This window comes from Zingiber officinale, chromosome 4B (genome assembly GCF_018446385.1).
Source record: "Zingiber officinale cultivar Zhangliang chromosome 4B, Zo_v1.1, whole genome shotgun sequence".
NCBI lineage: Eukaryota > Viridiplantae > Streptophyta > Magnoliopsida > Zingiberales > Zingiberaceae > Zingiber > Zingiber officinale.
The window spans coordinates 106,023,119-106,094,465 of NC_055993.1; the positions used below are offsets into that span (position 1 = coordinate 106,023,119).

Below are 71,347 nucleotides of genomic sequence, written 5' to 3' on the forward strand. Positions count from 1 at the left end.
CGCGACATGCCTTTCTTGCCAAAAGTATCATAACTTCTTCCATCGACAGGCGAAAGAAATGAAAGCAGCTACCGTGTCCTGTCCGTTCGACCAATGGGGAATGGATATTGTGGGTCCGTTTCCTATGGCGACCGGGCAGCGGAAATTTCTGCTAGTGGCGATCGATTATTTTTCCATGTGGGTGGAGGCTGAGCTGCTAGCCAAGATCACCGAGCAGATGGTGAAGAAGTTTATCTGGCAACATATTATCTGTCGGTTCGGCATCCCCCGTCGACTTGTTTCCGATAACGGGCGGCAGTTTGCGGGAAAGTTGCTCGAAGATTAGTGCAAAAGCTATGGCATCGAGCAACACTTCACGTCCGTGGCATACCCCCAAAGCAATGGTCAAGCCGAAATAGCCAATCGGGAAATTCTTCAGATTCGCGCACGGCCGACCATTTTGGAGGAAGCTGGTAGATGAAGTGTCAAGCGCCCATGGGCCATCCGAACGACAATCAAGGAAGGAACGGGCGCCACGCCGTTCCATCCGTGTACGGCGAAGCGTGATTCTCGTCGAAGTCGACGCCGAGTCCGTCAGATCCGTAATTATGATGATGGCAACGCCGAGCGGAGGAACATGGAGCTGGATTTGGTCGACGAGGAGCGAGCCAAGGCGTCTCTCCGCCTTATGGCGCACTTCAAGAAGGATGAAGCGTAATTACAACCGCGTAATCCCCGTAGCATCCTGTGTTGGTGACCTTGTTCGAAGAAAGTAAAGCCGTTCTGACGCCGCAAGTCGAAGCTCCTTGGGCGGCCCTTCAAGATCATCGAAAAGCTCGGCGCATATTATTTGAGGATGAAGACGGCGGCATGGATCGACCATGGAGCGGAATCATCTCCACCGCACTGAGCTGGGTAAGAGGTGCGTTGATGTAATTTTTGTATACGCTTTGGTCGCCCAAGTACTTGTAATGCGTGAAGCCAAAATGATTTAAAGGATGGCAATAGCTTCACGAACAGCAGCAAAATTAGTTTTAAAGGCCGCCGAGCCGACGTTAAAAATCGAGAGACGAGCCGGCCTATAAACCCTCCGAGCGGAAGACCATCGAGCTCGACGTTAAAATTGAGAGACGAGCCGCCTATAAACCCTCCGAGCGGAAGACCGCCGAGCCCGACGTTAAAATCGAGACGAGCCTTGCTATAAACCCTCCGAAGGAAGCCCGCCGAGCTCGACGCTAAAATAGAGAAACGAGCTGCCTATAAACCCTCCGAGCGTAAGACCATCGGTTTCGACGTTAAAAATGAGACGAGCGGCCATCGAGCTCCGACATTAAAAATCGAGACAGTCGGCGCCTATAAACCCTCCGAGCGAAGACCGCCGAGCTCCGACGTTAAAATCGAGAGAGGCCGCTCATAAACCCTCCGAGCGGAAGACCGCCGAGCCCGACGTTAAAAATCGAGAGACGAGCCGAGTCTATAAACCTTCGATGGAAGAACGTCGAGCTTCGACGTTAAAAATCGAGAGACGAGCCGGCGTCTATAAACCCTCCGAGCGGAAGACCGTCGAGCTCCGACGTTAAAAATCGAGAGACGAGCCGGCGTCTGAATAAGGCAATAAAAAAGACTAGCGAGCAAATATCCAGTGGTATTTTCCCCCGATAATCGTTCGACCTCCTCTAAGTACCGCTCGGCCCAGTACCCAAAGCCACTTCAACGTCCAGCGAACGACATCTCCTGTCGAAGCAAGACATGTTCATCCGAGTGGATTACGTACTCAAATTACTTAGTCCAAATCCCTTTCGAATACGAGAGGTGTGATAAGAGGCGAGCGGACAGCACACATATTGACTAACAAAAAGGCAAGACAAGCAAAAGGAGATTATATTAAAGAAAATAAGGTCGAGCAGCCCAATTACAAAAAGGGGTAGTTTATAGCCGAGCGGCTAGATTACATTTAAGATTCTACTCTAAATAATCATAAAGATCTTTAGGGATATTGTCAAGGAGCGCCACTTGATCTGCAACAGGGATGACAAGGGACTCGGGAAGTTGCCCCTTGGACTGCAAGTAGGTAATGGTGGCAGCCATGGCAAGGTCAAAAGCAGTGTACATCCGCTCGCAAACTTTTTCTGAAAATTCGGGCGAGCGGATGTAATTCTGTCTCAGAGCAGCAACCCGACTCGGCTCGGCCTCTTGGTATTCTTTGAAGGCCAATTAAGACGCGGCGAGGGACTCCTGCAAAGTTTTCAGCTCGTCCTTATGCTTGATTGCGTCGGCCGCGCGACCCTCCTTTTGTTGGTCGAACTGCTCCATCAACTCTTTGACTTTCTGCTCCAATCCCCGAGCCTCAACATTCTTTTTCTCCAGATCAGAGATGGCCGTGTTTTTTCGAGTGGTGGCCAGGGTTATTTTTGTGTCGAGCGACTTGACTTGTCGCTCGGACTCGGCCAAGGCGTGGGCCTGATCGGCCGTCTTCTTCTGCTCGGCCGCCAACAAATCTTGAGCTTTCTTCAGCTCCTTTTGCAGCTCGGCATATGAAGGGCCTTGAGAGCCGGACGGACCGCCTGCCGCCTTCAGTTGCCTTAGTTCTTCATCCACCATGGCCAGGCGGTTGGATACGGCAATCTCCTCCACCCATCTCTGACAAAAATAATTACAAGTTGTTAGTGGCCGAGCGGAGATAATGCATACCAAACTTCGAAGAAAACAAACTTACCCCCGTGGCCTCTTGCATGTGACTATTGGCTAAATTTCGGAGGGGGATCAGCGCGACACGCGCCCGAGCGTCGGCCCACATCTCAGCTAGGGGCCCCTTCAAGGTGATGGTGTGCTCGGGCGCGGTTGGGCGGTCGGCCTCTGGCAGCAGCTCTTCAGTCGGGAGAGGAAGAGTGACCCGTACTGTGCGGCCATGACCGGGGGTCGTCCGACCGGCGGTCGGAAGAGGATCAAAGGCCGGCACCGAAAACTGAGAGTGGATGGTTGAACGCCGGATTGGTTGAGAGGGCGAAAGGGTGCTGACCGGAATAGCCTCAATAGGGGCTGCCGGCTCGTCCCATTCAGAGGGCGTCCGGTCGGACGAAATGGCCTCGACCTCGGCAGCCTTGCCGCGAGCAGTTGCAGTGACTCGCTCGGATGGTTGGACTGCGGAGGTAGCCGATCGCAGGGGAGTCTCCACTCGGCGCTTCTTTTGTCGAGGCTGCTCCTCCTCCCGAGCGGAACCTTCCTCTTGGGCAGTTTTTCCTCCGCTGGGGGTGGCTCCGCTTGCCACGTTCTGATGGGAGGCCTGAGCGTCCGACGACTCTTCCTGAGTCCCGCTTTCCCCTTCATGCGATCCGACCGGCTGGATGTCGAGCGTTTCCATCTCCTTTGCTGCCGCGGCTTCGAGCGCTGTCGCCTTCTTCTTCAAAATGCCTGCCATTACCGACTCCATGACAATGTTCGCTGCAAAGGAAAGAAGAGAAATCAGTTAGCAATCAAAGCATATGCCCAAGTAAAATTCTTACCGAAGCTGCTCGGAAGAGGAGTCCGTATAGGACTCAGGCCGAAGATGTACATCACTCCTTCGTGAAGAAGCTTATTGATGTCAAGCCGCAGACCGGCTAGCATATTTGCAGCATGGAGGTAGTCCGGCCGGGTCTTGAATTTCTTCAGCTCAGGAGTGGGGGTAGGTCGACCCGCCACTTGGTCCGGAAATTGGCCTGATCGAGCATACGAATATAGAAAAAATACTCCTTCCAATGTTTATTGGAAGAAGGTAGTTTGTTAAAGAAGACTAAGCCGGGCCGAGCTTGGAACATGAAGGTGCCCGGCTCGGACTACTTGGGGTAATAGAAATAATAAAAGACCTCCGGTCGGAGGGGGATGTTATGGATCTTGAACAAAACAACAACACCACAGAGAAGACGAAAGGTGTTGGGTACTAGACTGCCGAGCGGAACACCGAAAAAATTACAAACATCTATAATGAAGGGATGTACAGGGAAATGCAGACCGGCAGTAAACTGGTCGCGGAAGACACAGAAAGCTCCGCGCGGAGACCTGTGTGGCCGAGCGGAAGGACCGGCTAAAAGAAGTTCAAAATCACCTGGGATTTCAAAATTATCGGTCAGAATATTAAAGTCACACTGATCGAATCGTGACTCCATGGTAGTGTACCATCGGCCGAGTGACTGGTCTTCAGGATGAGAAGAACTAGCCATGGTCCGATCGGAAGAAATCGAAAAGGCAAAAAGGCAGAAAAAAGACGACAGCAAGCGAAAAGAGTACCCTGGGAGCGAAAGCTGGGGAAAGAAATGTAAAGAAAGCACCGGAAACAAGAAAGAAAAGAGGAGAACCTTATGAGAAAAAGGAGGATCGAAGGGAGAACATGATCGCCGGAGCTCTAGAACACGAGGGATAACCGGGGGCACGCGAAAGGAGAAGTGAAACGACGCAGGAGAAAACGAAGATTTTATAGGGTGGAGGCCGGGTGGCCTCCACCGTTGGATCCAGGTCACGGGAATCAAAGCGCGCATCGCGCCGTCCATTTCGAACCGCCTCGATCCCATCAAAGCACCATGCCGCCGCCATCGTACGATGACGAGAGGGCGCCACGTGGCAGTCAGTCATTCGATGCATTTAATGAGCGCATGCTCAACCTTAATGTCAGAGATTGGCGCAGATTACGAGGAGATTCGAGGAATATTGCTGTTGATAAACTTTAAGGCCATCCCTGCAGGAGGCCGAGTGGAGGATACTGGCACGAAGGAGCCGCCTAGCTAAACTCGCAGTCCAGTCAGTCGGACTAATCGCCTCCTTCGACTAGACTTGAGGGGGAGGCAAGTGATCCGGCGGTAAGAACGGGGGACCCCCTTTCCGAGGAGTCAACGCCACGTGGAAGCCAGAGGGTCAGGTGGCCGATCGGATATGTAGGGACCGACCAGACGACCGAGAAAAGGTGGGATCGGTAGGCTGACCGGAGAAGGGGGCTGACCGCCCGGCCGGCCGACCGGTGTCCAACTGATGGCAAGAGGCGCCCCGGCAGGAGTCGGGGTTCCGATGCTCGCTGAACAGGATCGTAGGGCCTAGCGGATGGCACGCTCGGTCGAAGACATAAGGTAGCATACTGCGAACAGTCCCCACGGAGCACATTACCGAAGATCTCCTAAGCATACCAATGCATATGGATAGTCGGACGTGGTAGAGTGCCAACCGGCCGGATGTAAGGTGAGTGCCGGCCGGCCGGACGCCCCGGCATGGAGTAAGGAGAGAAGGACAAGGAACATCTTCTGACAGCTGTCATGATCTATGACCAAGCCATACTCCAAATCTTACGACAAGGTGTTCCGCTGTCCCATCGAAGACGTGCCTGAACTGTAGCAGTATGGTGTCAAGTAAGCCTTCTGACAAGCCCTTACCGAGGTATGGGCTGGGGACACGTATTCACCTCGACATGTGTGCATGAGCTCCTTCCCAGCCCTATATAAGGGGCCTTGCACTTCACCGGAGGTACGCGTTCTTTGAGACTCAGAGCCACTTCTTCGTTGTCCGCTTACCTGACTTGAGCGTCGGAGGGTCGCTGCCGGGAACCCCTTCCCGGCCCGACTTCTGTGCAGGTTCACCGGAGGTTCGTACGACCAGTCGGAGATTTACGTCAGTGACTCGGAGAGCGCCACGTGCCCAGCGTCCGTTGATTCAGCTTTCGGACAGGATCACACGGGTTCGATCATCGGATGCTTCCCGCACCAACAATCTCCTTCTTTTTTATTATGACAACTGAAATTCAAAGTTAAGTACAAACATGCATAAGTAAACAGATGCATAAGTAATAATTTTTAAAGTTTTAGTATAAGCAAGCATAAGTAAACAATTTTAGACTCAACCAAAGCTTAAGCTAAAATTTTAAAGTGTGAGGCTCCCCCTTAATTAGAGCTTTCTTTTGAATTTTATGTTACTCTTCCCCTTTGCCATATATCAAAGACTTGTGGAGGGAAAGAGTAAGATGTTTTTGTTTTCCGATACTTGGTTATAGGAAAATAAACAAAAAGCCATTAAGTGTGTGGAAAACTTAAGTTATGTAATAAAGTAACGTAAGATAGAAAAGTTAATCTTTTAAAGTTTCAAAAAATTGTTGTTCGTAAATTAGCATCGGCTTAAAAACAAGCAAAACTTAAGTTTAGCTAACTTTAAAAGAATGCTTAAAATTCAAGTTAAAAGAACTTAGATCATTTAAAAGATGAGTAAAAAGATTAACTTAGCTAAAATGAAAATAGTAGTTTGATAAAGGACTTTAGCTAATATTTTGATAACAGTAGTAAAAAAAATTTAGCTAAAGTTTTTGAAAAGAATAAGTTTTAATGGGACATAGCTAAGTTTGTAGCTAAATTTTTGAAAGTAGACATATTGAAAATAGACTTAGCCAAATTTTTAAGAATAGTAGTTTTAAGAACACTTAGCTAATTTAACAGTTACAACAAAATTGGCTAAACAAGTTTTGTGAAATTTGAGATTCCAAAAAAAAAATTTAAAAAGACTTTTATGATAACTAGCCTATTGAAAAACATGAATTCCTTTATCGAAGTATCAGAGCCCTAAAGTCCAAGCATGAGTACACTTAATTGTTGGATAACCAAATTTTAATATCTTTAACCAATTGTCTAACCTTTAGCTACTAGCTGTTTGTCATAAGACAGTAGCTTTCACTTGGTTAGTCAAGTTAAGTCAATTGATCCAGTTAAATTTGATTAAGATAGGATCGCTTAACTTGATTACTGTATTTTTGGTATTTAACGTCTAGACTTACTGCGATGCACAAAAATAAGCATACTGAAGTCTAGGTTGTACCCTATGCATCTCACACCGTTCTAAGTTTTCAAATACAAACAAGTTATGCTTAGTGTGCTTGTGAGATGCTCTGGCTGAAACTAGGAGAATATGATTTCTAGGGTTAGTACCTAGGCTAAATCCAAATTTTTAAAAGTCTAGTAAATTTGGGATTTTGAAAACATTATTTTTCCTAAGATTTTGAAAAATACAAAAACTAAGCTGAGTAAGTTCTATTCTACTAAGCACATTCCTATTTGTCTTCTAAGTGCACTGAACTCAAGTTCAGGTAAGGGTTTTGTGAATATGTCGGCTAGGTTTGATTTGGACTCAACATAGTTAAGTACAATATCTCCCCTAGCTACGTGATCCCTTATAAACTGGTGTTTTACCTCTATGTGTTTAGTTCTTGAGTGGTGGATTGGGTTTTTGGTTAGGTTGATTGAACTTATATTATCAATTAAAATTTTTAAATTTTTATATTCTATTTGATAGTCCTTTAGTGTATGCATCATCCACAAAAGTTGAGAAGCACACTCTCCTAGGGCTATGTATTCAACTTCGGTAGTGGATAAAGCAACACATTGTTGCTTTCCGCTTGACCAACTTACTAGGCACTAACCTAGAATTTGGCAGCTACCACTTGTGCTTTTTCTGTCTAGTTTGCATCTGGCATAGTCTGAATCAGAATACCCATATAGGTCAAAGGTGCAAGTTCTAGAGTACCAAAGTCCTACATTTAGGGTGCCCTTAATGTACCTAAGTATTCTTTTAACATATGTTAGATGTGACTCTTTTGCACAAGATTGGTATCTTGCGCGCATACCTACTGCAAATAATATATTGGGTCGACTTGCAGTTAAGTAGAGTAAGCTACCTATTACACTTCTATAGTACTTTGGGTCTACTGGTTTTCCTTTTGGGTCAGAATCAATGTTGATATTAGTTGTCATTGAAGTATTTATAATTTTTGAATTTTCCATGCCAAATTTTTTAATTAGTTCCTTAGCATATTTAGTTTGATAAATATAGATTCCATCTGTGGTTTGTTTAACTTGTAAGCCTAAGAAAAAATTAAGTTCCCCTACCAAACTCATTTCAAATTCATTTTCCATTAATTTAATAAATTCTTTTAAAAGTTTAGTGTTGGTTGAGCCAAAAATTATATCATCAACATAGATTTGGGCTATAAAAATGTCTTTTTCTAAGGTTTTGACAAATAGGGTCTGATCTATTTGACCTTGGTTAAAGCCTTTAGATATTAGGTAATTAGATAACTGCTCATACCATGCCCTAGGTGCTTGTTTTAGTCCATATAAGGCCTTTTTCAGTTTAAATACATGGTTTGGGTTGTCTTGGTCCTCAAATCCTGACGGTTGGCTCACATATACCTCTTCTTTAATAAACCCATTTAAGAAGGCTGACTTGACATCCATTTGTTATAACCTAAATCCTTTATTTGCTGCATAGGCCAGCAACATCCTAATGGATTCGAGTCTAGCTACTGGTGAATAGGTTTTGTCATAATCTAATCCTTCAACCTCGCTGAATCCTTTGGCTACTAGTTTGGCCTTATTTCTTACTATATCACCCTGATCATCCAATTTGTTTCTAAATACCCATTTGGTGTCAATTATGGACTTATCTATGGGTTTAGGTACAAGTTCCCAGACTTGGTTTCTATCGAATTGGGCTAACTCTTCCTGCATAGCAATGATCTAGTCTAGGTCAAGAAGGGTTTCTTCTATAGTCTTCGACTCAATCTTAGAAATAAGGGCAATATGACTCAAGTTTCTATAAGAAGATCTAGTTCTAACTCCTAGGTTTGGGTCACCCAAAATTTGGTCAGGTGGGTGAGAAGTACTTATTCTTGTTGGTCTTATACTTAGGTCAGTAATTAGTTCCTCTGGTTTACTAGTGTTAGGTTGATTTTCATCATCTTCTATAATTCTTGGGATAATGTCAACATTTTCATTTATATTAGGTAAGTTATTTTCTTCATCAAAGATTACATTAGTTGCTTCTTCAACTTTTAGGGTATTTTGGTTATAGACTCTATAGGCCCTACTGGTTGAGGAGTACCCTAAAAATATTCCTTGGACTGATTTGGGTGTAAATTTTCCTAAGTAATCTTTAGTGTTTAAAATGTGAACTTTACATCCAAATACTTTTAAATAGTTCAAGTTGAAAATTTTATTATAGTATATTTCATAGGGAGTTTTATTGTGTAATTTGTTAATCAGAATTCTATTTTGAATGTAGTTTGCTGTATTTATTGCTTTGGCCCATAATTGATGATTTAAGTTATACTCATTTAACATGGTTCTAGTAGCCTCTTGTAGAGTTCTATTTTTCCGTTCCACTAGACCATTCTGTTGGGGGGTTCTAGGGCATAAAAATTCATATTTGTATCCATTGATTTTACAAAATTGGGTAAACCTATGATTTTAAAATTCACCCCCATGATCACTTCTTATTCTTTTAATTTTGGTATCTTTTTCATTTTCTGTTAACTTGCAAAAATTATTAAAAGCTTCAAAGGTTTCATCTTTTGTCTTTAGAAACTTTACCCAAGTGAACCTAGAGTGATCATTAATTATGACTAAACAGTACTGGTTCTTGCTTAGTGACTTGGCTCCATGTGAATCAAATAGATCTAGATGTAATAGCTCAAGTAAGGAGTCAGTTCTATCTAGATTGGTTGACTTGTGGGTTGATTTGGTTTGTTTACCTTGTTGGCAAGCTTGGCAAATTATATTTTCTAACTTCCTTAATTTGGGTAGCCCTCTAACTAAGCCATTTAGACTCATTTTTTAAATGAGTTTGACATGAGTGTGACCCAGTCTTCTGTGCCACAGGTTAGTTTCCTCTTGTTGTGTCAAGAGACACTTTATTGAGGATATGAGCAGGTCAATTGTGTAGATGTTATTTTTCCTAAGCCCCTTAAGTATGATTTCAGGGTTATGAATATTTTTAACTAAACACCCAGAATTATCAAAAGTAACTAAGTAGTCACTATCACACAATTGACTTATACTCAGTAAATTAAAGTTAAAATTTTCAACTAATAAAACGTTTCGAATAATGAAATCGGAACTAAGATCGATATTACCCTTTCCGATTACCTTAAGTTTACCGTCGTTGTCGAATGCAACTGATCCTAGGTTCTTGCATTTGAGCTTAGTGAACTTCAACCTATCTCCAGTCATATGTCTGAAGTATCCACTATCCAATATTCATTGATCCAATTCCTACACATAAAGTATTTGAATTGGATTCTTTTTGATGGATCAAAAGATAGTTTGATTGAAATAAGCTCCCTAATTTTCCATCTCACCCAATCTAGGTTAACACTCAGTTATTCCTATGGGTGATTGTGAGATGGTTGAGTTTGTTCTAAGTTAAGTACCTTTAGAAAAAATAATTAAGGTAATTAATTTTAAGAAATGTTAAGTTAATTAATTTTATTTTAATTTAATTTAATTTTTACTTTAATTTAATTGAATTTAATTTAATTTTAATTTAATTTTAATTTTACTTTCATTTAATTTAATTTAATTAAATTAAATTTAATTTTAGTTTTACTTTAATTGAATTGAATTTAATTGAATTTAATTTTAATTTTAATTTTAATTTAATTGAATTGAATTTAATTTAATTTTAATTTAATTTAGTTTTAGTTTTACTTTAATTTAATTTTAATTTTAATTTAATTTTAGTTTTACTTTAATTTTAATTTAATTTTACTTTAATTTAATTTTTCTTAATCATCTTACTCGATCTAAATTTTTTCAAATAAGGGAATCCTATGATTTTGTGAGATGAATTAGGTTCAATTATAGGGTTTAGTTTAACTTTGTGTTAGATTCAGGTTTAGCTTTGGGCTCAGCAAATAGGCATTCTTTGGATAAACTTCTGGGCTATGGTGAGTCACTTGGACATCATTAAAGTAATCATGCCTTCGAGGTTTTTCAAATAGTCCTATCCACTGAACTTAGTACAAAATCTTGGTCTAACTAGTTAGGATCCGCAAGGGGTAACTTCGGTCAGTTCCACTTAGCCAAATGCACCAGGTCAAAGTCATATCTTCCTAGACATGCATAGACTAAGCTTCCCTAACGTACTATCATCCAAAACTTCACCAATACCACAGGTCACGTTAAACTGTTGTCCCTTTTTATTCTAACCCTAATTACCCTGTCAGGTAGGTTGGTTTGGGTTACCCTGCCGGGTAGGTTAGTTTTGGAGGTGCTAGCTATTCTGGAGCCTCCACCTACATTATTGATAATTTTATTTTTTATTTAATTTATAGATTAGATTTAAGTTTTTAATTATATTTTAATTATGTTCTTTTAATGATTTATCTGTTTATTAAGCCAATTTTTCTTTTGGCTCCCCCTGGATCATAGCCTCGATATGGTCTATCAAGATAATGTACTTGATCCTTGGGAATCCAATATTGACCAAGTCCAACTTGATTGACCAAGTTGGACTTGGGTACCCATGCTTGGACCACTTTTCTATTTGTTCTGTGTACAAGTGATAAATACGATCTATACTTCTTTTTAGGCTTGAATCCAATTCCGGATCTGTTGTATACGACCTTTTGTTTTCTAAGAATCAGGTCAAGATTCTTGGAACTCAAAGTGAATCGTTCCAACACGGTCTTCAAATCCTTGACTTGAATTTTCATGTTGGAATTCTCTTCCTCAGGATTTTGGACTTGAGTCGAGGTTTCAGTCTGACCGGATTCAGACAAGGATTTGGGGTTGGTCACTTCTTTAAGAGTTGTTACCTCTTCCAGAAGTGACTTGATTCGAATATTGGATTTAGTTAATTTGCGTAATAAATAATTAACCAAATTGTTTAGACGCGGAATACTTACAGTGTGGTCAGGCCCTTTGGAAACGGATATGGATTCGTGGCTTCTTTCCGATTCAGCTTTTGATTCGCTCTCGCTCTCGGACACATTGATTTGGTCCCGGACCGTTAGTGCAAGGAGACTCGTCTGATCAAGTTCGTCGTCGTCGTCGTCTTCTAAGGAAGATTCTTCGAATGCTGCCTTCAAGACCTTTTTCTTTCTTTGTTTCTTTACCTCCTTTTGGTTGGGACAATTGGCCTTGATGTGTCTCTTCTGGTTGCAGCCATAACACGTCACTTCAAATTTTACCTTCGAGCTTGATTGGGCTTCTTTGGACTGAACTGCCTTCTTAAGGTCCTTCTTGTTGAACCCCTTCTTCTTGTTGTAGAGCTTCTTTACAAGGTTGACCAGTTCAGCCGTTAGCTCGTCGTCTTCATCGTCTGGGTTAGGTTCTTCATTCGATTCTGGTTCGGTTCTACGCCTTGGTCTTGGTTCGCGTGTTCTACTTGTACATGCAACCAAAGCAATGCCCTTTTCGATTAGCTGTGCATTAGTCTGCTCATGTAATTCAAACTCAAAGAATAACTCATCTAATTTTATAGAAGATAAATCCTTGGAGACTTTGTAGGCATCTACCATTGATGCCCACAATGTACTCCTCGGAAACGCGTTGAGAGCGTACCTTATTATATCTCCGTTCTCAACATTTTGCCCGATCGCGTGGAGGGAGTTGAGAATATCTTGAATACATGCGTGGAGTTGACTTGTTGTCTCTCCTTCCTACATTTTAAGATTATATAATTTATTAAACAATAAATCTCTCTTGCATACCTTGGTGTTAGAGGTGCCCTCGTGCAGTTCGATCAGCTTCTCCCATAGCTCTTTTGTGGTTGAAAACGGACCAACTCTGTTGAGTTCCTCCTTGGTCAGTCCACACTAGAGGGTGCAGGTCGCTCTGGCATTGGCTTCCACCTTCTTGATTAGGGTTGGTTCCTAGTTCTCGCAAGTTGTAGGCTTGCCGTCTTCGTCGGTTGGCAGTTAGAATCCAGTCTTGATGATCATCCACATCTCGAACTGGATCTTTAAGAAATTTTTCATTCGTCCCTTCCAGTACCTAAAATCTTCTCCAGTGAAGAGCGGGGGACGAACGGTGTTGTATCCTTCTTGTTGGGTCATTTGGTTAATATGCAAGTACAAAATAGAACGAGATGTCCCAAGATAGGTCTTGGATTAGTAGTGTGGGAATAAAGTTAAAATCACGAGCTCGAGTGGTATTGCACCAATTTCAAGCAAAAACTGATTCGTAAAAAGAATTAGAATGTAGCTATTAAGCTAATTCTAATTGACTCCGTAAAACTGAAAATAACCATAAAAAAAAATATGCTTGATTGGTGGTTGCACCAAATCGAAGCGACCCCGCTCTGATACCAATTGTTGGATCGAGAAGCGCTAGAGGAGGAGGACCGGGGGGGTGGAGGAGGTGGGGTGAATAGTGCTCGTGACTATTTCGTTCGATTTAAAACGTATCGAGTAAATAAACGCAGCGGAAAGGAAAAGAACAAACATTAACACAAGTTGGTTACTTGGTTTGGAGCTTGTGGCGACTCTTACTCCAAGGCCCGCGATCGTTGATCGCTTCTGGTGGGCAACAACTATAAGCTCGGAAAATGTTATTACAAACTAAGTATAATGTAAAAGCAGTAAAAAAACTTAATACCGACAATAGAATACTGAAAACTAAAGCTCCGGGTTGTCTGGATGTTGTTGCAGCACTTCGGGATCGTCTCGTTAGCAGCTTGTGGCAGAGAAATAGCTTAGAATGTTATATCTCTAGCTGCTGATCGAGACCCTCTTATATAGGGTGTTCAAGGCGCCTCCATCAATCTCCAAGGCGCCTCCAACCCGAAATTATATCCCGAAATCAACTCTGTGATAAGCCTCTGCTCGCTGCCCGTTATCCATCTGAAAGCGCCTCCAATGCCATTCCAAGGTGCCTCCAAGCAGTGGTTCAAGGTGCCTCCAATCCCCATGAAGGCACCTCCAGCTTCACTTCGCAGCCAGCTTCAGCCTTGCATCCGAGGTGCCTCCAAGCTCCATGGAGGCGCCTTGGACACTGTTCATCCAAGGTGTGACTTGCTCATTTGTTCCTGCAAAATGTGTTAGTCCTAAACACATACCCTGTAAAACAAAGTTAGCACATAATAGTCATAGTAAATAAAATATTGACTATCCGAGTCTGACTTCGGATTTCCTACCGGAAACCCTAGGTCGACCCGATGCCTACTGTTCTCTCTGCAGGGAGCGCGTCCTCACCTACTCCTCTCAAGATAGTTACCTGTTGCCAGTGCGATCCTCCAGATCGACTGGACTTTTGCTCAGCGCTCGATGCTTCCGAACTTTCTGCTGGGCGCCCGCTCCCCAACCCGTCCAGTCTTCCACCTAGTTCGCAACACCAGGACTTTCCACTTAGCGTTACCACCCCCTAGGACTTTTGCCTGAAGCCCTCGACCCACCAAGACTTTCCGCATAGGGTTACCACCCCCTAGGGTTTTCAACCCACCTAAACGCAGCTAGGACTTTTGTCTAAGTACACTTAGGACTTTCCTGCAAGCTCATTCAAACTGTTAGATCACAAAACAACTTAACTTTGAACCCTTTGTCATTATCAAAACACGGGTTCAATTGTTGAATGCTTCCCGCACCAACAGATAGTAGTCAAAGTTTAAGACAGGTCAATCTAAATAATTCGTTTGGTATATTCTCCCCACGTCGATCGGCTAAATACTAATAAGATTTTCTAGGAGTCAGCTGCTCACTCAACTATTTACAAAATTCTACTTCCCATCAGACTCTGATTGAACACCCCAGGGGCTCAGCTCTTAGATACCATCGAGGCCCTGCTCCCCGATCAACTACTTACAACGCTATGCTCCCCATCACACCCCAATCAGCTAAAGCTGATTGGACATCCAAAGAGCACGACTCCTCACTCAGTTACTTATGACCTAGTCACTCCAATTGGAAACTGGGTTTCTTGTATATGGTTCATCTCCCTACTAATGGGACTGACGATCAACGGTCCATCAGACCTCCTAACTCATGGACCCATTTTGTTATTAATATCTGATATGGATTTATTAGAAATCAAGAAGACAATATCTCTACAGAGATACAAGATACTCATAATGGTGGTAAAAGGTGAATACGCTCGCCCCCAGCACCCCCACTAACCCACCCCAGGGCCAACATGGAGGTAAATCACGAGCGGCTACTAGCCTTTGGAATAGTGACTAGCACATAAGAGAGGCATTTACCTCGACTTTGCCGAGATTCGAACCCCATATCTCATGGTGACAACACCTCATATGCTAGCGACTAGACCGTCCCAAGGGGACTACAAGATACTCATTATGTGTTGGGGACCGTTGGTGGCCGGCTGTCGGAGGGGTTGAATAGCCTTACAAAATAAAAATACTCTTCTCGGACTTTATAAGAACACTTGCCTAAATTAATTAAAGAAAGAAACTAAAAAGACGAGAGTCACGGTTTTGACTTGGTAATAATTAGGGAGGTTGTTAATCCAAGGAATGGATCGCACTAAGTATCTCCTTCAAACGGAGAAGCCTCTTACAGTAGTGAAAGTACAGAAATGAGAAGCTTAAACTAAAAGAAGAGTGCACAAGTGTTGTAATGCTAATTGCTTGAATGAATGACTAAGCTTCTAGACTAGGGTTATATTTATAGCCTTAGTCGGGATGTCTGGAAGCATTCCAAGTGCCTAGAGGGGGACAAAATTTTATCCCCTTCGCAACGGATCACGGTCAAACGCGATCCGGTCAAAATCGGGTTCCGAGCGCCCGAAATCGTTTCGGGCGCCCGGACCACTAAAGACAACATAGTTGACTTTCGATCCGGGCCCTCTGCTCCGGTCCTGCTCACCTCGGTCCGGGTCTTCCGCTCCGGCTCTGCTCGCTTAGCTGATTTCAGCCAACCAAAATAAGACTCACCTGAACCCAATTTCGGCCTTCTTGAGCAACCTTCCGCTCCAGCTTCTCGTCCCTCAGAAACGCCACATGCTTCCTTCTCGTCTGCCCGCGTACTCTTTCACAACACCTCGTCCCTCAGACACACCGAGCTCGTCGGCTCTCTCCCGTGACGTCCTTCTCGCTAGCTGCGTCTTTTGCTCGACTTCCTGTGCTCCTAAACTCCTGTATACTTAGATACAAGGTTAAAACACCACAGTACTTAATCTAACTTGGTTGATCACATCAAAATAATTTTGGGGTTCCAACAATCTCACCATTTTTGATGCGAGCAACCCAAGTTAAGCTAGGGAAAAAAGACATAAAATTAAAACAATAAATTCTATAATAAAGTCTAAAAATAAAAAATTGTAATCTACCTCCCCCTAAACTTAATCTTTTCCTTCTCCCCCTTTGATCACATAAAAATGGGATACCAAAAAATCTAAGGGTAGAAATTTTTGAAATAACTTTATCAAATTTTGAAAACTTTGAAAATCTTGATAATACTGAAAATTTTGTAAAAATTTCTAAGTAAAAAATTTCAAGCATAAAAATATTACTAACTATTTGAAAAAAAATATTTTTGACTAACTATTTGAAAAAAAAAATTTGAGAAAATTTTTCTAAGTTTTTGCAAGCATAAATATTTTTGAGAATTTTCTAAGAAAAATTCAAGCTGAAAAAAAAATTTAGTAAAAAAAATCTGAGTTAGATATTTTTGTAAAATATTTTTGAGGCATTTCCAAGTAAGAAAAATATTTGAAAAATTTTTCTAAAGCATTAACTGATCCTAATTTAATGCTTTATTAGTTAATCAATTAAATATTTTATTTCAATATTTTAGCTTCCAGTAGCGAGGCACTAGGCAAAGCCTCATAAAGAAATTAAACATTTAAAGAATTCCCTGAAAGCCCTAAAATTTTCAATTAAGATAAGACTTTGGAACCTAATAAAGATTCCTTCTGAATGGGTTAACTAGTAATTTCTTTGGAATGTATTTCTCAAAAATTTTCCTAATTTATCCTTTGCGATATCTAAAATATCATTTTAGATTATTGAATTTTCTAAAACTTGTCTTCTATGAGCATGTATTAGATGAGAATGCAAGATTTTTTAAGTTATTTATTTCTTTTTGTAAATTATCATTTTCTAATTTTACTTTGTCAAATTCTTCTAATGGACAAGATTTAGCTAGAATTAATTTTAAATTTTTAATCTTTTTTTCTAATTTGTAGCAATCTTTAGTTAATATTTTAACAAACTTAAATAATTTATCGAGAGGAAGAGATCGTACCTGACTTATCTTATCGATCTCGTTATCCGTGGCTCCCCCTGAACTGTTGTTTTCTTCCGACGTAGCTCCCCCTTCATCGATGCTCTCGATGCTCATTTTGGACGAGCTTAAATTATAGTCCTCGTCTTGATGACTTGCCATTAATGCAAGTCCGGAGAAGACCTCGATTTCGGATTCGAACGACGTATCGTCCCACGTCGCTTTTAGTGTCTTGAACCTTTTTGTTTAGACATGCTTCTTTCCTTTGTCCTTGTTTTTGTTCCTTAGCTTAGGGTAGTTGTCTTTGACGTGCTCTTTTTTGTTGCAGTGGTAGCATTTGATCGTCCTTTTCTTTCTACCCTACGGATGGTTAGTTTTACTTGAATTAAACAACTTTTTAAAGCGTCTTACCATCATAACCATTTCCTCGTCGTCGAGAGAAGATTCTGACTCATTTTCGTCTCTCGTTGCCTTGAGGGCGATGTTGTGCTTCGGCTCCTTTGTACCTGCACATCTCAATTCATGCACTTCAAATGTAGAAAATAATTATTCTAAGGTAATAGTTTCTAAGTCCTTAGAGATATAAAAAGCATCTATAAGTGAAGCCTATTTCGTATTCCTAGGGAATGCATTTAACGTGTACTTTAGCGAATCTCGATTACTTACATTTTCTCCGAGATTCGATAGTCCGGTGATGAACTCCTTAATTCTCGAGTGAAGATGTGCAATTGTCTCATCTTCTTCAAGCCGTAGGTTGGTCAGCTGGTTGCGAAGTAAGTCCCGTCTTGCGAGCTTGGCTTCAGACGACCCTTCATGTAGTTCAAGGAACTTCTCCCAAAGCTCCTTTACTGAATCGTAGTTGTCGATCCGATTAACTTCTTGTGGCGGAAGGACGCTCAGTAGATGGAACTCTGCTTTACCGTTTGCCACGTAATCGGCATGCTCCTTTTTTGTCCACTGGTGTTTTTCCTTACCTTTCGGTACTATAAAATTGAATTCCATTATTAGAAGTAAATCGAAATTAGTTTTAAAAAAATATCTGCATTCGCTTTTTCCAGCTAGCGAACTCTCTCTCGAACTTTGGCGGGTATATGTTTGGTCCGACCATCGTCTTTGCTTCGATCGACGATTAGTCCTCCTTGTTGGTGCAACCTTAGGTCAAGGTTGACCTGGTTGACCTGACTCGAGTTGACCTGACTCGAGTTGTATTTTGATGTTTGACTTAGAAAGATTGTCGGTGCAACCTTAGGTCAAGGTTGACCTAGTTGAGTTGCATGTTGATGTTTGACACTCGTGGAAGAGTTGTATTCTTGATATGGGACAAGAATAGATGTTTGGGAGATTATTGGGGCAACCGTAGGTCAAGGTTGACCTGGTTGACCTGATTCGGGAAAAAGTCCAAGTATGGAGACTTGGCAACGGAAAAGTCCAAGCAGGGAGCTTGGCACTAGAAAAGTCCAAGTATGGAGACTTGGCACTGGAAAAGTCCAAGCAGGGAGCTTGGCACGCGAAAAGTCCAAGTATGGAGACTTGGCACGGGAAAAGTCCAAGTATGGAGACTTGGCACTGGAAAAGTTCAAGTATGGAGACTTGGCACGGAGAAGTCCAAGCAGGGAGCTTGGCACGAGGGAAAGTCCTAACTGGGATGTTAGGCAGGTGGAAAGTCCTGGTGAGTGAAACCAGGCAGTGGGAAAGTCCTAACTGGGATGTTAGGCAGTGTGGAAAGTCCTGGTGAGTGAAACCAGGCAGTGGGAAAGTCCTAACTGGAATGTTAGGCAGTGTGGAAAGTCCTGGTGAGTGAAGCCAGGCAGTGGGAAAGTCCTAACTGGGATGTTAGGCAATTGGAAAGTCCTGGTGAGTGAAGCCAGACAGTGAGAAAGTCCTAACTGGGATGTTAGGCAGTGTGGAAATCCTGGTGAGTGAAGCCAGGCAAGGGAAAATCCAGATGGATCAAGGATGATCGGACATCTGGTGTTGGAAAGACCAAGTGGGTCAAAGGGATTGACCGGACACTTGGTAGGGAGTCTTAGCAGGTCAAGGGAGTGACCAGATGCTAAGCATGAGATACCAATAGGTCAAGGTTGACCGGATATTGGTGTGGAAGGCGTGGGAATTGGTTTGGACAAAAACCAAGAGCTGGATCGATCAGTGGATCGATCCAGGTCATCTGATCGGTCTGGAGACCGATCAGAAAGCGATCAGTGTGCCTCTGTGAGCTTACTGATCGGTCTGGGGACCGATCAGCATGAATCCTGATCGGTCCCCGGGACCGATCAGGGTACGCACAGAAAGTTGGGTGCGTTTCTGTAGAACAGCTGGATCGGTCTGGAGACCGATCAGCATGGAGCCTGATCGGTCTCCACGACCGATCAGAGACGCAGCTACCTCTCTGTAAGAGAGGTGGGATCGGTCCGGGGACCGATCAGACTGGGGCTTGATCGGTCTCTCGGACCGATCAGGATAGCTCCAGACCAATCAGGGCGATGCCTGATCGGTCTGGCCCTAGCCGTTGAGAGACAACGGCTAGGCTATTTTTGGCTCTTGTGTTTCTGGCTTTTTGGCTTGCAGGTTCGCAGGTTATATAAGGGTTCGAGCGACTCTACAGACACTTCGGCTTCGAACCTTCTTCTTCTTTCTGCTGTTGAGCTCTGCTGAGTTCTTGAAGCGTTGAAGCTTCGCGTGAGCTTCCCTTTGGCTGGGTCACCTGCTGTTGTAGGCGCTTGGAGCTGCTGCTTCTTCCAGTCGAAGAGAAGGCAAGCAAGAGTTCTCTTACTGTTGTATTTCTTGCTGTCTCTCCTTGTATTTTTGTACTCTCCTTACTTGCTATTGCAAGAGTGTGTTGTGGCGAGGTTTCTCCACCCAGAAGGAGTTTGTATTAGCCGGTTCTCCGGGGACTCATCCACCGACGGATTGACTGGACTCGTCCACCTTACGGACACGCCGAGGAGTAGGAGCCCTAATCTCCGAACCTCGTTACATCCCTGTGTTAAGGTTTGATATTCTTCCTTTCGTTTCTAGTTTATTTTTCCGCTGCGCTAACGAATTGTAGGAAGAAACGAGTGATTTGGGGCGGCTATTCACACCCCCCCTCTCTAGCCGAGTACGAACGATCCCAACACTCCTGAAGCGTGCTGGCTCTGATACCACTTGTTGGGGACCGTTGATGGCCGGCTGTTAGAGGGGTTGAATAGCCCTACAAAGTAAAAATACTCTTCTCGGACTTTAAAAGAACACTTGCCTAAATTAATTAAAGAAAGAAACTAAAAAGACGAGGCTCACGGTTTTGACTTGGTTACAACCGGGGAGGTTGTTAATCTAATGAATGGATCTCATTAAGTATCTCCTTTAGGCAGAGAAGCCTCTTACCACAGTGAAAGTACAGAAATGAGAAGCTTAAACTGAAAGAAGAGCGCACAAGTGTTGTAATGCTAATTGCTTGAATGAATGAATAAGCTTCTGGACCAGGGCTGTATTTATAGCCTTGGTCGGGGCGCCTGGAAGCATTCCAGGCTCCTGGAGGGGGATAAAATTTCATCCCCTTCGTAACGGATCGAGGTCAAACGCGATTCGGTCAAAATCGAGTTCCGGGCACCTGGAATCGCTCCGGACGCTCGAACCACTAAAGTCAACACAGTTGACTTTCGGTCTGGACCCTCTGCTCTGGTGCTGCTTGCCTCGGTCTGGGTCTTCCGCTCCGGTTCCGCTAGCTTGGGTGATTTCGGCCAACCGAAATAAGGCTCACCCGAATCCAATTTCGGCCTTCTCAAGCAACCTTCCGCTCCGACTTCTCGCCCCTTGGAAACGCCACGCGCTTCCTTCTCGTTCGCCCGCGTACTTTTCCGTAGCACCTCGTCTCTCGGACGCACCGAGCCCGTCGGCTCTCTCTCGTGCCGTCCTTCTCGCTAGCTGCTTCTTTTGCTCGACTTCCTGTGATCCTAAGCTCCTGCACAACACAGGGTTAAAATACCACAGGATCTAATTTAACTTGGTTGATCACATCAAAATAACATTGGAGTTCCAACATTATGTGGCAAAAGGCGATTCGCTCGCTCCCAGCGCCTCCGTCAACCCGTCCCTAGACCAACACGGAGGAGGTAAGGAGTTCTAACATTATGCACATATAAGATGTGATCATTTTGGTAGACAATAAGCGATGATTAAATATATTATCTAGTAATGATGTGATACCTTATTAAATACGAAGATAGACATTATAATTAAGAAGATCCTTCTCAACTGATATAGATACAGTAGTCTACCACCTTTCTTCGGATATTGTACATGAGTTGCCCCTGCCTTTTCTTTTCCCTCAGGACAAAAGTTCAAGAGGGGAAAAGGAAAGGGTTGACGAGCTTTAACTAGTGTGAGATGGGCCAGCGGGGCCGGGCAGCTCAAGGAGGAAGGGAAACAAAGGCTGGGCAGCATCAGCCATGTGCGAGAAAAGGAGGGCAGAGATAAAGAGAAGAAAATCATATACCGAGTGATTGACTAGATGGAAGGATGAATGAACTCCGTAGAAATAGAGTTTTACCTGATAAAATAACTCTGACGATGCCCCCATAATTGTCACATATACTCTTGGAAAAGAGTAAATCATGGTATTTTTATGACTTCCCATCCTTACTCAATTCTATAAACCTATTACATAATTATTGACCCGGCTATGCGACAATAATTCTATAAATCTATTATATAATTATCGACTCAGCTACATGGCAACAACTCTGTCATCTCATGGATGAGGCTAGGAAGTATGCATGGTACTTGAAGAAACAAGACCCAATTTAAGATTCATTTTGATCATCTTCTTTCATTCACTTAAAATCTAATATGGATTAAGATATCTCAATTAAAAAGGATAAAATAAAATGATATAAATCTCAAAACTAAGAGAAAAATATTTAACTTAATTTGAAGCAATATTAGTTATAACCTAAATTCAACCATCGGAGTACTAAACTGAACGTATGCACCTATTGACTTGGATCCAAATTGAATACAAATTCCCTATGTCCTCCATAGCCGAATAGAAGGAGACAACCATCTCTAGGAATGTAAATAAATTAAACATTCATGAATAAATAAAATACTTCATTTAGTAAAAATTTATTTATATTCGTTCAAAATATATATATATATATAATTATATGAATAAATTTGAATGACTCATTGAATTATAAAAAACAAACTTAAATTTATATGCATTTAATTCATTAACATTCGTAAACAATATTTTTAAACTTAATTAATAGAATTCTTATTAATATACTAAATAATTTTTTTAAAAAAAAATTAGAAATGAATTTGTATTTTCAAACTCAATAATCAACTGAAAAAAAATTAAAATATGAAAATTTTAAATAATCAAATAAACTTAAATTAATGTTTAATAACATTTAAATGAGTCAAACCACACTCAAATTCATAAAAACTAAACAGAGCCAAACTTAAATAATTATTTCAACAGCTTAAAGATTTTATTTATTTTAGACTCAATTTAATTTAGCAAGATTACTTTATTAAACAAATTTAAACATCAGAAAATTTGACTCATTTAAAGCCCTAACAATCTCCCACTTCTCCATGCCTTCCCTACACATCATAAGTGCATCATGAGGGGATAAGTTGAAGCTCGGCAAAACATCAAGGAGGAGGAAGAGGTCTCACCACGCAAGGGATATTCATTGTTTGTCTCATTTTAGACAAGAAGACATAAAAATGATCAAATGAATCAAGTAAGCCATGCCTCATCAATGATCAAAGGTTGCGACATACTGAAGGTCATCGATCATTGATGCTTGTAGCAGATTCAATTGCATCAATGGCTTCAGAATCAGTAGCTAGACAGGGGAAATCAAAAAGGCATAAAGAAATCTAGTAAACCCATGGATGCCATGAATTCGAGAGCATTTGGATTCAAGTAATTAGTTTCATTCTCATTTGGATTCTACATTATTATCTGTGATGACAGTTCAATGTCGAAAGAATTGCACATGGAATGGGCATCACGCATCTCGAGCTTAACAATTGACATTGTGTGAACTTTCTATTGCTCCTGTGTGGCCTTTCTGTTAAGAATTGATGTTGGTGACTGGGCCCTTGAACCAGTGCCTCGCAGTCAGCAACCACGATCCGATGGTGAGGACGAAGAGGCCACCGACCGCAACGGGGGTATAGTTGAGGGTGTCCTTGGTTATAGGATACTCAACGGGCAAGGAGAAGAAGACAGTGATGGTCGCAACCCAAAGGACAGCAACCCAACCAACAAAGGCACCGTAGCGGCCGAGGTTGAAGGGTCCGGGCACAAACCTATTGCGTGCCAAGGTCACTCGGAAGAAAATAGGCAGTGCATAGGCAATGTAGAGTCCAATGGTGGCTATTGACACCATTGCTTGGAACGCCACCATACTTACCAGATACTGCAAAAAGAAGAAAAAAAAAAGTGAGATGAAAAACTCTTAAGCTTGTTTTTACTTTTGACATGCGTATCTATATAAGGTCAAATTTTTGTATACAAATTGAACATTTGTCCAAAAGTCATGCTGGTTGGCAACCTAACGTATAAAACTCCTCCTTTTTCATCCAGACTTGGGACTGACGTTGGTGGATTTAAGTTTGTGTACGAATGAACTTCAAATTTAGTATTTCCAATAAAATGGCAGAAACTTTAGTAGACAACAATGGAACAAAGACAACTAGATGATGATGAGGTCAATGACAACGATGATCAAAGGAAGCAAAACTCTTACAAAGAGCAAAAGACAAAGTATTACCTAATCACATGATTCTGTAAGTAATAACAGAACTAACAGGGATAAGGACAATGAGATAGAAATAATACCGTCAACGCCATGCAAAATGCTATGAAAGCAGAGAGCCAAACTGCATTTATTGGAACTTCTTGTTTGTTGACTTTGTGCCAGAATGATGATAAAGGCATGGCTCCATCTCGAGAGAATGCGTATACCATTCTACATCCAAGCATACGATGAGATCTCAAGGGAAGTTTGTACTTAGTAGTAAGAGCACATTTAGACGTCAATTAGCACAAAACTTTTGGCAATATATAGTTGATTACCTGGAGTTACTTGTCACACAACTCATGCCACAAAAGAATATCGCAATCGCAACAATACCTAAGCAAACAATTCCACCAACGCCACTTCCGTATCTATTTTTGAAGGCGAGATAGAATACTTCAGCAATTGCATAACCACCGGCATCATTGTCAGGGTTTAAAAGATAGGGAATATTGGTAACTGCGAATGTGATACCGAGGAGGTAGCCCCAACCAACAACGATTGATATGCCAATGGAACTAATTATTCCTTTCGGACCATTCTTGTCTGCATTTTTAGTTTCCTCTGTCTGAAATAGCAAAATGTGAAGAGCACTCTTTGAATGTCAATACAGTAAGGCACTTGAGATAGTGTAAAAGGTTACAAATATGTTCAGTTTGTGCACTATACAGCTTCAGTTGAGGTTATTTCAATTAAATCAATGTAATAGTCATCTAGATAATATGAAACTTAAATAGGATGTTCTGATAGAAGTTTTGAATCTCGAATGCTGATCAAATATAAATTATGAAATCTAATAAATCAAGTCCCCTCTAGTTAGGGCTACATAAGTATGGTTTCTCTTTGGTCTCCTACTCCTACACTCTCTAATCTTGCAGATGGTCTTTGAAGACTTTCATGCATCTAACATTTCTTATGCTAATCAGAGAAGCACCTAATTACTAGCCGGTGATTAATTCTGATAGTAAATTCCCAATACCAAATAAGAAACCTGATTTACTAAGCTAGAAATTCTGTAAGTTTAGACAAGTATTCATACCATGTGAGCAGATGCATCATATCCCGTCACTGTGTATTGGCTCATTAGAAGTCCTAAAACAAAGATGTAGAATTTGCTGTGGATTCCGGCATCATTTTCAGTGTTAAAATGAGTGAAGACAAATTTAGCGCTGGCCCTTTCAGTGGCAACGGTAGGTATTAGGATCATTAGGACGAACACACCTGACAAAAGTCATCCTATTAAAATCCCGATAAGGCAAAAAAACTTCTAAATTCCAGAACTGGGAAGAGAATAAATTGGCACACACCTAGTAAATTCCATGCAGCAGCTAACTGTCCAAATAATGATAGCCAACTGATAGGAAGGCTGTTTATTATAGCATGGACAAAGAGAATTCCCCCATGGAAAGCAATGACCACGTATTTGGAAGCTGAATACCCTCCTCCATTGTTTCCACCCGTACTAAGTAAGATAATCACTTGAAGTAACTGAGCTAGCGAGAAGTCTACACTGGTTGTAACAGCCCACTGCAAGAAAAAATTTCTTTCTTAAACACCATCAGAAGAGGCAGCCTGCGGTCAACAATCAGACTGAGGAATTACTTATATGATCACCTGCCCAACAATGTTAAACCTGCATAGAATTAGATCGTAGATGTTAAGGGTTTCATCCTTCTCAAGTATTATCGTATAAGTATTGCAATTAACAAATCTCCGTGCACATCAGATTGTCTTGAGAAGATCGCACCAAACTATTAATAGAACAAGGAACAGGTATTCCCATGAACAATTGAAATTGTTGGAGCTTCTAAGAATGCAAAAGTCATTTATTTACTTCTTTTTTTCTACCTATTTATGAGAAAACATGAACTTTCAAGTTTGAGATTTGAATTCAAAATTTAAAATTTGCCTCATCCCTTAGAATCATCACTCTTCTCTATCCAGGTCACAAAAAGATACTGCAAATAGAGCTAAAAGTTAGGGTTCCAACTATCATGGATTCGCAATTTGTTGTTATGCGTTGGAGAATTTCCTGAAACTTTATCAACAGAAACTAACACAGAAAAGACGACAAATAGCAGTATCAGAAATGACGAATCAGAATATCGAAGCTAAACTTTCATCGGATAATAGTGAATTCAAGTAGGCGTACCATCCGGTGATCCAGGAGGCGAAAGGCGCCCATTCCCGTCCGGAGAGCCTGGCGCTCCAGTAGTACAATCCGCCGGAAGTCGGGTAGGATGAGCAGATCTCCGCCATCGACAGCCCCACGAACATGGTGAAGAAGCCGGCGACGAACCACCCGTAGGTCATGGTGACCGTCCCGCCGTACCGTAGCCCGGTGTTGTAGAGCGTGGTGATGCCCGTCAGCACGGAGATGATCGAGAACGAGAACGCGAAGTTCGACAGAACCCTAGAACCAATCAATCCCCCCGATTCGTATCAAAACCCAAATCCCCCCAAAAACAAAGGATAAAAAAGACACTTTTAAAAATTTTCAAAAAACAACAAAAACAAAAAGGCAGGATGATTACGAGAGATCGCGCTTGAGCTCCTGCTTGTACCCGAGCTCATGGAGGCGGGCGCCGCCGGAGTCGACGTCGATGCTTGTGGATCCATTACGCTCCTCCTTCCCTGACATGATCAGCGACGATCTCCGCAATTGTTCAAACGACTGTCGATCTTCTTCCACACGGGAATTTAAAAAGGCAGATTCGTTGAGATCTCCATGGCTGGAAATATAATGTTTATATATATAAATATAGAAAAACGTGCGTGGACTAACGAAGGCAGGCAAAGTCAGAAAATGCTTAAATATTTAATGCATTAATTAGCTGCGAACAGTAGATCATGTGGAGGCGAATCTTGCTGGCATTTGGCGAGGCCAGATCCTCGTCCATAAAAACATTTGGCAATAGGATATTTTTTTCTTAGGTTTATCATCCTATTAATTATAATTTAAATTGAGACGCCGTCAGCCCTGAATAATCGGACGTTGAACGGGGTAATAAATTTTAAAAAAAATCATAATTAATTACAATCAAATCGTAACAACAACCCAACTATCATTATAAATGGTCCATTTCTTAAACTACTTTTTAATTCTAATTATAAATGGTCTCTGATCTCGCATTTGGTAATTATACAAGTATTTATTTTATAAGCGAGTCTTTTGTCAACTGATGTAAATAATTATAAAGATGGTTGTATTAGAATAAAATGTGCATCATTTGAGCGATATTATCTTCTCGTGAATATTCTTGTGTGGAATCTTGTCAACAGAATGTCCTTTCGAAGCGGTGCGATGGTTAAAACATGAGATATTGTCATATGAGATCTTGGGATCGATATTCGGCGTGATCGAGCATAACTTCTCTTATGTCTTGACCATTTTCACTAATAGTTAGTAGTCATCCGTGATTTATCTCCTCCGTATTGATTTAGAAATAAATTAATAGAGATATTAGGGACAAATGAATCACCTTTTATCATATGTTTAGAATTTATTTAGAAAAAAAATAAAAATAAAAAAATGACTTTCGAGTCAGACTGGTTGTCAGAATCAACGTGAGGTTCTACACGTTAGAGTATCTATCAATAGCTTTTACAATAATACGCACCTATTTATTGTTTTTTTAAAAAGCATTCATTTGATATTTTTCTTAATTTGGGAGGCCTTTTAATTTTCGCCCATTCCTTATCGTATTATACTTGTTAATTCGGTGGAACGAACGTATTGTGTGATGTTAACCCACACCAAAATCCAAATTACGAAGACTTTTAGGTCATGAATCTCAATGATGATGTGACACATTCATGAGATATAATTGATAAATTAAATAATAATTATTAATTATGCTACGTTAGAAAATAATTTATATTATTAGTTAGGCAAAAATTTAGATGACGCAAAAAAAATACTACTTATAATTATTATAATACGTAAAGTTAAATTATTAGTTTATTTAAAATATTTAAAAATATTATATATAATACCTTTTATATTAAATTTTTTTGCCAATTTAATTAATATTGTTTATTCTTTATTAAAATCACTTTAAAAATGTTGAAACCAGCTTAAAAGGTCAAAATCACTGCAACTATTTTATTGGTCATTAACTAACTGCTACATTAAGTTTATGATAATTTTAATTTTTTTTAAATGATTTTAATTTTTTATCTAATTTATAAAGATTTTTTTTAAGTATAAAGTGTTCTATATATACATATTTTAATCGAGTTGAATTGATTTATTTTTATAGATCGTGGCTTTACCACAATATTAAAATAAAAGATTTTTATAGAAAAATATGAATTTTGTGGGCTTATATTAGGCCGTAACCGGCTTACTGGACAGCCAGTTGCACGATCCCTAACGACCCGTTATTTTTCCCCCGATCGGCCCACGACTGGTTCTCAAATTTGTGATCCCTAAAATGCCCCTGGCAGACGGTCGAATTTTCGATTTTATTCTGTCAAAATCCCCCAGTCCTCTGCGCCGTTCCTGCCGCTGTGCCGCTTGGCTTCCTCCGCGCTGCCTGTACCCTCGATCGCTGCCGCCGCCGCATCTCTTCGTCGCTGCCGATGGATGCCTTCGGTCTCTGATATTTTAGGAATTTTGGCACTGTAGGAATCCAGGCTTTGGAAAATCGTTACTGTTAAATTCGTAAGCGGACATAATATCGATCTCTCCTTTATCTTCGTTGCTTGTGAGTTAGGTTTCTTTTCGGTTTTGTGATGCTAAATCTAGGTGCTTTTTACAGTTCAACGAAGTGAGAGTTCTATACCAATTACGTCCTTGAGATATTGAAAAGGCTCAAACTTCAAAATGAGTGTTAATGATTTGCGCCTTATGAAATATGTTTTTTTTTTTTATAAAAGATTCTTTATTTATGTGTATTTCTTGTGCTTTTTTCTTTATAACCTATTCACGGAGATGTCTTCCGTTTGCAGGTACTGGTACTTAATTTGGCGAGACTACAAATCAAGTTTACATTATATGCTTTCGCCAGCTTCCAACGTTCACTTTGCTAACTCCAAAACCTTCCTCCAATACTGTCATCCAGCTCCTTATTAGTCGATGATGAAGGATCTGACATTCCCTTCATCAATCTATAATATCTTTGCCTGCTGAGTTCAAGTGAATTGAAAATTGAAATTTATCTTATCATAGGTTGCTTTTAAAGTGTTCCCAAAATCTTTCTTTGAATACTCAACAACATACATACCCTAAATTGCCAAAACCCAGCAGTTTTGATAAGTGTCCTGTTATCTTGATTGTGGATACAATGGTGGACTTTCAGAGCTCTACCCATCGTTCAAGGTGGATTTTTTCACTTGAAGAGCTGGTAATTCACCATTTGTGGTTCTTTTTCTTCAGATTATGTTTTTCCTTGATCATGGTTGAGTTTGCAGGGTAGTCCTTCTCTTTGATGTCAAATGAGCAGCCTTTGTTAAATATATTAAACTTGTATTTGATTCTCGTATGGATAACTCCTGATCTTAGCAAGTTATTATACTTTTACTGTATTTGTTGACATTGTAATAGAACGTGGATCTTCCTTATTAATTATATTCTGGCCTCTGGGTTCTTCCTGCAGTTTGAAAAGCATAAGAATGCAAACCAAAGGGCCTCAAAGCTGCTTGAACAGGTGCTTTTCAGTTAGAGTTGTAGAAATTATACCGAAGGCAGCTTTTCCTGCCTGACTTATGACATAGATTGTCCATATTACATTGCTAGCATTGTTAATATGTGTATGCACTATAGTCAATTTGTTTTTTGCATTTGGCTATGAGCCTATGCTCTGCCTTATTTATCTTTTATGAAGTGATCTCCCTTTTTTGGCTGCGTTACATAACCTGTCATGCTCATTAGTAGTATTTTGTGAGACGAACATGGCATTCAATATTTGTATTTATCACTCAACTTCCTTGCAGTTTGGCATCACACGGCTGGAAGTTCATGTTGATGGGTCTGTCTCCTACCCTGAACCTATATTTGACCAAAAAGATAATGGTAATGAAACAGCAATTTCTAGCTGTCTTGATTTAGCTTCTATATAGCTATTTCTGTGTCTTCATAGTCCTTTTTTGCTTTTGATCATTTGAGCTTGATTTTATGATACTGCTTCTATCATTTTATGTTAGCCGAGAGGTCCATTCCCGAGCCTCTTAATTGTGAAGAGGAGCAGCATATGCGGATCTTCTATGAGCAAAAAATTCAAGAAGTGTGTCGAGCATTTAAGTTTCCCCATAAGATTCAGGTGATTGTTTTTCTTATTTTTTGCATTCTGGAATTGGTAAAAGAGAAGATTTTTCATCTGTGTCTTTTTTTGCCTTGCAGGCAACAGCAATTATCTACTTCAAAAGATTTTGTTTGCAGTGGTCTGTCATGGAGCATCACCCGAAACATATAATGTGAGATCCCTGTTGCAGTATTCATTTGTTGATAGCTTGTTTATTTATTTTCATATTATCTTATATAGTTAAAGTTTTGCTGATTATTCTGGCTACTCTGATAAGGGATTCTATACTTAATATTGTATTCCCAATATCTAAAAGTTTTAGTATATTTTCAATTAAGTCTCATGTTTCCGTTGGCATATATGCAAACTTTGGTTTCTAATTCTGTCCTAGCTGTTTATTATTATGATCATTATTTTGGATAAATAGAAAAGGTGAGATCAAGAGAATCTTTCCAGAAAATACTGATTTTAGGAAGTGGGTAGCAACATGTTGATAGTTACAACAAATAGCTGCCAGTCTTGATGAGTTCAACTTTGTTGTGCTAAGTTGTTAATTCTACTTTTTTGGCAATTAATTTTTCCTGTTTGAACAGGTTAACTTGCATATACGCTTCATGTAAAGTGGAAGAAAATCATGTATCTGCTGAGGAGCTTGGGAAGGGAATTCAGTTTGATCATCAGATTATCCTCAATAATGAAATGGCTGTTTATCAGGTATGCTTCAATGTGTATTCCACATTCTTTTTTTCCTTTGTTTATGTCTTATTTCCTTCTGCTATTTGCAATTTTCAGAGTCTTGGCTTTGATTTAATTGTTTACTCTCCCTACCGGTCAATTGAAGGTTTCCTTGAGGGCATGCAGGTGATTTGTTCTCTTTGTGATAGTACTTTTAAAATCCATTTGTTGGGTAAGTAGTCTCAGCTACTTTGGACATTGTAGTTTGTTGGGTACTTCTCTATTCAGGCCTTAATTTTAATGCATTATTGACACCACCTATCATGTCGAATGACTAATTACCTTTTTTTTATTATTATTTTAAAGGATTTTTTACATGCAAGAGATGACCAAAAGAAGTTTCAGGTGCTTTCCTCTGTTTCCAACTATCAAATTAATATGTTTTTTTTTATATTGCTTTGCATATTTGAATCCTTTTACTAGTATTTTCATGGTTTTTACCCTAGTTCCAATAGTATGGTATATCTTGTGATCTTAAATTACCTAGCATAACTAACACCAACCTTCCCTACAGCTGTTTTTCATAACTATAGCATTTCACTTTGTTTAATAAATCTTTTTCACCTCTTTGTTGCACGAGCCATATCATTAACCTCTGCTCACTGTTCGTACTTGGAAAAGAAGCAAAAACTGCCATATTCCTACATGTTAATCTCCTATAACTTTTAAAATTGATAATGCCATGAATCTAAGCCATGGAGGTTATAGATCCTGGCAACGTTTTATTGGTACCAATTTTGTTCGTAGATTTACTTGATATCGCTTAGCTTTAATATTAGCTATTTAGATGCTGGAAACATATCATCATTCATTGCGATATTATTTTGGTCACTAAAACACACCAATTATATATCATTGAATTGGCTGAATGTGACTATGCTGTCTTTTATGTTTTTCACCAATACTTTCTGTTCCATTTCAAGGACTTGCTACAAACTTCATATTCAGAGGTAGATAGGATGATGTTGACCGATGGGCCACTTCTCTTTGCTCCCGCGCAGGTGCTTTACTTCATCAAGTGTATTTCACTAATTTTTTTTGTCTGAAAGTGAGTAGCTGCTACTTTGTTTCGAATACGTTGACCTATAAATTGGACCGTCACTACCTGATCCTGTTCAGAAAATTGTTGACATGACTCGATTAGATTAATGTCTCGAAAATCTTAAGCCTAAATTAATCAAAATATACTTATCTATGCCTTACAAGCTTCTGTCACTATTCCACAACTTAAAATGTGGAACTAAACTACCATCGTAACATTGGACACTTAAGGGCTAAATTTGCAGTGAGATTCCCATCTCACTAAACCCAAAGATCTACTTCCATACCATGTGCCAACCTGACCAAAATGAGAAATTTAACCACTTATTGATTTGGGACCTTTATTTGATCTTTTAACCTCCTGCGCCCCACACGACGCCACATCTCTTATGGGTGATTAAAGACCTACTGAAATCCTATAGGCCTAGATTCCTAGTCGATAGTGCAAAAACTCAATTCCTAAGCCTTATACTGCCCCCACAACCTCCTTGTGGGCCTGAAGTGGGATAACATAAGCAGAACAGACCTACAGGAAAATTGTCCAAGTTAGGTTATTCATGTAAGTTTCTGCACTAGTTCCAACTTTTTTTTTTCCTTTTGACATTTAACAGTGTTGCATAATCGTCTGTATTTTCCTCCAACATTATTCCTGAGCCATTTCGTTTCAAAGGACACTTAAGTTATAGATAGTGTAATCCTATTGTAATTTCGAGCGATTTGAAATATCTAAAAAATATGTTTTTGGTTACAGTTAGCACTGGCTGCCTTGCGCAGAGCAAATGAGGTGCATAGATTCCTTGATTTTGAAAGGTACCTAGATATTTATTTGAACTTTTATCTCAATAAATTATTCTCTTTATACGAGAAAAGATCAATCTTATTTTGTTTTGGTTATAGTGGGACTTATATTCCATGTTTGATGAACATTGCAGATACTTGAATTTCTTGGTGTCTCGCCAGCGGTCTACCCACTCGGCTTCTCAGCTTCTTGAAACTTTGAATTCAATCGATATATTGGTAATTGTCATCAAAGTTGAAAAGCATATTTAAACCCCCTGCATTAGCAGGAAATGTTTTGGTTTTTCATTGGCGTATGATTACTATCGATATTTGTTAACTTCCACTCCTCATCCAGGTTGCTCAACTTAACATACTGACAGCAGACGAAATGAAGGATATCGATCGAAAACTGAAGAGCTGTTGGGATCCAATCACAGAAGAGTAATTCCCGTAACATAACTTGTCTGTCATTTCCATTTTTCTCGAACTATTTCCCTTCATTCAAACGTATCATGCAGCAATAAGAAGCGAAAAAAAAGATCAAAACACAAGTCGAAAAGAACTGCAAGTGAGATGCAAGGGCTACTGGCATGAACTAGTCCTGCTAAACCGGCAAAGGTTCACAACAGATTGGAAAGTGATCATTGTGGATGCAAGGTTCACACCCTAACCAAGTTCTATCTATTTGGGCACTGGTATGGTCGATCAATGCGATTCTCAATTCGACATTTCATTGTATTTTTGTTGAGACAGACCATTCTATATTTGTGGGTACTCTATATTAATATAACATGAGTTGCTTTTATTGCGAAACACATTATTTTATATCCTTGTGTAAAAAATAAAAAAATGCATCTTTATAATATTATTTTTAAGTTCAATTTGCCCCAGTATTTGTTCCAAAAAGATGGCATTCGAATCTCTTGTGTGTGTTTTTTTGAAAAAATAAATGTTTATTTCATGAAAATTCACAAAGGAACATGATGATTGTGTTTTTTTTTGTCAGTGCTATTGTAACTCTTATGATTCGATTAATTCTAGAAGTGGACGGTCTGGTCTGATCGATTATCAAGGTGTTTGATACGTTCAGTTAGAGAATCGAATCCTCCTTGTCCAAGTATACAATTTATCATGCATCATGCTATTATATATTTATGATAGCAACAAACAGTGATTACATTCACCTCACACATTCCTCAGAGTCCGTTGTTAGGTTATGCAAAGGATGATACAGTATCAATTTATAGTGAGCTATCAAGTGACTAAAAGGTGGGAATAATTTTTCCTTGAGGTCATATGTCTGTTGAAAATTAATCTCTACATTATTATAATAAATTTATTATCTTCTAATCAATTGAGCATCCAATGCATAGATTTAACCTTTAGGAGGATGGTTCAATGGTAAGTAATGCATATATTTAATCTTTAGGGGTATGGTTCAATGGTAAGTAATTAGGATGAGACCGTAGTGCTCGCTTGTCACTTGAAATTTTTTCATTTTACTTCCTCTCAATTTTGGGGGGCTTTTAAAGTAAAAATAAACTTGAGGATCATCTTTACACAATTAGTTAAAAGAGATTTAGTTTTATTTATTTCTCTTATTGTTGCTTTAAACTTAGACCCACCAAATAACCATCTTTATCTAACAATCCATCTTTATTCCACTTAAATTAACACTTCTCACACCAACATCAGGGCACTTAAACATAAACCTACATCGGGACAAGTAAACATAGAGTTTATTTGGAAGGATACGATTTAGCTCGAACAAATTCGAGTTGACTTTGAATTGGATTCGAACTCGACTCAAATCGAGACGCTGTTGGGGATCCCGCGGCCGGTGAGGCCACCGACCCGGGTAAAGTCGGATGTGTTGGGGTAGAGCAGCATGTAGGGCATCTTCACCGGTCCGGTCCGGTTCTTCAATTTCGGGTCCCGGTTCATTCTCAGGATCCGGTTCTCGATCTCGATCAGGTTTTGGCGGAACCGCTCGAAGGCCTCCAGCGCCCTCTTGTCGGAGGTCCACTCCTGCGCGTCCCGCTGGCCGAGGTACACCTCGTCCGACGAGTGACGCGACAGGATCTCGATCAGCGACACGCCAAGGATGGTCTGGAACTGGCCCGTGATGGTCGAGAGGAAGAACAGGTCCGGGTTCTTTTCCAGCTCCGCGTACTCCGGCGTCCCCGGCTCCGGCATCCACCGCCGACTTATGGTGGGGCGGTTCGGCAGGTAGCCGGCGTAGGGGAACTGCCCGAAATTGACGGCAGCGTGGAGGGCGGAAGCCACCCAGATGATGGTGGTGCAGGTCTTGGTCAGCTCGGCGACGGTCTCCAACTTGGGCCACCAGGCCTCGTCCTTCTTGTCACCGTGCCCGACCTCGCGCACCTCCTTCCACCACGCCTGCAGCTCGACGTCGGCGCGGACCACCTCGTCATCGGGGTAGTAGATGGTGCAGTAGTCGGTCACCCACGTCTCAATCGCCGACCATATCGCAAGGCCGTCGACGGCGTACGGGTAGTCCTCGATCAGCAGCCGGAGCTTGTACGGGCTCGTCGGATCCTCCACCGCCACTCCTCTATAGTAAAACAACATAATTACATTCTTGAAATGGAAAGTCAACTGATCGACGCAGGTTTTGACTTCTACCTCTTGAGGAGATCATCGGGGAGCCCTTGCTCTGTCAGCTTCCAGTCCTTGTAGACGACGGCGGACATCTCCAGGGCGTATTTCCCGGGGAAGACAGTGAGCTCCAGGATTCCGCCGGCGTTGATGAGTGTCTGACGAGCGAAGGCGTTGATGTTCATCGTGTCGCGGTTGTGCGGGCTGAGAAGCTTGTGCACAGGGTGGACGACGCTGAGCTGCCGGTTGGTGGCGATCACGAAGGGCTCCATCACCGCGTGCGTGTTCAGCCTGGAAATTGATCAGACACATCTCAGGCGAATCGGAAACTGCGTAATTCGCATCGAGTGAGTGTTTTTTCTTTTTCTGTACCAGTGGCTGACGAGTTGGTGGTAGCCGGAGTCATTGACGGCGGCGTAAGCCTTGGCGAGGCTCCAAACGGAGCCCTCGACGCCACTCTCCGCGGGCGTAAACACGCGGTTGACCGCGCCGCAATTCTCTCCCTCAGGGTGCGGCAGGCTCAGCTCTATGGCCAGCGGCTTCAGCGTGCCGTCATCCTTAAGCAGCAGCAGAGTCCTGGTTGCGTAGATCTTGTTGTCGCCAGCGTTGATGCGGTTCAAGTAGGGCATCAACGCATCGTGATGATCCAAAATGAACAGCTTGTTAGCCTTCATCGCCTCTTCCACCGTTCTGCCTTCCATGTTCTTCTCGATGTGAGCCGCCGTAATAGAGCTGGTGTGGTTGCCGTACAAATTGCGATCAAGCTTGCTGGTCGGAGGAAACTCCTGCAGTCGCCTGATGATGAGGGGATTCACTCCGGCCAACATCTCTCTTCCAAACTCCTCGTCGCTCCTCCAAGCTTCCGTGTCCTCTGCCACCAAACAGAGTACAAATCAACATCAGCTCTGCTTCTAAATTCTAATCGATCGACGTTCAAAAGTCCGAACAGCTTACGTTGGATGACTTGAGGGCGGGGAAGCTTGAGGATTCTGCCGCCGTCGGTTTTGACGAGCTCCCGCGGGATCTGGTCGTTGCCCTGGTCGCCATTATCTTCGAGCTGCGGCAGCCGCAGACCGCCGTCGAAGAGATTCAGCACGTCTTGGAAGGAGTCGAATTCCATGGGGGTGGCGTCGAACACCATGTTCAGCGACGGTACCAGCGACTGGACAATCGCCTTCAGCGCGTTTCCGAGGAAGTCCGACATCTTCAGGCGGCCGAACCGCTCGTCGCGAGGCACATAGATATCGAGGTTCAACGTCCACAGCCGGCTCTCCGATTTCGGGTCTGCCGTCGTATTGATTCCGATCTTTACTAAATTAGGAAATTTGCTTGAATTGTTATAGCTCGAGTTAACTTACCAGTCTTGGTAGGAAGGCGACCGGTGCGTCCCCGGCGAGGATAAGGTAAGTCCTTGGAGCCGCCGAGGACAGGGCGGGCGTAGTCGTGGCCTTTGTCCGGCTCGCCGAGATCGTTGTAGTAGGCGTAGGCGTAAACACGGTCGTGGTCCTTGAGTTCTCCGTCGACGTGGTCTCCCCTGAGATGGACGAGCTCTTCCTCTCTGTACGCCTTCAGCAGCTTTGGCGTTTGGCTCGGCAGGTACGTCTACATCAAGAACACAACTCAAGAACCGAAACTCGATTGTAATCTAATCAAATCAAATACTCACGTCGTTGGTGAAGAAGATGCGATCGTAGTTGTAGTTCTTCACCGGATAAACCCAGGAATTGCAGACGAAATGGATGCGGTTGCTCTTGCCGGGGACGCCCTTCGGCAAGGTGACGGTCTTGAGGTAGAACTCCGAGTGGTGGTGGTTCTTAACGATGACGGCGCCGGGAACCCCGTGGCTCGCGTTCCACTCGAACTGCACGTTGAACTGCGACTCGCCTTCGACCACCGACGTCATCAGCGGCATCCCCCAGTGCTCCAAGTACGCCGGCCGACTTATTCTTCCTTGATTCAGTTTACCTGTTTCCGTTAATCATCGTTTTACTTCGCACCGATTATTGAAGACAAAAATTATCTTTAAGATCATCCAAAATTCTAAATCTTACAGTAAATTTTGGATGAAAAAGAAGTTGAAATTGACGTTTTGATAAAAAATTTAACTTTTTTGTCCGATTTAATTCCGATAGAATTGCTTTAAGGAAGACATCGACTGACTCAGCAGAGGTCAAGGTCAAACGACTTGGTAAAGCAAACCGTCAGAGCGGCGGCGAGCTCGCGAGTCGACTCTTCGGCCCGATCCAAGCACCAAAGAAAGCGAATAAGCGAGCGAGGAGAGGAACCGGGGGGAGAGATCGTACCGGGTTCGCCGGCGGTGGCGCTGACGAGGTGGAAGCAGACGCGCTCGCCGACTAATTCATCCAGTGTGTCCAACAGCGACGGCACCAAGTTTTTCTTCTTGACCAGCACCACCGTCGCGCTCAGCTTCTCAAGAGGAGGCGCCGCCTTCTCGTGGAGGCGTTTGGTGATGGTATCCAACACGTTAGTCTGCATCCTGTCGGTCTCTCGCTCGCAGTTCGGTTGAAGCCGGAGCAGAGGAGTCGTGACGGTGAGGGTGTGGTTTGCAAAATGGGAAGCTGCTTGGGGGTTATTTATAGATAAAAAAAAATTGAAGGCAATAAGGTTTGCTTATTTCTCCAAATACTATTTTATTTTATTTTTAAAGAAAAAATTATAAAAAATAAAAATAAAGGAGACGCACTTATTTTCATTATATCAAAATAATATTTATTAATTTATCAAACTTATTTTAACTTGGTGAAAACGACTTTGTATATTAATTATCACCAAGTTGCTGTAACTATAATTTATAACAACCACTAGAGCAACCTGTCTACAGTTAGATGTTATCGTCGTAATCACGTGATAGTTGCTATAATATAAGTTATAGTAATTATTTTTATAATAAAATATTAAAATAAGAGTATTTTTAATATAAAAAATAAGATAAAATTCTTTTAAAATATTTTTTAAAAAATAATATGTCCCCCAACTATATTTGGTAGGTCACTGATCTTGTCTGAAAGTCGAAGAGACGAAAAGTTGAGGATGACGCTTACACTAATCTCCTGTGGACTTCGCACGGACCTGTAACACAAACTACGTCAGTGCCGAGCCAAAGAAGGGGTCCCCGACGTTGGCCCTCCGACGCTTAAGTCAGTCACCGCCGATAAATGGAGCAACAATTAATAAGACTATAGCACAAATAGTGTATCGCATGTAACGCGTACCTCCGTCGATGCTTGGACCTCCTTTTATATAGAGCTCCGGTAGCGTGTGTACACGCTTCCCAAAGTGAGTACGCTTCTCAAATCTTTCCCTAAAAAGATTTATTAGTAAAGTGTCTTTGACACAGTACCTTAACGGGTTGAGCATATCTCTGAAGTGACAATGGAAGCTTCCGCCTTACGATCTTCTGGCAGCCCATGCCCGGTGTCGACGACACCAACTCCCAAAAGGATATCACCAGATATCATGAGTGTACTTCTAGGTCAAGCGGATTGGTCGCTCGGCCTGAATTTCACCGCCCTGGTACCCTGTCTGGTTGGTTGGTACCTCGCTGTTCCTCAGTGTGTCTTCTCGGCCGAAGGTCCACTTTGTTACTACCGAAGCCTGATGCAGGGCCGAGCGGGGTAGCCGCTCAGACGTAGCCTACTACCAAGCCGAGTGGGGTAGCCACTCGGTCGAACCTTGTTGCCAGACCGAGTGGGGTAATCGCTCAGCCGAAGTTGAACTCTGCACCAGCCGTGTTGTATAGCCGAGCGGGGTATCCACTCGGTTAGGCTTCTGCACATTGTCTCCCTGGAGCGTCGGTTATTTGATTGCTCCCCGTGTCGAAGGCGACAGCGGGTCGGATCTTTCTCCCCCCCGTCGGGGCATACTTCCGCCCGACCGACCGATGCCATATACGCGTTGAGCCTCTTGACTTTGACCTCTATCGTGGCAGCGGGGTGGGACCCTTCATCATCACCGCATCACAAGCATCCCCCTCAAATCTAGTCGAAAGAGGCTATAAGTCCGACTGACTGGACAATTGTCTAGGCAGATTTTCTCCCGATCAACCGTCGACACTATGTGGTTTCTAGTCGGGATGCGACCGTTCCTTGCCGATCGGCCCGTTGAAATTTGTCGTTCGGCTGTAGGTATCCTCCATAAATCCGATCGGCACGCCGAAGGTTTGTACTTGTGAAATCTTTTCTTGAGCTATCTTAGGCGAGCGCGAGCGAGACTGATTTCTAGGAAATCGTGCAAATCTCCTTTCATTAAGGTTGAGCACGCTCCTACGCCTTCATTAAATGCTGACCCGTGGCGGTGTGCCACATGTCACGTCCGCTACCGTCGCACGCCTGACGTGATAGGGTATTGATGTGACATTTGGCAGTTTGAATTCCACCGTCCGATCTTTGCCCGGGTTTCTACGAGGTAGATCGGACGGCTCCGGTCGGCCGACCCCTAGGCTTATAAGCCCGCACGTGTCACCGCCTTTGTGCATTTTGCCTTCGTGCTCCTTGGTGCTGCCGGCTTCGTGCTCCGACGACGTTCTCCTACTGCTCCTCTCCGCAACCCTTCTCCGTCGTCCTTTTGCTCATAAGCTTCCTCCCTATCGTATTGACCTCCGAGTTTTTTCGCCTTCCAGCGTCTGCTCTTTCCCGTTATCGAGTTTTTCATCGTCTGAGTGTTCCAGCGACCATTCCGCCACTCCATTCCTCCTTTTTTCTTGTGTTGCAATGGCGAGTTCATCGCAGCCTTCCGCCGGCATCCCAGGGCTATGATATACTTCTACCGAGTCTCGGTTTGACGCTGGCATTGCTGAAAGTCTAAAGGCCGCTTTTGAACTTCCTCCCGAGTATGAAGTCATCATTCTTTCTCCTTCCGATTGGCCTAATTCTCCACCGCCAGGCTGTATTATTGGAATCCCAAGATTGTTTTGATGTGATCAAATAAGTTAAGTTAGGTCCTGTGGTTTTTAATCTCTATGTCTAAGTGTGCAGAAGCTTAGGAGCACAGGAAGTCGAACGGAAGAAGCGGCTAGCGAGAAGGACAGCAAGGGAGAGATCTGACAAGTTCGGTGCGTCTGAGGGACGAGGCGGCGCGGAAGAGTACACCGGTGGACGAGAACGTGTGCGACATTCGAGGGACGAGAAGCCGGAGCGGAAGTCTGCTTGAGGAGAAGGCCGAAATTGGATTCGGGTGAGCTTTATTTCAGTTGGCCGAAATCACTCAAGCAAGCGGAGGCGGAGTGGAAGACTCGGACCGAGACGAGCAGCACCATAGTAGAGGACCCGGACTGGAAAAAGTCAACCATGTTGACTTTAAGGCTCCGGGCGCTCGGAACCCGATTATATTCAGATCGCGTTTGACCACGATCCGTTGCGGAGGGGATAGAGTTTTATCTCCCTCCAAGCGTCTGGAACCCTTCCAGGTGCCCCGACCAAGGCTATAAATATAGTCTTGGTCCAAGAAGCTAATATCAACAAGCAATTTCATTTACAACACTTGTGCACTTTCCATTTTTGTTTAGCTTCTTCATTTTTGTGCTTTCACTGTTGTAAAGAGGTTTCTCCGTCTGAATGAGTATTTAGTGCGCTTCATTTCCTTGGATTAACAACCTCTCCGGTTATAACCAAGTAAATCCCTTGAGCCTTTGTTTTTTGTTTATTCTAATTTTATTTATGCAAGTGTTTATTTAAGTCTGAGAAGGGTATTTTTTTTCTATTTTATTTTGTACAGGGCTATTCAACCCCCCTTCTAGCCGGCCCAACGGTCCCAACATGTATCACCTTCTTTCGGGACCATTTTACCATCGGCCTGCGATTTCCCATCCACCCATTCTTTTCTTTCGTGTGTAAATATTTCCGAGTCTCCCTCCATCAGCTATTGCCGAACTCCTTTCGGCTGCTGTGCAGGGTGGTTGTCCTTTTTTGCATGCACGACATCCCACTCACTCCCCGGGTCTTCTATTATTTTTATTACCCAAAATTATCTGAGCCGGGGACTTTCCTTTTCCAAGCCCGAGTGTGCTTGGTTTTCTTTGACAAGATGTCGTCCTCTAATAAACATTGGAGGAAATATTTCTTTTTCTTGTGTGCCTTCTCGAGCAGTCAGACTTTCCCATCTCCTGGCAGCTTGAAGTGGCGCCTCAGCCTCCATTGAAGAAGTACAAGAGTCGATCCGACTACCTCAACATAGCCTCCATGTTGGCCGATCAGAAATACGACATCCATAAGCTGCTACTGGAGGGTGTCCTTTATATATTCGGATTGAGTCCGACCCGCACTCGGCTGCTGACCAGCCTAGATATGCGATCACTTTACTCCTTTCATTGATTCTAACTGATTTTTATTCTTTTCGTGCAGCTGAAGTCATGATGCGTGCACGTCTGGCCGGCAAGGCGAAGCTCAAGGATGCCACGATCAATGCGGCCATTGTGGAAGAATTGGGGAGCCGAGGCCTACATCCGGACGGCTCACAAGAGGAGCCGCAGGATGGGAGCGAGGCGGCTCCCGCTTTGGCGAGTGGCGGGACGATCGGAGGCTCCCGACCTCCTAATCGGCAGTCGGTTGTTGAAGCTAAAGGGGCTTCAGGCTCAACCTCCTCAGCTGAGCCACTGATCAGGCGCAAGAGGCGTCGGGCGGAGCGTTCATCACGCTCCGCCACTTCCAGGGTACGGTCCGTCGAGCGGGTGGAGACATCGACCCCTGCTCCCGTCCAAGAGTTCACTACCCCTGAGTTGTCGGATCAGACACCCTCTCTATCCGTTCTGCCTTAGGGGACGATCTGCGCGCCGTCGGTGGCCTTCCTGCCACCAAAATTGAAGACCAAGAAGTCAGGCATCCGCCCGGCTTCTTCATCAAAGCTGTCCGGGAGGGCCACTTCTGTACAGTCAGCGCCGAGCGGCCAACGCCACATTACGATAATTTTGCATCTACCGACTGACGAGTGACGTGAGTCCAGCGCCGAGTCCCTAGCTCAGGAACACCAGATCATTATCCAAGGGTCGCTAGCCAAAATATGGGAAGATGCCCGGGGTCATGCGGCGGTGATGCCTCCTGGGGTACACGCGGATAGTCACACCCAGATGTCTACTGGGGTAATTTACATTCATATTTGCATAGTTCACTTTCGATCGGTGCTTATATTTGCTTTTTTGTAGTACTAGGTAGAGAGTCTGACTATGTGTCAAAGGCTCACTTTTTTGAAGGAGGAAGTGAAGTAATTGAAGGCGTCGAGCGGTCAATCCTCCGTCGCTCAGGACCAAACTAACGCCTAGGTGGCCAAGCTACGGGCCGCTCTAGAGAAGAGTAACAAACTGCTTGAGGCCGAATGGACCAAGAGCGTCGGACAGGCCACGATGCTGGAGTTGCTCAATAAGTAGGTTGCCACCTTCGACAATAAAATAGAGTCGACCAATGCGAGGAAGAATCGGGCCATCGAACACCTTGAGTTGAAGAATAAGGAGGTCCGGACCCTTGTCCAAAAACTCAAGGAAGTTGAGAACTTCTTGGTCATCGAGCGAAATAGTCGATTGGCTGAAAAAATGACCATTCGTGGCCAAAGAAACGACCATTCGCAGCTAGCTCGCCTCCAAGGATACGACGCTGGCCACCACCAAGGATGAGCTGGAGGCCTCTCGAGTGGCTTTGAAGACCCATCAGGATGCTGAGGTCGGCCGGTTCGAGGCGGTTAAGAAAAATTATATCCGCTCGGATGCTTTTAATGACAAGATTGCCGACCGAGCACTCCACCTGTTCGACCTGGCGATCGACAGGACGATCGACCAACTTAGAGGGGGTGGATATCTATTGACCGCTCTGACCAGCAACATAATCAGCCGGGATAAACTTACGACGTTGTTACCTGATGATGCCCTAGACTACCTTGAGTGGGGCCGAGTCCCTGTAAAATTCATGTAAAATTTTTGAAGTTTAAACGCATGCTCGCCCGTTCGAACAAGCTTTACCTCCTTGTATGTTTTTCAACTCTAAGCATTGCAAGAGCTCGTGGCCTCGTCTATGATTAGTCTATCAGCCGACCTTGGCAGTATTTTGAAGAATAGTATTGAATGGTCACTATATTCTGAAGACCTCGAGCTCTTGAGTAGCTCGGGTTCACGGTCGGCTATTCATTGACGCTTGCCCGCTCACTGAGCTTTTTGAAGACTGCTCGACCCCGAACGGGGGAGACAAGGAATCCCGTATGCTGGTCCAAGACCAGTGAAGACCACTCGACCCCGAACGGGGGAGATTTGAAATCCGATGTGTTCGACCTCTAGAGCCCGTGGCTCTAATATAACTCAAAACCCGGTCGATCGGCACTGGAGTATTTGACTCAAGGGTTTATAGTCGCCGCTCGACTGTTGACGTAGAATATGAGAAGACTCGAGTTTAAGATTGCCGCTCAATCGTTGATGAAGGCTCGAATTTAAAGTCGCCGCTCGACCGCTGTTGGAGACAAGCGTTTAAGGTCGGCGCTCGATCGTCGGTGGAGACTCAGGTTTAAGGTCGTCGCTTGACCGCTGTTAGAGACACACATTTAAGGTTACCGCTCGACTGTCGGTCGAGACAAGAGTTTAAGGTCGCCGCTCGACCATCGGTGGAGACAAGGGTTTAAGGTCGATGCTCGACCGTTGATGGAGACACGCGTTTAAGGTCGCCGCTCGACCGTTGATGGAGACACGCGTTTAAGGTCGTCGCTCGACCATCGATGGAAATAAGGATTTAAGCTTGCCGCTCGACCTTTGATGGAGACATGCATTTAAGCTCGCCACTCGACTGTTGAGGTAAACCCGAGTTTAAGGTCGTCCCTCGACCATTGAGAGAGATGCACTTAGAGACCTTCGCTTTTTATTCATATTTCGCTCTGCATTCGGGAAACATACAATAATACAATATTCACTCGTGCACCTTTCATCCGACCCTGTAGGGTTGGAGATGATTCGCGCTCTATGGCCTCTCGAGATGCCTTCCCTCTTTATCCTCCAAGTAGTAGACACCCGAACGGAGCTTCCACACAACCTTGAAGGGCCCTGCCCATGAGGCCTCGAGCTTGGTGACGTCGTCGACCTGCTTCACTTTCTTCCAGACGAGATCACCGACCTGGAAGGACCTCGGGATCACCCTCCGGTTGTAGTTCTATTTCATCCATTGACGTTAGCCGGACCGCTGCTTTTGCTCGTGTTTCATTCACCAAGTCGAGCTCCATGCGCCTCCGTTCAGCGTTTCCCTCGTCATAGTACTGCACCCGATTGGACTCTACTCTGACCTTCATGGGGACGACAGTCTCGCCATCGTATACCAAGTGGAAGGGGGTCACACGGTCGCCTCCTTCGGGGTCGTACGAAGGGCCCATAACACACTGGGGAGTTCGTCGACCCAACTGCCTCCGACTTGGTTGAGCCGAGCGCGTAAGACTTTGAGGATCTCCCGATTGGCGACTTCAGCTTGTCTGTTGCCCTGGGGGTAGGCCATCGATGTGAAGGTCTGCTGGATGTCATAGCCTTCACACCACTCTCTGAGACCCTAACCGACGAATTGCCTCCCGTTGTCTGATACGAGTCGGCGTGGGATGCCGAACTGGCAAATGATGTTCTGTCAAACAAATTTGATGACCATTTGCTTGGTGATTCTTGCAAGTGGCTCGGCTTCTACCCACTTCGAGAAGTAATCCACCGCGACAAGTAAAAATTTCTGTTGACCGATTGCCATGGGGAATGGTCCGATGATATCCATGCCCCATTGGTCGAACGGGCAGAATACCGTGGATGTTTTCATTTCTTCGGTTGGTCGGTGTGGCAGGTTGCGATACTTCTGACATGACAAGCAGGTGGTCACCGTCCGAGCGGCATCCTCTTGGAAGGTCGGCTAGAAATATCCGGCCAGGAGTATCTTTCGGGCTAATGCACGACCACCCGGATGACCTCTACAAGAGCCTTGGTGCACCTCCCGCAGAATGTACTCGACGTCCTTCAATCCGACGCACTTGAGCAGGGGCCTTGTCAAGGCTCTCTTATAAAGCTAGTCCCCAATCAAAGTGAACCTTTTGACCCTCTTCTTCAGTAGGCGAGCTTCTTCTGGATCGGCAGGCGTGGCTCTTGACTGCAAGAACTCTGTCTGCGTCGTTCTCTAGTCGTTGGGGAAGGTTATTCCTTCCATTTGGTCGATATGCGCCACGAGTGAGACCTATTTGATCAGCTGTCTTATGACGATCGACGATAACGAACTGGCTAATTTCGCCAGCTCGTCCATCGCCTAGTTCTCCGACCGAGGGATCTTTTGTATGGTGACCTCTTGAAAGTTGGTCTTCAGCATTTTTGAAAGCCTCCGCATAGAGCCTGAGTCGGGCATTGCTTATCTCGAACATCCCGGATAGCTGCTGGACGACCAACTGAGAGTCCGAGTGGATGAAGACTTTAACAGCTCCAACATGCCGAGCTGCTTGTAAGCCGGCTATCAGCGCCTCATTCTCTGCTTCATTATTAGTGACTTTATAGTCCAGCCAAATGGAGAGTTGCATTCGGTCTTCCCGTGGTGAGATGAGCAATATGTCGATTCCGTTGCCCTGCCGAGTGGACGAGTCATCCACATATATCTTCCATGTTGTCGCCGGCTCATCACTCTGGACTTCTATGATGAAATCCGCTAAGGCCTGAGCCTTAATTGCCGCTCGGGGTTGATATTGAATGTCGAATTCACTTAGCTCGGTCATCCATTTGATTAGCCTTCCTGATGCTTCCGGGTTGAGAATGACTCGTCCCAGGGTGCTATTGGTTAGCACGATTATTGTGTGCGCGAGGAAATATAGACGAAGCCTCCGAGTGGCGAGAATCAAAGCATATGCTAGTTTTTGGAGACCGATGTAGCGAGATTCAACATCCTTCAATATATGGCTCAAAAAATATACAAGTTGTTACTCTTGGCCATTCTGCCTAACTATGGTCGATCCAACGACCTGTTCATTGGATGAAAGATGAATCCAAAGTGACTCACCCACAATCGACTTGGCCAATACAGGCAAGGAGTTCAAATATTCCTTCAGCTCTTCCAGCGCCCGATCGTACTCAGCGTCCCATTGGAATTTCGTAGCTCAGCGAAGCACTTTAAAGAATGGCAGGCTCCGGTTGGATGACTTGGATATAAATCTGGACAGCGCTGTGATCCGACCGATCAACCGTTGAGATTCCTTTAAATTCTGAGGCGGCGACATATCATGCAAAGCTTTGACCTTGCTCGGATTGACTTCAATGCCCCGCTCGATGATGATGTATCCCAGGAAGCGGCCACTCTTCGCGCCGAACAAACACTTGCTAGGGTTTAGTTTTATCTCATAAGCCCTCAGTGTCGGATAAGTCTCGTTGATATCTGTGCATAGGTCAGCAGCCCGTGGGGATTTAATTAATATGTCGTCGACGTATACCTCCATATTACGACCGATCTGCCGTCAGAATACCTTGTTCATCAGCCTCTAGTAGGTGGCTCCGGCATTCTTGAGTCCGAACGACATGACATTGTAGCAGTACATTCCGTAGCCCGTAATGAAGCTGATATTCTCCTGGTCCTCCCAGGCAAGCGACACTTGGTGGTACCCTTGATACACGTCGAGCATGCAGATTAGCTCGCAGCCCGCCATCGAGTCCACCATTTGGTCTATCCTGGGTAGGAGATAGAAGTCTTTTGGGCACACCTTGTTCAGATCGTGAAAATCCATGCAGACCCCCCATTTGTTGCCCGACTTGGAGACTAACACAACATTGGCTAGTCGGCTCGGGAATTGAACTTCTCTAATGTGGCCGACCTCCAGTAGTTTCTCTATCTCTGCCCGGATGATCACATTCTGCTCCACTCTAAAATCCCTTTTTCTTTGCTTCACCGGTCGAGTGCCCGGTCAGATATGAAGCTCATGCTGAGCCATGCTCGGGGAGATGTCGGGGAGTTCGTGTGTCGACCAGGTGAACACATCGTGATTTTGTTTAAGGCTGGTCATTCTTCTTCTCCTCCAGGTAGGCGACAATGAAGGTTGTTACCTCCACTTGGCTGGGATGGATCTGGATCTCCTCCTTTTATTCGTATACCAAGGTAGGGGGTTTTTCAGGGATCGCGTTTACCTCCAGCCGCGGAGTCTTCCGAGCACTCCTAGCCTCGGACTTGACCATCTCGGCGTAGCATCGCCGAGCGGCCAGCTGATCGCCCTTGACTTTGCCCACCCGGTCGTCTACCAGGAACTTGATTTTCTATCAGTAGGTAGATTCTATCGCCCGGAACTCGTTGAGAGCCGGTCGGCCCAATATGACATTGTAGGCCGACAACACGCCCACCACTATGAAGTTAGGGATCCTGGTTCTCCTCGGCCGCTATTCTCCGAGTGAGATGGCCATGCGGGCTTGTCCGAGCGGCAGTACTTCATTCCCCGTGAAGTCGTACAGCGGGGTCGTCATGGGCAGCAGCTTGCTTTGATCAATTTGTAACTGATCAAACGTCTTCTTGAAAATAATGCTCACTAAACTCCCTGTATCAACAAAAGTTTGGTGAATTGTGTAGTTAGCGATTACCGCTCGGATGATTATTGCGTCATCGTGAGGGATCTCCACTCCCTCTAAGTCGTTGGGGTCGAAGCTGATCTAGGGTCCTTCGGCCTTCTCCCTGCTACATCCTACGACATGGATCTCCAACCGCCGAGCATACGACTTCCTGCCTCTGTTGGAGTTGTCGCTGGTCGGTCCTCTAGCTATCATGCCTATCTCTCCTCGGGAGGCATTATTCCTGTTTTCCTCTTCCCGAGCAGATGATCGATTTTGTTCAGGCGAGGCTCGGGAGTGGTGGATGTCATCCCTCTGCTGATGTTGGTGGTGTCGCTCGGGCTCCCTTCTGCTGTCCTTTTGTCGCTCCATAGAGTGATGTCTCTGTCGCTGATCGGGAGAAGGCGATCGGCGGCGGTATCCTCTTGGGGCCATTCGGCTGATGATTGGTTTTAGTCCGCGGTAATCTCGCGTGTTGTGAGTTACCGACTGGTGGAACGAACAAAATATCGACGTCCATACCTTGCCCTTCGACGCCTTCGGTCGACTGGATGCCACATGCTGCACGACATATGTCCTTGTCTCCTGGTGCAACCACGCTCCTTCAGCCCTCGGTCCCTTGGGCGACTGATGGTTGCTTGATTGTCGACGCTCGGTCGACACCGAATGTTTGATCGGCGCGTCTTTTCTTCTGGCTTCTTGGGCTTCTTCCATATTGATATAATTGTTGGTCTTCTTGAGCATGTGGTCGAAGTCCCTGGGCGGCTTCTAATGAGCGACCGGAAGAAATCTCCCTCGGCAAGTCCTTGAGTGAAGGCATTCATCATTGTCTCGGACGAGACCGAGGGGATGTCCATGACCACTTGGTTGAAGCGTTGGATGTACGCTCGGAGCGCTTCCTTAGGCCCTTCCTTCAGGGCAAAGAGGTTGACGCTCGTCTTCTGGTAGCGTCGGTTGCTGGCGAAATGGTGCTGGAATGCAACTCGAAAGTCTTTGAAGCTTCATATCGAGTCGTTCAGCAGTTTGCAGAACCAACGCTATGTCGATCCGGAGAGAGTGGTGAGGAAGACTCGACACTTCACTCTGTCCGTATACTGGTGCAGCGTGGCTTCGTTGTCGAACCAATCCAGATGATCATCTGGATCGGTCGATCTATTGTACGTCCCGATCGTCAATGGGGTATAGTGTCTGGGCAGAGGGTTTTGTAAGATCTCCTCTGAGAACTGTCGGTTGATCTGTTCTGGAGACGCATTGCTTCGGGGTGCCTTGCCTTTGCGTGCGTCCCGAACGGGAGCATCATCCGAAGATGATCCCCGCTCCTGATGTGCCTAGGCTATCTCCGAGGGGGTTTGGAACAAGGCGTGATGGAAGGGGATCAGCGTGGGAGGCGCTTCCCCCTGTGTGTCGGTGGGCCTTCTATTGTGCCTCCATACAGAAAGTTGCTCCGCTCGATCTTCTTGCCCTGCTCGCCTGTCTACTGTCGATGTTGCAGGCTGCGACGCTTACCGATCGGCTAGCGCCTGTTGTTGTTGTTGCTTGATCATTTTTGCTGCTCGGGCTTGAACGAGCATCTCAAGCTCCTCCTGAGTGAGCATCACGGTGGTGAGTCGTCTAACGTCCTCCATCTTCTCGGCTGGGATGCAGGTGACGTTTCCACAGACGGCGCCAAATATGATCCTGTCCGAAAGTCGAAGAGACGGAAAGCTGGGGATGTGGCACTCACGCTGACCTCCTATGGACTCTACGCGGACCTGCAACACAAACTACGTCAATGCCGAGCCAGGGAAGGGGTCTCCAGCGTTGGCCCTCCGATACTCAAGTCAGTCACCGGCGATAAGTGGAGCAACAAGAAGACTGTAGCGCAAACAGTGTATCGCATGTAACACGTATCTCCGTCGATGCTTGGACCCCCCTTTATATAGAGCTCAGGTAGCGTGCGTGCACACTTCCCAACGCGAGCACAATTCTCAAAGCTTTCCCTAAAAAGACTTGTCAGTAAAGTGTCTTTGACACAGTATCTTAACGACCGAGCATATCTTTGAAGTGACAGTGGAAGCTTCCGCCTTACGATCTTCTGGCAGCCTATGCCCGGTATCGACGACACCAACTCCCAAAAGGATATCACTGGATATCATGAGTGTACTGGTAGGTTGAGCGGATTGGCCGCTCGGCCTGAATTTCACCACCCTAGTACCTCGTCTGGTCGGTCGGTACCTCACTGTTCCTTAGTGTATCTGCTCGACTGAAGGTTCACTTTGTTACTGTCGAAACCTGATGCATGGCCGAGCGGGGTAGTCGCTCGGCCACAGCCAACTACCAGGCCGAGCGGGATAGTCGTTCGGCCGAACCTTGTTGCTAGACCGAGTAGGGTAACCCCTCGGCCGAAGTTGAACTCTGCACCAACCGTGCTGTATAGCCGAGCAGGGTATCCGCTTGGTTCAGCTTCTGCACATTGTCTCCCTAGAGCGTCAGTTGTTTGATTACTCCTTGTGTCGAAGGCGACGACAGGTCAGATCTTTTTCCCTCGATCGGGGCATACTTCCGCCCGACCGGTCGATATCATCTACACGTTGATCCTCTTGACTTTAACCTTCTTAAATCTCCACCATGATAATAAAGTAGAGTTTTTTATCATCACCGCATCAGTCACAATTAAATAGTATATATATATAAAATATAGCTTAGCACAGTTTGAGATGAGCACTTCAATAAGTCACCGACAATTAAAGAGGTATGAAAAACATGCAAGAATATGTATTTGTTTATATTTTTTTAATTTTTTTTAATTAGAGATATTTAGTCCTTGAAATCGATGTCAAATTGGTTCCTATAAATTTTCAATTGGCCAATAAAGTAAATTAAAAAAAAATACTTATAACACACGGGCAAACAATTTAACCTCTCAAATTTATTATGTTGCCGTATGTTAAAATTGAGAATCAAATTATAATTATAGATGTTTGGTAGACTCTATCTTCTGGGACCTGCATGTTTAATGTGAACCAGCAGCTGCTGAGTCAGATCCAATTATTTGAATCTACGTAGACAAATTAATTGCCCCTCTTTTTCTGCTCTCTCTTCTTGTTTTCCATGTGTAAAATGATCACGAAAACGTTGCCCGCCAGGGAAATGGGACCCTTAAGTCACATCCATTGAATCTAGTCATTAGTTTAAAAAATTACAAAAGTAAAACAATTATTTGAAATTGAAGTTGATTGGGAATTCGAGTTTGACTTGGACTTCGAAGTTGGCTTAAGTAGACCAACATGATTGGGCTAAGATTAGATGTGGGTGATTTAATCGAGTTGCGGATAGTTAGAGAAGTAAGTTGGCCGGGTTTGGAGGTGTAGATTCAGTTTGGACTTTGGATGAGATGGCGTAGCTTGAATTTTACCGACTTTATATTTTATTTCTAGAATATAGTTGCACTAACACGTGAACTTTAATATAAGTATTAGATATAGCGCGGCCGCCCCTTTTAATTTTTTAATACGAGAAATGTAGAGCTAAAGAAACGTGGGGAAATAGGAAGCGATGATATGGCCACCCTTTTTAATCTAAACAAACACGGAGTATGGTCATGATTTAAAATTATATGGGATTAATGTTGACTGCCTGAGGTTCGCTATTTGGGAATTAATGACTAATGGATTTATGATAAAACTGAAAAAGCATAAAATTAAAAGAGCCATTAAGATGATGATGTTCATGGATGAGTTAGTATTGACAAGTTTATTAACCAAGTGACTTTCCAAACAACCATAAGTCGCTCAAAATTTATGTCTATATTCAATAACGCTGAGCGAATGGAAAACTGTAAGATCATAAGTGATACGACAACACAACAAAGAACAAGGAAAGAAATGCAAAAAAAAAAAAAAATAATAATGTCTAAAGATATTCTCCTTTTTCTGAAATAATTAAAGGACATTTTTGATTATTAGATCGAATGATAGAGTTTCATGGGGCCATGGGTGTTCCCCTAACTTTTTCAATTTCTTTCTCAGTTAATTAGTTAGGGTAAAAATGAAATGAGCGTCTATTATTTGTTTAATTATGAGATGGACGTCTCCTTTTCAATTAAAGTCGAATTGACATCTTATTTAAAATCAGCTATCCGAAATTAAATACCCTGATTGAATTTTAAAATTTAAGTTATAGTAGCTAATGCTAACTGCTATAATTGGAGTAGTTGATTGTTAGCTGTTTCAATAGTATCATTATTTCTTATGTGAATTTTGCTTATTGGTCAATAATAATTTAATTAAAATAATATTTTAATGAGTAAAAATAAATTAAGAGGACTACATGACATTCACTATATTTTTAATAAATATTATTTAATTACAATCAATTGTATATAAGTTCACATTAGTTGCTACATGTTGTATCGGTTCTCTACTAGCTTCTACAACAGTTTTAGTATTTTAAAATGATTTTGCTCATTGAAAAATGATAACTTGGTTAAAATAATATTTTAATGAGAAAAATAAACTAAGAAAACTTCATTACATTCAAATGATCGACTATGTAAAAACTAACAAATAGTTGCTATAATGTATAGTAGTTACCTGCTTGTTGTTATAATGTAAATCTTAAAATTCAATATAAGGGTGTTTTAGACACTTCACATATAATTATTGGTGTAATCATCTTCGAGTCAAGCTTGGCCAATTTGACTAAGCTAAGGCTGGTCCGATATTGAGTTTCGATGTTTGACAATGTGTAAGAGAAATCAAGTAGGTCAAGAGAGGACAATATACTTCATTGGGAAAGTCCTAACTGTTGGTGCAATTTGCACTAATAATCTAATTCAAGTTTTTATGAATGACATGGATTAAAGTTAGATGTTTATGATCTAATTATTTTACCAAGTGTGCAGGAGTTGACAGGTCTAGAGCACTTAATACCAGGCTGAAATCTAGCTAGCTTTGCGAGACTCGATAGCTGGTGCGAAATCTAAATAGGTCAAGGAATGACTTGATATATGATGGGAAGTTCGGTTGGGTCTGCGAGACCTAACAACCGACCGAAATTCAGTTAGGTCTGTGGACCTGACAATTGTCAGAAGACCTGGTAGGTCAAAGGTAAGTCAATCGACTATAGAATTGGTAAGTAAAATGTAAGCAACTAGAAGAAAGATCCAGTGAGGACGCGTTCTCGGTTGAGGGAACAGTAGGCGTCGATCCAACTTAGATCCATTTGGGAAACCTAAGCTAAGATTTTGACTAGATCTTGATCTTGGGAAGACAAGATTTAATTAATACTACTATCTTATTGTATTATGCTAACTTTGTCTTGCAGGATAGACATATTTTGGTTACTTGGACTAACTCTTTTTTGCATGAAAGAAGAGGCGAAAAAAGAGTTGTCCAGGCTCCCGGAAGGGATGCGGGCCACCGGACCAACTTTGCCCGAATGGGTGCTTGGCTAGATGATAACCATGATTTTACTGCATTATTTTGATTCATATATGCATGGTTTGATGTTGATTTCATAGTTTAAATCATGGTTACATCACATTTTGTGCATAGTGTGTATTTTTGGACTTAATTATAAATTATATTATTTTTGGTGTTATTTGATGCTAATATTTGATTCTTATTTTGTAGGCATCAAAGGATCTTGGATTTAGATCTATTTGGACCGAAATTGGGCTCGAATCGGAGTTCAAACGAGAAGATCAAGCTTTGAAGCATTATGGGCCGTTCATCAAGAATAGGACAAATCTGGACCATCCGTTGAATATCTGGCCGATCCAATTTAATGGGGAGCAGATCTGAGCCATTGATGAAGATCTAGAAGTTTTGATGCAGATCTGAGTTCATCTAGCTATTGATCCAGCCCGACTTAATCTGGACCGTTTATTGAAGACTAGGCGGATCTGGGCCATCCAGTGATGATCCGATCGATCCGACCTACGGGAGGGTAGATCTAGACCCTAGATCAACATCAGTACCTTCGGATCAGATTTTGGATGACTTTTCACCGTTGATTTAGCCAAGAATCATCTCAACCGTCCATTCCCGATCCAGATCTGATTTAAATGAGAAGCTACAGTACCTAGCTTCTTCGTCGATTCTCCACAGCGCCGTTCTTCGCGTCCCGCGGCGTTCTCCGAGATTCCGACCACCATCTCCACTTCTAGATCAATTTTCCGGCCAATTTCATCAGCGTTGACGCTCTCAGCTACTTGCGACCAACATCCGGCGATCTGACCTCGCTCAAAGGTGGTCCTACGGCGAGAATTCTGCTCCGCAAACCTCTACTTCTGCCGCACCCGATTTGGAGGTGTTCTTCCGATTCGAGGTTCCGTTTCCATCTGTGAGCTTTGGCGGTGTTCCTCCATTGCTTCTGGACCGTTCCCGACGACAATCCATCCACCATCAGCTCCATTTCAGATCTGAGGTTGCAGTCGCAGATTTGCAGATTTCCAGAGTTGGGCAGCTCCGATTTTCATCAGCTTCGTTTGGAGTGGTCTCTGATAGTGTTGGTAAAGGTTGAGCTGAGTGTAGCTACTGAGATTGTCTTTCTCTGATTACAGTTGGAGTGTTCTCCGTTGTTTCCTTGTGTGACGGCAAGGAGAAGTTGCCAAGAAGATTGGTTTGGTGTTGAGATGGTTTAGGGTTTCTTTTATGCATTCTTTTTATTGTTGGTAGATTTATTTGGATTCAGTAATCATAGTTTTCTTTTAGCTTAATTGTTTTAATTCAAATGTTTGGAGTAATTTAGTTTCAATTGATTTTAAAGTTGTTATTAATCTTGCTTTAGCTTAGGGTTAAGTATTAGTGAGTAATTTAGTTTTCTGTAGTTTAATTAGCTTTAATTTCAGCAGTAGTGTAGTTTCTTATTTGCTTGCATTTCATTTGCTTAATTTGAATTTAAAGCTTTTAAACCCCCATTTATATGTTAAAACCCCAAAAATAGGAATAAAAAAAAAACAATCCTAAGATTACATCCTACCGTTTGTTCCTCGAGAGATCGATCTTGGGCTCGTTACTACAACGTTATTGTAAAATTAAGGGGTTCAGTGGAATATACATTTGTACAATTTGATTTACGAGTGTGACAAACATCGTTATCAAATTTTGGCGCCGTTGCCGGGGAAAATTATGCAATGTTTGGTAATTTTAGGATTATTTTTATTTTGGAAAACTTTAAAAAAATTTGTTGTTTGATTGCTTTCATGATTATATATCTATGTGTTTTATTTTATTTGTTCCTGAGTCTTCTGATTTTATTTGCTAGTGTTTCAGTGTAAGAACAGGAAATTCATGTGACCATGGATCCATGTCATCAGTATTTTGGAGATGGGATGGAGAATTATTTTTATCAGCCTCAGACTCAGTTCTATCAGTCCTACCTACCTATGGAGCAACGGAATAGGTATGAGGTGGTACAAGAAAAATTTACAAAGTCAATTTGGGAATGTAATGAAGTTATGCATCAAATGAGAGAGTATCAAGAGCAACAATTTGCAAGGATACAGAATATTCAGAGTCAGTTAGATCAGATTGCATCATCACAACAATAAAAATTAGATAAAGAATCTAGTGAATAAATGGGAATAGGGTCAGGCCTGACAAAATCACTACTCTCCATCTCTCCACTGGAGTTCTGTGCTTGTAACTGAGTAACTTAGTAGAATCAGAAATCTGAACAACTACTTCCATTTCTTCACAACAATTTTCTAGTTTTATTTGTGATGATGTAGTTGTTCAGATTTCTGATTCTACTAATAGTGTTGCTTTAGATGTTGTTGAAGATACAGGTATTATTGCAGAAGATGATATAAGTGTAGGGGAATGCATACTGGAAGCATTACCTCAAGAATCACCAAGAATAGAAGATGATGTAAGTGTAGGGACTTGTGCTATGGAGCCAAACACCCAGGAATCACTACATAAAGATGTACATTTGCCAGAACTAGAGTCTGAGCATTTTCTTGATGAAAAAGAGGTAACAATCACCACTCCAGGTACCTCTCAAGATGACAAGGTGAGTATTTTGTGTAATTTTTCAGAGAATTTTATAGAGGTACCATTTGTTGATTTTATTAGTTGTGATTCATTTCTTGAAATATCTTTAAACCACACTGATATTCTCCTTTTTTTTTTTGCCCCACATATGTGTGGGAGGTGTTTTGTTTTATTGATGTTGTAGGAGAACATAAGCTTCCGGAGTGGGTATTAAAAGTGAACCGTCTACGACCTCCGGAAAAAGTTTTCAAGGGAAAAAGGATGAATAAAAAGAATTTAAGTGGAACCATGATTACTCCACTTCCGAGGTGGCTTCTTCTTCTAAACCTTCTTCAACCACCGGGAATTAAAGGGGAGTTAGTTCCAATTTTGCTTTCTCTTGCATTTTGAATCATGCTTTGTGTTTAGTTTTTCTCTAATAAATTCCTTATACGTTTCTTTGGTTTCATATTTTGCATTTGCACTTTGTTTTTACATTTTGCATTTTATTTTGCATTTTACTTTTATACTTTGCAATTTGTTAGTATACATAGCATGTCATTTGAATAAAATTCTTTATGGAATTTTTCTAGTAATATTTTTAAAATGGTAAAAGTTTCTTAAATTTGATCATCAATTTTAGGTCACTTGGCATGATTGGATGCTTTTCTTACATGGTATTGGTTAAAATGGTAGTGAATTCCAATTTGATTGATGAAGCTAGATTGCATGTAAATACCTAGTGAGGTCCACTTTAAGCCTATACACTATTATTTTCTCTTAAGGCATGCACTCATAGCAATTGAAACTCTAGAACTTGCTTAGCTTCTCTTCAAAATCACAATAGCATGTGTATGCATGGGAATGAAGGACATTTATCATTCTTGCTTCCTCATAATTCCTAATTTCTTTCTCCACAATTTTTCTTGAAACATTTTCATCAAGTATTCTAATTCTTGAACACTTTACCTTGTCTTCATTCCATTATGAGTATTGGTTGAATTCTTGATGATTTGGATTGACAAGATGACAAAGGATTAAGTGTGGGGGAGATGTATAGAGCTTTTGTATGCTTGGATTCGTTTGTGAATGGGATTCAAGTTCAAGCCAATGATGGAGATTTGGAAGATGCAATGGTGTTAAATGCTAAAGGTATTAAAGATGGAGTTGCTACTGTACTAGAAAAGAAAATGCTGAAAAAATTTGTCAAGAATGATGTGCTCTTAAGATTGTATGCTAAATGAATCCATTCGTTGAGTTTTATCATGTTAAGAGCAAGTTACAATTGCTTTGGATTTTGAGACTTGATACTATGTTGATACATTCAAAACATTAGTAGAAACATGTTGGAAGAAGAAGTTGAATCTGAAAACTACAACTGAATTTGAAGTTGCTGGAAAAGGGTTGTGCTAAATAAGAATCTTTGTTTCGAAATTGAATGAAAGTAAAGTTGATGGTGGATTTCAGGAACATGGAAATGCAGACGCTGTGCAGAATTTGATCTAGATCTTCACTGGAAATTGCTGAACTGGAAATTGACAGAGAACAGAATGTGCAGCAGAATGTAAGTTGATACATTGGACTTGAGAATTAACTACCGAGCTATATTTTCTGGAACTTGAAGTTGATTCTGTAAACAGAATAGTTCAGATTCTGTGAGTTTCAAGAGAAGATTCTGGAATTGATTGAAGCAATGCCATGGAAGGTAGAATACAGAAGCTATCTTTGAGTTGAGTTAGACCAGGAATTTTTGTGCAGAATTTGCAGGGAAAAAAAATGAAGTAATGCAAAACAGAAACTTAAGAAGTGTTGGAAGTTGAGCTGTGAATTGGATTTGCAAACTGTTTATGCCAATTCCAATATGTGTACACTGTTTGTGCCAAGTTTAATTTCAAATTTAATGCTGATTTTGAATAGGGATAATTCGAATTCAAGCTTCTACCATTTAAGTGCAAATTAGTTCTTTGACTGAGCTAAATTCTTCATTGCTTTAAGTTGGAAGTATTTTGAATCCCAATTCTGAAACTTAAAGTTTCAATTCTGGAAATTTTGATTTCTGGTTCTATAAACTGAATTTTGCAATTTCATGTTATGAGGCAAAAGAAGACATATGGAATACAAATAGAAAACAAAATGGGAAGGAAGTCCGAGTAACTTCATGCTGGAATTGGAAATCAGAATCAGAAATTCTGAAATTCAGAGTGCTAATAGCATATCTAACACATTGTTTTAAATTTTGAATGTTTGAATGGAATTTCAATCTGATGTTCAAGTGCACAATGTGATTTATTGTTAAGCTGAATTCCACTTGGATCAGGCTGATATCATTGTGAATTCCAAATTCTGGATTTGATTTTTGAATAAATCTGAATCTTTATAGAATAAATGGTAAATGAGTCTTTGTTCAGATCTCTTGTTCATGATTCAAAGCAGGAAGCTAAATCTGAAGTCCAAGGAAATCAGAAACTGAACTTAGTTTGGCTGGTTACTGAATTTGCAGCAAGTGGAGTTCAAATTCGAGTTTAATTTTTTTGTTCTATCATACATATTTGAAGAGAATTTAAATCATGAGCACAAGATTTTGAAGAACAGATGCAGAATTCTTAAATAACAATGAAGAATGCAGATTCTGAAACTTGCTAAATTCTGAAGACTGCTGTTTAGCAAAAATTTCAGAAGCTATAGAGCATTTGAGGTGCTGATGATGTATGTCTTTAAGAATTTAAGGAGTGTGTATGAGGTTACTGGAGTCTCCTTGGAAAATAATTGAACAAAATGAAATGCAGAAAGTAGAACTGAAGGTGAGTGTAGCTGCTAGAAGTTGATCATGTTGTATCAAGTTTGTACCAAAATCCCATTAGCATCACGCAAATCAGAGAGAGTTAAATGAAGATTATATATTTTTAGGCAACAAATGGAGTTCATTCATTTCTTTCAGGAATTGTTCAGGTATGAAGGTTCATATTTAGAACTTATTGGAGATAAAAGTGCTTTGTTTGAATTCTACAAGAGTTGCTTATTGCTACTTGACCTTGCTGCTAGAAAGAGTTTCGGATGAATATGTAAAATTCAGGAATTGTTGAAAGCAAGATGTTGCTGAGCTTGCATCCTTAATTTTCTGAATCAATGTGTTATATTTCCATAAGAGGGCTCTGAAATTCAGTATAGAACTGAAATCTGTTGCTGCTGAAGACTTGCTTGCTGATTTCTGAAATTTGAATCCAGCTTTCGGTTCTTATCTGTTTTAGAGCGATTTTTTTTTTTGATGGATTATGGTTAGAGCAAAAATTAGACTAGAATTCCTGAAAATGGAATTGAAATGCTTAAGTATCTTTCCCAGCAAAACAAGAATAGGGAATCTGATACTCTGCTAATTTCAAATCTGGACAATTTGTTCAACAGACAATTTTGTAGAGTTGTGGCTGCTGAAATAACAGAAACTGACAGAGAAACAGAAACTCCAGAAATGCAGATTTTGCAGAATAGTGAGGAAATTCTGTGCCAAATTGGGAAGAGGTTTGAGATGAGCAAAAGCTGCTGGAATACTGGAGAACCTTCAAATATGCATTGTAAAGGGTCTATAGAGACAAGATGAAGGAGCATTGAAAATTTTTTGTGGCTGAACATGATAGGTTGATACAAAGTCCAGCATTGAAGAAACACTGAAATCAGTAGTTATACCAGTTGTGTACCAAATTATGGAATCTGATTTGCCAAGTCTGAAGTTGATTTGCTGAGATACATTGTTATGGGTCAAGGAATTCTGCTTAAACATCATGCTGGGCAGTTTGGAGATTAAATGGCAGATTCATATTGTCACTGCAAAGAGTATGAAAAGAAATCAGAGATGACTGTGAAGAATTATAGAACTTGAGTGGCACACAAAGAGAGTAATTCGAATTCAATTTGGCTATTTTAAGAGGGTTTTTGCTTCTTGCATATGTGCAGAAATTTCGGAATCCAAGCATATGAATCAAACTATTTGAATGAACATATCTAGATTTAAGAAACAGAATTCTGAAATTATGTATTGCAATTTCTGGATTCTGTGTTAGGAGAGCTTTCCAATGATGGCATGAGTTTTTAGCATTTGAAATGAGATAAAAACCTTTCTTTCAATGAAGAATACTTGAGCAGTAAAGGGAACCATTAGCTTTATGTATGAAATTGAAATGTTCATAACTGAATTACTAAGAAACAGGAATGCAGTTAGGAATGCAAGAATGGTGTCATTTGATAATGTTCTGCATTGTGTGAGATTTGCCATTGAACAGATATAAGATGCAGTTTTGATTAAGATCAAGTGCAAAAGAAAATGTAAATTAAAAGGAAAATTGAAGACAAAATATGCAACAATACATCAGCTTGAATCTGAAACTGATATCAGAATTTTTGAAACTCTTACAAAACAAAGTGTTAAATGAAGCCCTGTACAAAACTTAACTCTTCATGGATCAAGGAATGGAAAGCAAATGAAGATCATCAAAGTTGGAAACACCAAATTTCATTAAGGATTGTTGATCAGTGACAAGTGAGTGAATCCAGGATCTCAAAGCTTCAAATCTGTGCTCTGAATTGGAAAGTTCCAGTTAAAGATGTTTATGTATACTCAGTGAACTTCAGTACAGCTAAATAAAATCAGTTTGGATGAAGTGGCAGAAGTGTGTAGGAATCTGTTGGGATTCTGGAATTGCACTAAACATTTTATTTGATGTTATGAAGTTGAAATAGGATGAAAATGAAGTTATTATCTGATGAAATGATTGTACAGTCCTATAGAAATAATCTGATGAAGCTAGAAGCAAGGAAGCAGTAGCATATGAATTAGCAATTAAGTGTACCAACCTGAAAATTCAGGAGCTTGTGCAGATCTGTACACTGCTGAGAGCTGCCAAGTGCACTTAGAATGTAATGCTTTAACAATGAATATCAAGCGAAGTGGAAGGGAGTATCAGCTGCTTAAACTAAAAGAGATCAGATGAGCAAACTATTCAAGGAAAAGGAAGAGTTGCTGAAGTGTGAAGCAATGGAATTTTCCAGCTGCCATACTGGTTTTTGCTGAAATTCGGGAGGCTGCTGTTTAGCAGAAATTTTCAGAAGCTAACAAACTTGAAGAAATTGTTGTGTGCCAACTTCTTCTCTAAATTCTCAAATCATTGAGAAACTAAATTGTGTGCTAATCTGAAATTTTTGAAGTTGTAGAGGTCGGATGATTGTAGATTTTATTGATTCTGAAATTGAACTCAGAATGCAGAGCTGTTGGAAGTTGAGCTGTGGACGAAATTGAAATTGTTATGTGCCTAATTCTATTGTGAGTTTTAACTGATGACAGCTTCAAGAATTGTGTTGTAAAACTATCAAAGGAATAAAGGAGTTGTTTAGGTTCCAAAAACTTTGCTCAGATTGATAAGTGATACAAGGTGATGTAAATCTTCAAGATATCTTCTGGAATTGCTGTTGCTGTGAAAGCTGAATGCAGAAGTTGCTGTTTGTTTGCTGCATTTTTCTGAACTTCTCAAGCTGAGTTACAACTTGATTTCTTTGAATTTGATTTCTTTATTAAAGTATCTGAGTTTAAAAATTTCTGCACTTTGTTGAAACATTTCATTGTATTGCACACTGAACTGCACATATTCAAATTTCTGAAACTGAGTTTCCGAAATGTTGATAACTCAAATTCTAAGAAATCTGGACTTTTGTTGCTGTAGTGGATTGAATTTCTTGTGCCAACTGCTAATATTGTATTGTTTCTGATAAGAAATATTGTCACTGACTCTTTTATCAGTAACAAAATCTGGTTGCAGAAATCAATTTCAGATTTCAGAATATGCACTTTCAAGCCTATTTTGTGTCACCTTTTCTTATGAATTTCCTGGACAGTGGCTAATACAAGTTTAAGGTCTAATTTTCAATGTCATTTGAGGATATATATTCAGAAGCTTGGAAGAATGCAGTTGCTGGAATTTTGAAGCAGTGAGAACAGAAATTCCAGAAGCTAAATCTGCAGGATGCAATTCCTTTTGAGTTGGATTTCAAGAGTTGCAATATAATGTTCTTGCAATCTTTGATAACTTGCACCCTGAGGCAGAACTTCTCTGTACTTCGGCAGGAACTTCTTAAATGATTTCGATTGCTTTGTCCAGATTTACTTCTGATTTCTAAGAATGCACAGCTGTTGAGTGCTGATTTTTTCTGAATTTAATCCTGAAACTGAATTCTTAAAGAGTTGGTCATTAGCACTGCCTATTTCATTTACAATCCTGCAGCAGGAAGAAAAACACTGAAACAGAGGATAAGAAGAGAAAATAATATTTTGAAGAGTTTCAAGTAAGTGGAAAGCATGATATTGTCCGAGACGGCCAATGTTTTAAGTGTGGGGGAGGGATTCCTTATCCATTAGTTGATTTGAGATGATTTGAGTTTCAAATGCTGGAATTGAAGTGGGAAAAGAGCAAAAACAGTGAGAAAATTTTTTTTGGCACATCAAGAGAGTATCAAGTGGAAGATAGAGTATCAAGATTCTTTGTTTGGCATCAAATTGAAGGAGAGGTTAGCTTGATATGTTGAATTGGTAACGACAAATGGTATTCATCTTTTTTTCACATCAAAATGGGTCAACTCATCAAGTATAATGCTTCAATACTCTCATCTTCTCATTTTCTTCATTAATGCCTTCATTTCAATTGCTCTTTTTGCTTCTATCTTAATTCTTGTTGATAAATCCTTTTGATTAATGTATGCTATGTTTATAGTGATGGAGAATTAGAAAATAAGCAAGCTTATGGTAGTGAAATGTTGTGAGTGACATTGAGTGAGCTCCACTTATACACATGTTTGAGTGTGAGAGTTAGAATAGGTAAATTTCTTGTGAGATGCAACTTGCTTAAATTTTTCAATTGGATTGAAACTACCATACCTACTGATTATTGTTTGAATTGTATTCATAATTGTTTGTGATCTTTAGATGATCTTACTTAAATTCCTTTTTACTATCTTTTAGATATTGCTAGGGAATTTTCTATGGAGATGATTTTGAGTTTTCTTTACTTTCACGGGACGTTCAAGACGAAGTGTGGGGGATTTGATAACCATGATTTTACTGCATTATTTTGATTCATATATGCATGGTTTGATGTTGATTTCATAGTTTAAATCATGGTTACATCACATTTGTGCATAGTGTGTATTTTTGGACTTAATTGCAAATTATATTATTTTTGGTGTTATTTGATGCTAATATTTGATTCTTATTTTTTAGGCATCAAAGGATCTTGGATTTGGATCTATTTGGACCGAAATTGGGCTCGAATCGGAGTTCAAACGAGAAGATCAAGCTTTGAAGCATTATGGGTCGTTCATCAAGAATAGGACAGATCTGGACCATCCGTTGAAGATCTGGCCGATCCAATTTAATAGGGAGAAGATCTGAGCCATTGATAAGATCTAGAAGTTTTGATGCAGATCTGAGTTCATCTAGCTATTGATCCAGCCCGACTTAATCTGGACCGTTTATTGAAGACTAGGCGGATCTGGGCCATCCAGTGATGATCTGATCGATCCAACCTACGGGAGGGTAGATCTAGACCCTAGATCAACATCAGTACCTTCGGATCAGATTTTGGATGACTTTTCACCGTTGATTTAGCCCGGAATCATCTCAACCGTCCATTCCAGATCCAGATCTGATTTAAATGAGAAGCTACAGTACCCAGCTTCTTCGTCGATTCTCCACAGCGCCGTTCTTCGCGTCCCGCGGCGTTCTCCAAGATTCCGACCACCATCTCCACTTCTAGATCAATTTTCCGGCCAATTTCATCAGCGTTGACGCTCTCAGCTACTTGCGACCAACATCCGGCGATCTGACCTCGCTCAAAGGTGGTCCTACGGCGAGAATTCTGCTCCGCAAACCTCTACTTCTGCCGCACCCGATTTGGAGGTGTTCTTCCGATTCGAGGTTCCGTTTCCATCCGTGAGCTTTGGCGGTGTTCCTCCATTGCTTCTGGACCGTTCCCGACGACAATCCATCCACCATCAGCTCCATTTCAGATATGAGGTTGCAGTCGCAGATTTGCAGATTTCCAGAGTCGGGCAGCTCCGATCTTCATCAGCTTCGTTTGGAGTGGTCTCTGATGGTGCTGGTAAAGGTTGAGCTGAGTGTAGCTACTGAGATTGTCTTTCTCTGATTACAGTTGGAGTGTTCTCCGTTGTTTCCTTGTGTGACGGCAAGGAGAAGTTGCCAAGAAGATTGGTTTGGTGTTGAGATGGTTTAGGGTTTCTTTTATGCATTCTTTTTATTGTTGGTAGATTTATTTGGATTCAGTAATCATAGTTTTCTTTTAGCTTAACTTAGGTTAACCCGATAACCTAACTTAGGTTTTCCAATGTTCTTCCTTGAACATTCTCCCCAAACTCTAATGTTCTTCCTTGAACATTCTTTGGATATTCTCCCATTCTCCCCCTTTTTGACACACATCAAAAAGAGTGAATCAAGGTCAAGAGTTTCTTCCTAATGAAAGTCCCATACCTTTCATTGAAACCCTTAATTTCCCCCTTGATACTAAAGTCAACAATCAACTTAGTGATAATCCCATATCACTCAAGTCTTTAGAGTAAAAACTCCCCCTTGACTAATATGTAAAACTCCCCCTAAAAGTCAACTCTCCCTTGACCATTGCACCAACAATGTCTTGGAGAGTTTTAAACCTTTAGAAATACAAAACACAAATTGTGTTTTAACTTTCAGCTGAAATTTCAGACAACACAGTCGAAAATCAGCATTTTGGCACGCCCGATCGGTCACCAGACTGATCAGGAGATCCCTGGATCGGTCCAGTGACCGATCCAGCATCACCTGGACCGATCAGGGAACCTCCTGATCGAACACACATGTCTGATTTCTGATTTCTAAATTTCTTCCTCCCGAAATTCAGAAACCCCTATAAAATTACAGAAAATTTCAAAAATTATAAAATTTTGAGGATACATTCCTCATACCATATACTATCATGGAAAAATAGTTTTCTATGAAAATAACTTCCATTTTCAAACCTTGATACAAAGTTTAAAAACTTTGAAATAGTTCAAGTTTACCTCAACTTTGTATCAACTTGCTCAATGATGAATGCTGTCACTAGAAAAGTTTCATCAAGGTTTTTCAAATCAATTTTGAAATGATTTTAAACCATTCAATTTAGGACCACAATCTTAGGGCTAAGTGTACATGACTTGTACGCAAGCTTTCCCTATGATCCTCAATTTCGAATTAGGCTCATCTAGGTACAAGAACTATGCACCTTGATCCTAACTCATAATCCTAATATCTCACACACATCTAAGGTGTATCAAACAGTCCAACAATCAAGGTTACATGATTTATAGGAAAAGGTCCAACCAAGTTTCCTTGGTTGGAATATATATGAGTAAGATCTAGGAACCAAATACACATGAATTATGTAATGGTCTTCCCCATACTCAATTGATGTCTCTTCAACCTAATTATTCAAGAGATGTATGATACATTTTGAATAATTCTGCTGATCCTAGCATCTCACCCCATTTCTAGCAAACAACTTGTTAAGCCTTATAGTTTGTGTGAGATGTCCCCAAGTTGCCCAAATTAATTTCCCAATTTCTCTTGTTGTTTTAACTGTCCTCATTAATCATGATGATGTCCGAATGGTCTATTAAGCCAAACACATTCCCAATTCTCTCCTCAAATGACTAAATTCATTTTCCGGAAGAGGTTTGGTGAAAATATCGGCTAGGTTTGACTTTGACTCAACATATGTGAGCGCAATGTCTCCCCTAGCTACATGATCTCTAATGAACTGATGACGCACTTCAATATGTTTGGTTCTTGAATGATGGACAGGATTTTTCGTTAGGTTTATTGTGCTAATGTTGTCACATAACACTTGCACTCCCTTATACGAAAGTCCATAATCTTCTAGGGTGTGGATCATCCACAACAATTGTGATACACTCTCTCCCATGGCAATGTATTCAGCCTCGGTCGTGGAGAGAGCAACGCAATGTTGCTTCCGACTTGACCAACTAACCAAAGATGAACCTAAAAATTGACAACCCCCACTAGTGTTTTTCCGATCCAACTTGCACCCAGCATAATCGGAGTCGGTATAACCTATCGATAGGTCTGCGGGACCTGAGTCTTGGAGTAGGAGTCGCCGAAGGCTCCGAACCAAGTAAAATTGATGTATTCTCTCTCTTCTTAGTTTTCTGCTGCGCACTTATCTTTTAAAAAAACAAAAAGAACAAGTTTTAAAAACCACGTGATTCACCCTCCTCTCACGTGCGGCTCGATCCAATAAGTTGTATAAAAGTAGGTTCGACTTTGAATTGGTGCAACCACCAATCAAGCCAGGGGTAGGGATGTAAACGAGCCGAACCGAGTCGAACAGTATTAGGCTCGAGCTCGGCTCGAGCTCGAATCGAACTTTTATCACAAGGCTTGAGCTCGGCTTGTTTTAGAATTATCAAGCTCACGAACAGTTCGAGCTTGGCTCGTTATTAGTTCGATTATCAAAGTTAACTAGCCTAACTCGTTAAGCGAGCTCGGGTTCGTTTTTGGGCTCGTTTAGAGCTCATTTTTGGCTCGTTTTAGAGCTCATTTTTTTTGCTCGTTTTAGAGCTCGTTTTTTTAGCTCGGTTTAAGGCTCGCTTTAAGGCTCATTTTTTTGGCTCGCGAGCCTATAAACGAATATATTCGCGAGCTCACGAGCCGAATATCCTTAAGCTCGACTGGATAAAACTATCGAGCTCAAAATCGAGCTCGAGCTCGGCTCGATAAGATAAACGAACGAACTCGAATGAGCTTTTTACCGAATCGAGCTCCGAATAGCTCGCGAACCATTTGGTTCATTTACATCCCTAGCCAGGGGAAATTATTTTATTTTCCTTTTGAATTTTAAGTTTTTCGTATTCAATTTAAATTGGTAGAAATTATAACGATTTCTCATTCACTTTTTAACTCTGAGTTAGTGCAATAGCACTCGAGTTCTTCAAAATTTCTTATTCTTCTCAAACTCTACTAATCCAAGATCAAGTCTTGGTATCTTTCTTTAGTTTTCTGTCTTCAGTGTTAAATGGCCCAACTTGAGGGATACAGTACTGCACGTCCCCCTCTCTTTAATAGAGACGACTTCCCCTACTGGAAGAGGCAGATGGAAGTGTATCTGAAGACCAATTACGACCAGTTGTTTAGCGTCACCAATGGATACAAGACGCCAGTCGATCACAACATCGGAATTCCAATAGACTCAGAAAATTAGAATCAGGAAATGAAAAAGAAGGCCCAAATCGACTTCAAGGCCCTCAACACAATCTAGTGCGGGTTAACAAAGGAGGAGCTAAACCACGTCGGGCCACACGAAAATACAAAGGAGTTATGGGACAAGCTCATAGAATTACTACACGAGGGAATTAACGTCGCAAAGGTAACTAAAAGGGATTTATTTTTAAATAAGTTATTTAATATAAAAATGCAGGAAGGTGAGACTGCTAGTCAGCTGCACCTGAGGATAAATGATATCCTCAACGGACTTCACACAATCGGCCACCAGATGGAGAACCGAGTGTTGAAACCCCAAGGTTGTTTTGATGTGATCAACAAGTTAAGTTAGGTCCTGCGTTGTTTCTAACCTTCTGTCTAAGTGTGCAGGAGCTTAGGAGCACAGGTACTCGAGCGGAAGACGCAGCTAGCGAGAAGGACGGCACGCTGTGCGTCCAAGGGACGAGGTGCTGCGGAAGAGTACACCGGCGGACGAGAAGGAAGTGCGCGCGGTGGTTCCGAGGTACGAAAGCCGGAGCGGAAGATTGCTCGGGGAGCAAGAGACGCAGCTAGCGCGAAGGTCGGTACGGGGTACAACCGAGGGACGAAGTCTGCGGATGAGTACGCTGGTGGACGAGAAGGGACATGCGGTAATTCCGAGGGACGAGAAGCCGGAGGGAAGCACGCTCGAGAAGACCGGAAGATGGGTTTGGGTGAGCCCTATTCCAGATGTCAGAGATCACCCAAGCAAGCGGAGCCGGAGCAGAAAGACCCGGACCAGAGGCGAGCTGAACCAGAGAAGAGAGCACGGACCAAAAGTCAACTGGGTTGACTTTTGGCTCCGGGGCACCCTGAGCTGTCCGGGGCGCCCGGAAGGGACTTTTTCACAAGATCGAGCTTTGACTCGATCCAACCGTTGGGGGATAAATTTTATCCCCCCAGGGCGCCCGGAACCCATCCAGGCGCCCCGACCAAGGCTATAAATATAGCCTTGGTCCAGAAGCTTAAACAGAACTCACTGATTGTAAATCCAATGCTTGCACACTCACTTTTAGTCTAAGCTTCTGTTTTCTGCACTTTAACGTTGTACGAGGCTTCTCCGCCCGAAGGAGTTTTATTGAGCTTAATCTTCCTTGGATTAACAACCACATCGGTTGTAACCAAGTAAATCTTTTGTGCCTCGCTTTTCTTTATGCTTTTAATTTATCTGCTTAACTTAATTATGCAAGTGTTAGCCTAAAGAGTTCGAGGAGGGTTTGTTTTCCTTTTTGTGTTAGCAGGATATCCAACAATCCCCTCCTAGCCGGCCCAACGGTCCTACAAGTGGTATCAGAGCCGAGTACGCCTCAGAAGGACTAACCGCCGTCTGAAGCAACAAAATGATGGCCGGAGCTAGCGACTACCCACCTGCATTCGAGGGGGAGTTTTCCATCTGGAAACAAAACATGGAGGTATACCTTAACTCATATTATGATATTTCTTTAATAATGAAATTTGGTTATGAAGAACCAAAGAACACGAACGGAGAATGACTCGATCTACGCCTCTGGAACGAAAAGCAACGTGAGGAGTCTATGGCAAATGAGCGAGCAAAATATTATCTTCTGAATGTAATACCAAAGGAAGATTTCAAAAAGGTCGCAGATTATGAAAGCGCAAAAGAACTTTGGGAAAAGTTCTTGCAGCTCTACGAAGAACCTTCAGAAGCTGACACCTCAATAGATACCGAGCCACCGATAGAAGAGTCCGAAATCGAGGTAAGTACTACAACAGCCGAAGTACATCCCGAGATCGATGAAGGGGGAGAATCTTCGGAAGAAAGCAACTCGATAGGGGGAGAATCAATTACTGACAAGGTAAGTCAGGTATGAACTCGAACCTCTGGTCAATTGAATGATTCAATCGAAGAATTGCCTGAAAATTTTTACGAATCATCGAAAGAGTTTTTTATATTAGAAAATCAATTGTCAAACTTATCCTGCAAATTTGAAATATTATCGAAAGAGTTCTTCGAATTTCAAAATATCTTAACAAAAGAATTTTGCAAGTTGGAAACTTTGCTAAAAAACTTTTGTGAATCACAAAGAAGTTTTTCAAAAGAATTATGCAACTTAGAAATATTATCGAAAACTTTTTCTGGTCCTAAAAATTTGGAAGTACAAATTACTTTATTGAAAAAGTTTTATGAATTAGAAATTGATTCATCGAAAAATATTTTCGGATTAAGAAACCTATTATTAATAGATTCCTGCAAATTCTTATTGTTAAAAAATTCTGGCAAATTATAAAATATTCTTTCAAACAAATTTTGCACATTGCCGAAAGAAGTTTTTATATTGTCGAAAAATTTTATCAAGTTAGAATCTATGCTATTTGAATATTTTTGTGAAATTGCAATTCAAAAAATAATAGAAATTAACATGATACAAATTATTGCATGTTTAATATCTGTGGCTTTAATTTTGAAAAAGTGTAATTTGAGAAGTTATGAAAAATTGAAATGGAAATTTAAAACTTGTTGATATAAGTATCAGTATAAAATAAATAAATGCATAAAATTTTTTTTTTCATGCTATCAATTTTTTTTAAATTTTCTTGCATAAATTTTTCGGCTTAGAAAGTGTTTAATTATTGATGATGAATACTTGAAATTTTTTTCTTGACTTAAAAATTTGTCTTGACTTAGAAATATTTCCCTGAAAATTATTGAAATATATTTTTAAATTTTTCTAAGTCTTTAACCCTTAGATTGTTTTTTTTAAAACCCCATTTTTATTGTGATTAAAGGGGGAGAAGGGAAAGTATAAGTCTAGGGGGAGGTAGAAAAAATTGAAAATTAAAATTTGAAATGTTTGAAATTTAATTTTTTCTATCATGTTGCATGTTATTGCAATAAACTGTTTAATTTCGTATCTATTGTTGACCCTAGCTTAACTTGGGTTGATCACACCAAAAGGGGGGAGATTGTTGAAACCCCAAGGTTGTTTTGATGTGATCAACAAGTTAAGTTAGGTCCTGCGTTGTTTCTAACCTTCTGTCTAAGTGTGCAGGAGCTTAGGAGCACAGGTACTCGAGCGGAAGACGCAGCTAGCGAGAAGGACAGCACGCTGTGCGTCCAAGGGACGAGGTGCTGCGGAAGAGTACACCGGCGGACGAGAAGGAAGTGCGCGCGGTGGTTCCGAAGCCGGAGCGGAAGATTGCTCGGGAGCAAGAGACGCAGCGAAGGTCGGCACGGGGTGCCACCGAGGGACGAAGTCTGCGGATGAGTACTCGTGGACGAGAAGGACACGCGGTAATTCGAGAAGCCGGAGGGAAGCACGCTCGAGAAGACCGGAAGATGGGTTCGGGTGAGCCCTATTCCGGATGTCAGAGATCACCCAAGCAAGCGGAGCCGGAGCAGAAAGACCCGGACCAGAGGCGAGCTGAACCAGAGAAGAGAGCACGGACCAAAAGTCAACTGGGTTGACTTTTGGCTCCGGGGCGCCCGGAACTATCCGGGGCGCCCGGAGCTGTCCGGGGCGCCCGGAGCTGTTCGGGGCGCCCGGAACCATCCGGGGCGCCCGGAAGGGACTTTTTCACAGGATCGAGCTTTGACTCAATCCAACCGTTGGGGGATAAATTTTATCCCCCCAGGGCGCCCGGAACCCATCCAGGCGCCTCGACCAAGGCTATAAATATAGCCTTGGTCCAGAAGCTTAAACAGAACTCACTGATTGTAAATCCAGTGCTTGCACACTCACTTTTAGTCTAAGCTTCTGTTTTCTGCACTTGAACGCTGTACGAGGCTTCTCCGCCCGAAGGAGTTTTATTGAGCTTAATCTTCCTTGGATTAACAACCACATCGGTTGTAACCAAGTAAATCTTTTGTGCCTCGCTTTTCTTTATGCTTTTAATTTATCTGCTTAACTTAATTATGCAAGTGTTAGCCTAAAGAGTTCGAGGAGGGTTTGTTTTCCTTTTTGTGTTAGCAGGATATCCAACAACCCCCTCCTAGCCAGCCCAACGGTCCTACACCGAGATCTTATAAGGTACGCTCTAAACGCATTTCCTTGAAATACACTGTAGATATCCATCGTGGATGCTTATAAGATTTTGAGGAATTTGTCCAAATTAAAGTTAGATTAAATTTTTTTATGAATTAGAGCTACACGAATAGACTAACGCCAAACCTGAAAAAGGTGTTGCTTTTATTGTAGGAACATCAAAAGAAAAATCCAGAACCAAACCAGAACCTGAAGTTGAGTCTGACCAAGACTCAAACGATGAAGAATACCTGGTGAACCTGGTAAGGAAGATGTTCATCAGGAGAAAAAAGAATTTCACCAAAAGGGACCTGCAGAAGATCAACTCCACCTCAAACTCCAGCAACAACAAGATGAATGTTGCATGCTTTAGATGCAACAAGAAGGGGCATTACAAGACCAACTGC

At 42.0% G+C, this 71,347-nt stretch overlaps 3 protein-coding genes across 3 annotated transcripts; 1 reads left to right on the forward strand and 2 right to left on the reverse strand.

Moving 5' to 3' along the window:
* Window positions 1-22,829: 22,829 nt before the first annotated feature.
* LOC121975909 (amino-acid permease BAT1 homolog) lies at window positions 22,830-26,482 on the reverse strand. The gene is made up of 8 exons (XM_042527841.1): window positions 26,274-26,482; window positions 25,892-26,152; window positions 25,354-25,372; window positions 25,047-25,266; window positions 24,779-24,960; window positions 24,018-24,307; window positions 23,781-23,910; window positions 22,830-23,358 (listed from the first exon to the last, which is right to left on the reverse strand). Exons 1-8 carry the CDS (start codon window positions 26,378-26,380, stop codon window positions 23,011-23,013), a joined length of 1,557 nt encoding a protein of 518 aa, XP_042383775.1. The 5' UTR covers window positions 26,381-26,482; the 3' UTR covers window positions 22,830-23,010.
* A 1,724-nt stretch (window positions 26,483-28,206) lies between these two features.
* On the forward strand, window positions 28,207-33,413 carry LOC121975910 (cyclin-H1-1-like). Its single transcript, XM_042527842.1, has 14 exons — window positions 28,207-28,405; window positions 28,693-29,087; window positions 29,340-29,390; window positions 29,677-29,755; window positions 29,887-30,002; window positions 30,083-30,156; window positions 30,578-30,698; window positions 30,777-30,845; window positions 31,026-31,064; window positions 31,643-31,720; window positions 32,512-32,570; window positions 32,693-32,777; window positions 32,896-32,981; window positions 33,059-33,413. Exons 2-14 carry the CDS (start codon window positions 29,028-29,030, stop codon window positions 33,132-33,134), a joined length of 993 nt encoding a protein of 330 aa, XP_042383776.1. The 5' UTR covers window positions 28,207-28,405; window positions 28,693-29,027; the 3' UTR covers window positions 33,135-33,413.
* A 764-nt stretch (window positions 33,414-34,177) lies between these two features.
* LOC121975911 (probable linoleate 9S-lipoxygenase 5) lies at window positions 34,178-37,739 on the reverse strand. Its single transcript, XM_042527844.1, has 7 exons — window positions 37,463-37,739; window positions 36,826-37,124; window positions 36,518-36,761; window positions 36,114-36,443; window positions 35,532-36,030; window positions 35,187-35,450; window positions 34,178-35,115 (listed from the first exon to the last, which is right to left on the reverse strand). The coding sequence occupies exons 1-7, from the start codon at window positions 37,653-37,655 to the stop codon at window positions 34,347-34,349; spliced, it is 2,598 nt and encodes an 865-aa protein (XP_042383778.1). The 5' UTR covers window positions 37,656-37,739; the 3' UTR covers window positions 34,178-34,346.
* Window positions 37,740-71,347: the final 33,608 nt, after the last annotated feature.

What these genes read in the sequence shown, in the direction of transcription:
- LOC121975911 (XM_042527844.1), bottom strand. Translation starts at nt 37,655, where the DNA reads ATGCAGACTAACGTGTTGGATACCATCACCAAACGCCTCCACGAGAAG. An exon ending in CGCCACCGCCGGCGAACCCG is followed by an intron (nt 37,125 to 37,462) that starts GTACGATCTCTC and finishes TAACGGAAACAG; the next exon opens with GTAAACTGAATCAAGGAAGA. An exon ending in CCGCCCTCAAGTCATCCAAC is followed by an intron (nt 36,031 to 36,113) that starts GTAAGCTGTTCG and finishes GTTTGGTGGCAG; the next exon opens with AGGACACGGAAGCTTGGAGG.
- LOC121975910 (XM_042527842.1), top strand. Translation starts at nt 29,028, where the DNA reads ATGGTGGACTTTCAGAGCTCTACCCATCGTTCAAGGTGGATTTTTTCA. An exon ending in TTTTTTCACTTGAAGAGCTG is followed by an intron (nt 29,088 to 29,339) that starts GTAATTCACCAT and finishes TTCTTCCTGCAG; the next exon opens with TTTGAAAAGCATAAGAATGC. An exon ending in AGATTCCTTGATTTTGAAAG is followed by an intron (nt 32,571 to 32,692) that starts GTACCTAGATAT and finishes TGAACATTGCAG; the next exon opens with ATACTTGAATTTCTTGGTGT.
- LOC121975909 (XM_042527841.1), bottom strand. Translation starts at nt 26,380, where the DNA reads ATGTCAGGGAAGGAGGAGCGTAATGGATCCACAAGCATCGACGTCGAC. An exon ending in TGCTGCATGGAATTTACTAG is followed by an intron (nt 24,961 to 25,046) that starts GTGTGTGCCAAT and finishes GACTTTTGTCAG; the next exon opens with GTGTGTTCGTCCTAATGATC. An exon ending in CATTTTGCATGGCGTTGACG is followed by an intron (nt 23,359 to 23,780) that starts GTATTATTTCTA and finishes TTCTTTTTGCAG; the next exon opens with TATCTGGTAAGTATGGTGGC.